The 61,095-nt window shown below is 55.6% G+C and overlaps 4 protein-coding genes across 6 annotated transcripts; 3 read left to right on the forward strand and 1 right to left on the reverse strand.

Annotated features, from left to right (window-relative positions):
• Positions 1 to 9,061: 9,061 nt before the first annotated feature.
• On the forward strand, positions 9,062 to 9,217 carry LOC309976952 (large ribosomal subunit protein eL39-like; the record flags this gene model as incomplete). The annotated part of the gene is made up of 1 exon (XM_082862817.1): positions 9,062 to 9,217. One exon carries the CDS (start codon positions 9,062 to 9,064, stop codon positions 9,215 to 9,217), a length of 156 nt encoding a protein of 51 aa, XP_082718943.1.
• A 21,892-nt stretch (positions 9,218 to 31,109) lies between these two features.
• Positions 31,110 to 33,900, forward strand: LOC309976409 (5-hydroxyisourate hydrolase-like). Of its 3 annotated transcripts, none has more exons than XM_082861973.1 (4): positions 31,110 to 31,269; positions 31,608 to 31,789; positions 33,056 to 33,191; positions 33,646 to 33,900. In XM_082861973.1, exons 1-4 carry the CDS (start codon positions 31,210 to 31,212, stop codon positions 33,733 to 33,735), a joined length of 468 nt encoding a protein of 155 aa, XP_082718099.1. In that variant the 5' UTR covers positions 31,110 to 31,209; the 3' UTR covers positions 33,736 to 33,900. The 3 variants fall into 3 exon arrangements, with proteins under 3 accessions (XP_082718099.1, XP_082718101.1, XP_082718100.1); XM_082861975.1 differs by having other exon boundaries at positions 33,056 to 33,181; XM_082861974.1 differs by having other exon boundaries at positions 31,650 to 31,789.
• A 229-nt stretch (positions 33,901 to 34,129) lies between these two features.
• DRC4 (dynein regulatory complex subunit 4) lies at positions 34,130 to 46,775 on the reverse strand. Its single transcript, XM_082862287.1, has 10 exons — positions 46,695 to 46,775; positions 44,552 to 44,749; positions 43,715 to 43,921; positions 42,122 to 42,176; positions 41,306 to 41,511; positions 40,677 to 40,844; positions 40,240 to 40,326; positions 38,255 to 38,464; positions 36,612 to 36,677; positions 34,130 to 34,329 (listed from the first exon to the last, which is right to left on the reverse strand). The coding sequence occupies exons 1-10, from the start codon at positions 46,707 to 46,709 to the stop codon at positions 34,180 to 34,182; spliced, it is 1,362 nt and encodes a 453-aa protein (XP_082718413.1). The 5' UTR covers positions 46,710 to 46,775; the 3' UTR covers positions 34,130 to 34,179.
• Positions 46,776 to 53,272: 6,497 nt separating this feature from the next.
• On the forward strand, positions 53,273 to 60,250 carry DBNDD1 (dysbindin domain containing 1; the record flags this gene model as incomplete). Its single annotated transcript, XM_082862539.1, has 4 exons — positions 53,273 to 53,303; positions 58,920 to 59,066; positions 59,230 to 59,370; positions 60,093 to 60,250. 4 exons carry the CDS (start codon positions 53,273 to 53,275, stop codon positions 60,248 to 60,250), a joined length of 477 nt encoding a protein of 158 aa, XP_082718665.1.
• Between the last annotated feature and the right edge of the window lie 845 nt (positions 60,251 to 61,095).

Genomic DNA, 61,095 nt, shown 5'->3' on the forward strand with positions numbered 1-61,095 from the left:
AAGGTGTAAAAGGAAAAAAAGAAAGAAAGAAAGAAAGCCCAGAGATAAACCTATACACCTATGGTAAACTAATCTATGACAAAGTAGGCAAGACTATACAATGGAGAAAAGACAGTGTCTTCAATCAGTGGTGCTGGGAAAAATGGACAGCTACATGTAAAAGAATGAAATTAGAACACCCCCTAACACCATACACAAAAATAAATTCAAAATGGATTGGAGACCTTAATGTAAGACCGGACAGTATAAAACTCTTAGAGGAAAACATAGGAAGAATACTCTAACATGAATCACAGCAAGATCTTTTTTGATCCACCTCCTAGAGTAATGCCATAAAAAAGAAAACTAAACAAATGGGACCTAATGAAACATAAAAGCTTTTGCAAAGCAATGGAAACTACAAACAAGACGAAAAGACAACCCTCAGAATGGGAGAATATATTTGCAAATGAATCAATGGACAAAGGATTAATCTCCAATGTATATAAGCAGCTCATGCAGCTCAATATTAAAAAAACAAACAACCCAATACAAAAATGGGCAGAAGATCTAAATAGACATTTCTTCCAAGAAGACGTAGAGATGGCCAAAAAGCACATGAAAAGCTGCTCTACATCACTAATTATTAGAGAAATGCAAATCAAAACTACAATGAGGTGTCACCTCACACCAGTTAGAATGGGCATCATCAGAAAATCTACAAACAACAAATGCTGGAGAGGGTGTGGAGAAAAGGGAGCCCTCTTGCACTGTTGGTGGGAATGTAAATTGATACAGCCACTATGGAGAACAGTATGGAGGTTCCTTAAAAAACTAAAAATAGAATCACCATATGATCCAGCAATCCCACTACTGGGCATATACCCAGAGAAAACCGTAATTCAAAAAGACACATGCACCCCAATGTTCATTGCAGCACTATTTACAATAGCCGGGTCATGGAAGCAACCTAAATGCCCATCGACAGACGAATGGATAAAGAAGTTGTGGTACATGTATACAATGGAATATTACTCAGCCATAAAAAGGAATGAAATTTAGTCACTTGCTGAGACGTGGATGGATCTAGAGACTGTCATACAGAGTGAAGTAAGTCAGAAAGAGAAAAACAAATATTGTATATTAACACATATATGTGGAACCTAGAAAAATGGTACAGATGAACCGGTTTGAAGGGCAGAAATAGAGACACAGATGTAGAGAACAAATGTATGGACACCAAGAGGGGAAAGCCGTGGGGGGGGTGGCAGTGGGAGGAGTTGGGAGATTGGGATTGACATGTATACATTTATATGTATAAAATAGATAACCAATAAGAACCTGCTGTATAAAAAATAAATAAAATAAAATGAAAAATAAAATTTTTTAAAAAACGGAAAAAAGTTATTCCCTTCACATACATGTATTTATATGAATGAATTATTTCCATGCTTATATCTATAAGTACAAAAAAGAGGAATAAAACCTACCTTGAACCAAAAAAGAAAAAAAAAAAACAGAACCCACCAGTTATACAGATGAAAACCCTATCAGGGCACTTGCTCCAGTGGTAGACAATTCTGAAGTTGGTCAGAGGTGGGGAATCGTCTCGCATGCAGCCAGCAGCACCCCCGCAAGGAATGTCCTCATTGCAAGCCTGGGGGACCGTGCCGAGGAGTCTGTGACTAAACGTGAGCTGAGCCCCAGGCCAGCTGCTGCTGAACTGTTCCCACCCTTCCCAGGTAAAACACCAGAATGTGTGCAAGGACTTTGAAAGCCTAGAGGAAAGGGATTGGAGTCACACCAGCCACAGCACGCCGGCTAACTTGGTGCCTGCAGGCCAGCCAGGATTGTCCTGGCCCCGGGCGCTCTTCTGGAAGCTTTCCATTTCCCTGCCTGAGATACCCCTCCTGTCCAGGCCCCCACTGCTTTTTTCCTTCCTCACCTCTGCCCGGGGAGAAATTCCAGCGGCAGTTACGGGTGACACATCCTCTTCTTTAGCAGGTGGCAGCCTGGCAACTCCTGCAGAAAGTCCAGCAGAGCCCCACTAACACCGGGCCACCCACAAAGCCGTGGCCCCTCACTCCCACCCACCAGCCCAGCCCTGACACTGCTGACGGGGCAGAGAATATGGCGTCAGGCACAGCTGCAGGGGCTCTTGCTGCCTGGAGCGCTGTTTATATTGACCTCAACCCAGGCACACCTGGGGAGGGCTGGCCCGCACGGTCAGGCCGCCCAGGTCAGCCAATCCTCACCCCTCAGGGGCTCACAGTTGCAGAAAATGGACCTTGCTGAACCGGCCAGGTCCAAGGAACAGGTGTGGGCTCCTGAGTCAGGATAGACAAGGGGCTGCAGCTCTGGCTTGTTTTCTAATCATTTTATCTGGCCCGTGAGTGGGAGACAACTTCAAGAAGACCCTCTCCTAATGAGAGGAACCCAGGAGTCAGGGAGAAGAGGGGTGGTGGGTGGAGACAGGGCCTGGTGCCCCAGCTGCAGTGGAAGTCTCTGGAAGACCAGGCAGAGGGAGCCCGCACAGAGTGATGCCCAGGGTCACAGACCTGTCGGAGCTGCTGTTTGTTAGTTCAAGTCCTGCTCTGAGGTGCTCTGTGTCAGCTCTGAGCGACAGGTGATCTGGGGGTGCTCTGCAATGAGGGCTATGTGCACGGTTCCTGTGAGCCCAGCCCTGGCGGGGTACCTGTCCAGGGGAGCTGTGTATCCTGGGAGGGGCCTGACCACGAGAGCCCCGTGGGCTGCTGGGGACCTGTTAAAGGATGTCAGGACAGTCAGTGAAGCCACCGAGGATATACATCCAGTAGTTCCTGATTCCTACACCCTGCTGGTCATTCTACCATCCACCAGGACATGGTATTCTGTATTAGACTTCAATGATGCCTTCTTCTGTATTCCATTAGTCCCAGAGTCACAAGAAATCTTGGCTTGTGAGTGGCAGGACTCAACATACGACAAAAACAATACTGCTGGGCCGTCCTGCCCCAAGGGTTCAAAAATTCCCACACCATCTTTGGGGAAACGTTAGCTAAACACCTAAAAGTTCTACCTCTGCAAAAGGGAACCCTCCTTCAATATGCAGACAACATTCTGATCGCCAGCCCTACTAAGGAGGCCTCTGAACTACCTAGCCAATAAAGGATAGAAGGTGTCGAAGAGAAAGGCTCAAATCTCACAGACTGCGGTGACCTGCCTGGGCTTCATTCTCACAGAAGGTCGGAGAAGCCCATCCCAGGAAAGGGAAGAAGCCATTTGCAGTCTGACCCCTTCTAAAACTTGAAGACAGCTTAGGGGTTCCTGGGGAGGCCGGGGATTGCTGCATCTGGATCCCTAACTACAGTCTAATAGCTGGGCCTCTATATGAAACACTGAAAGGAAAAGGTGACGATCCTTTCGAATAGAATCCAGAAGCGGCCTTTCAAGAATGCAAAGAGCAGTCAATTCAGACCCTTGCCCTGGAACTCCCTAATTTAGCTAAACCCTTTGAACTTTACATCCCCATAGAATGTGAATCGCCCTTGGAGTGTTAGTGCAAAAACTGGGACCACTTGAAATGGAACAACGCAAGAATGCCCTCCAGGTAGGATAAACTACGGTCACCAATGGCTTGGCCCGCCGCCCCATCCAGCCAGGATACTGGCAGTATCTAAAAACCTGGAAATCAGCAGCCCGCGAATCCAGCTCCCTCCTAAGGGAAAAGGACCCCACGTGGTCATCCTAACTACCCACCATGCCCTGAAGTTACAGGGGTCGCTCCGTGGGCACACCGACCTCGAGTGAGGAGGGCCTCCAACTCCAACATCCAGAGAGACAACCGGGGGCAACGGGCCCCCATGACGACTCGTGTGACCATCATTTGACCTGGAGCTTCTCTCAGAAAACAACAAGAGTGTGCCCCAAAAGAGCAGACTACTGCTTGCAGGACTTAGGGCACCCAGAGGGGAGCTAATAAGCTTGGCGGGGGAACCGTATATCACGCTGTCACCAGAGAAAAGCCTACAGACACCGCGGTGATGGCGGCCAATGAGACCAGCTGGACTCCTGGCTACTTCAAAAGGCCGTTGACTCAGTGGCCGTCATGGTCCTGGATCACCACCGGCCCTGGACTGTCTGGGAGTTGAGCGGGCAGGACTCTGACACCTGGTGCTGTTTGCACGTTAATTCAGGGGCCTAATTGAAGAAAGCGCAGACTACCGGTCAGAGCATCTAGGCTGGCAGAAACCGTCAGCCTAAGGCGGCCGAACAAATGTGGGGCGGGGTAAAACCGGCCCCCCCCCCCACCAGCGTCTCTGCGCATCTCTTTCCTGGACCCTTAAAGGTCATTAGAATCTATAACACTTCCAATGCCGGCGCTCAGGCGGACGAGCACTGAGGCAGGAGGCCTGGGGACAATCAACCTCACCTGGAGGCTGCTGGGGAGAAGTTCTGCCCCTTCCCCCGCGTATGAGGACTCCCAACTCAGCACAAAGTAGTTACAGAAGAGGGGTCTGCACCCACAGCGCCCCAAGAATGAGGAATGGGACAAAAGGCAGAGGAGGGGTTTGTCACCGGCAAAGCCCATGAAAAATTCCTGGGAGATAAAAATAGAATCTGGGCAATAAAATAAAGTCTAACATTTATTCCTCTGTGCTTTGTCTAATTTCACGTGCTCCTAGGGTTCCGCATGCAGAGGTCCCACACCCGGCACTTCAGACCCGGTGCAGAATGGCTGGGTCGACACCTCAGCTCACGGGGCCCCGTGCAGACTCCACGATATAGAGCCTGAGCTCCAGCCAACCCGGCCCTCGAGAGCTCCGCCCCCTCCCTCCCGCTGAGGCTGCCGGGATCCCTACACAGCAGCCCCACCCACAGCCCACGGGCGAACGCACGCTCTCACCTGTCCATTCTCTGATCAAAATATAAAGTTTTCCTTTGCTTCTGAACCAAACTCAGTCTCGTTCTGTTCGCCCCAATGACACTGGGCAGGGGGACCCTTATCGGGGCCCACTCTGGAGGATCAGTAACAGAATTTGAGAACATTGTAACTTCAGTGAACAGATGTGTGAGCCAAACTGTAATGAACGTAGAGCAGTGTATAAGGCTCGTGTAAAATAAGATGTTTCTAACACTTCCATTTGATATTTCCATCACTTGATTATAAGCAAGTTCAGTAGAGGGTTATTGTCTTATTTGTCAGCTCAACTTTACAGAAATTAAGTGATTTTTTTTCCAAGGCTGTACATCTAATAATCTTGGCTGAAGCTTCAATCTTCTTTTGAATGCTTTTCCATTGAAAATGATACCTCTCTTTCAGCTCCCCCATTTCTGAGGAATATAAAATCTTATAACTTATTGTTACCAAAGGGGAAAGGCAGGGGGAGGGATAAATTAAGAGTTTGGGATGAACACATACACACTGCTATTTATAAAATAGATAATCAACGAGGACCTACTGGATAGCACAGGGAACTACACTACAATATTTTGTAATAACCTATAAGGGGAAAGAATCTGAAAAAGAATAGATATCTGTATCTACATCATCTATCAACGCCAGATAAAATGTAACCAAAGGGTGGCCGATGGTGACCGCTTCTGACCCTCAAGACTTCAATCATCTAAAGCTTGGACTCTGCCTACTGCCCAAGGCCCTCCATGAACACGCATGTACCCATAGCTTAAAACTTCCCCAGTTTGGGGGTTTGGGGAGACACTGTTTTGACAAGATCCCTGGTGTTCTCCTTACTTGCTGCGAGTAATAAATCCCTCCTTCTCCCAATCTTTGGCTGGGTTGTGTCTTTTGGCTCGACACCCACCAAGAGGCAAACCCAGTTTTCTGGTGACATCTCTCCATCCAGACCCCCAACCAGCACTCGTGGTCCCACCTTGACAATAATTCTACAGTCAGTAGTCTTGCTTCCAACACATGGAAATCATGTTACGTTTCTGTGACCAAAGCTAGGTAAGGGGCAGAAACACTCTCCCCATTTTATCTTGTGAAGCCCCCTCTGCAGATCCATTGTCCTCGAATTTGATGCCTCACTTCAATGGAAAACACTTGCAGGGCTTTTTGGTTTTATCTATATCTCATTTCCGAAGGCTTTTTAGACCTACATTGCTTAAACATACAGATTACTCCTAAGTGCCACTTCTACTTTGAGATTTAACATTCTCCCAGTGTTTTTTCTAATATACTTATCATTCCATTTGTTGCGTTTAAATCTTTGAACGTATGTTGTTTATTTTGTGTCTCATCAGATTTTAGTTAATTACCTAGTTTTCCCCTGAATAAAGCAATACTCATCCCAAACAGTTCTTGCCAAAACTGGGTTTTACAAGGAAGGGAACAGGTGGGCCCAGGAGAAAGTTCGGGAGCACGACTACAGTCCGGTGGAGCAAAGACCCTTGTTCAGGGCACTGGACGGCCACGGCCACCCTAAAGACCCACCGCCCGCTTGAGGCTCCAGGATTAAGACGGGCTGCCTGAAGGCGGGCGGAAAAACCAGTCAGGGAAAACCGCGAAGCTGCTCCTGCGCGCTGGAGGCTTCCTTTCAAACACGCGCGGGACCCAGAGCAGCCAATCCCCGAGCGGTGGGGCGGGACCTTCTGCGCGCTCCGCACCCTCCCGGCCGCCTATTGGCGGGACCGCTTCTGTCGCAGCACCGATTGGTGGCTTGCACCTGACGGGGCTTTACAAGCCGGCTCCGCACCCTTCGCTTCGCCTCACCTCAGGAGTTCGCGAAGCTGCAGAAGCCGGAGCGCGCGCCGGGCCGGGGTGGGCCCTGCGAGGGGACAGCGGAGAGACTGACGGGAACTGCGAAACCCTTATAAACCCTCAGCCCGAGGCCTTCAAATTCCAGGCTGGGAGGCCCCAGATCCCCTCACCCTGAGGGGCTCCAAATCCCGTCAGCTTGGAGGGACCCCGGGTCCTAACCTGAGGGACCTCACATCTCCTCAGCTTCAGGGACCCAAAGTCCCTTCACCCACAGAAACACCAAATCCCCTGATGCTTAGACCCCCCAAATACCCGGAGTAACCCCTAGAGGTTAGGCGCCCTAAAAATAGCCCCTGCAGAGAGGCCAAATTTCCCTACCCTCAGAGGCACTGACTACCCTCAGCCCGGGAACTCTTAACCCCTTCATCCTCAAAGACCACAGCTACCCTCAATGTGGGAGAACCTAAAGCCCCTTAAGGAGAGAGCCCCGATTGCCTCAGGCTCAAAGGTCCCAAGTTCTCTCAACCTGCGCCTTCTACATCCCTTCAGCCAAAAGACGCCAGATACCATCAGCCTAAGGGACCCTGAATCCCCTCGGGTCTGAGGAACCCCAATTCCCTTAGCCGGAGCGACCCAAATCTCCTCAGGCTGAGCGATCTGTCCCTTAGACATAGAATGCACGTTTTGCCCAGATTTTTCCGGAGTCCCCAGGTGGAGATCCCCAAAGCCCTCCTTGGAGAAATAGTCCCTGTCCCTCGCTGGAAGAGAGCCCTGGTTGTCAACCTGACCCCAGCCCAGCAGTCCGGGGCTTCCAGGTCTCCTCAGGACTCCCTCAGGCACCCACAGACACAGCCCTCCCAGTGCCTTTCCTCAGAGGGCCCGAGTTGCAGGGGGCCAAAGAAAGCGAACCTAGTTCACCTTAGGCCGGACTGTCGTGGCTGGCGAGGATCCGTCCACCCCATCAGTACCCTCCACATCCTCTAATCCTTGCCGGGGTCCTCACACCTTCCTGCTCGGGACACCCCAGCCGAGGAACACAGACCTAGCTCTGGGCAGGGGCCTGGGCTACCTCAGCACCTTCTCCTTCCACAGGCACCTTGGCCTTGAGGCGGTCCCAGGCCCATGAGCACCGACGGGTGGCCGGAGGACAGCACTGAGGGAGATGCTGGGAGAACAGCGTGGAAGCCCACGGTGAGCGGTGGAGGAGGCAGAGCCTGGCTCGAAGCCGGCTCTACAGGAGGGACAAGGAGCTGGTCCCTGGAGGGCTCAGACTCCTGGCCTGCACTGCTGGGTGACCTTCTCTGTGAAGGTACACAGGATGGGGGTGCCCGGTCCTGTCTAAGATGGTGGGGCGGGGCGGGGTGGGGGGGACAGGACACTATAGCATCGTCAACTGCTGTGTGTCCAGGGAGAGTTAGGAAAATGCTCAGTGTTTGCTCAGTTAAGCAGGACACGGTCAGGAAGGAAAACCTTCATCCTTGTCTCACAGAGACCACCCAGCGGCCTCAGGCTACACCCTGCACAGGGTGGAGGAGAGGGCCCAGCTCTAAGTTCTGACTTAGATTAGTAAGTCACTGATGAAATCGGTTATTCTCTCTAGGCCAAAGATGCTTTCAAAGACATTTCCATATACTTCTCCAAGGAAGAATGGACAGAGATGGGAGAATGGGAAAAAATCCGATACAGGAATGTGAAAAAGAACTATGAAGCACTGGTTACTCTAGGTAACAGGAAATGCTGGGTGCCTGGGAGCCTGGGAAGCGTGAACCACGTCTTCGGTCTCAGTGTTAGCTTGGCTCTCTCTGAGGTGGCTTCATCTGCTCACAGTTGCCTTCCGTGTGGAGACCAACCTGCAGGAAATGTGTGTCCTTCTGTATTCAGTGTGGGCCTGGCCCTGGCAGCGCAGAGCTCACCCCTTCCAGACTCTCCCAGCCCATCCTACCAAGTCACACTGACTCTGTGGCACTTTCCATCGCCTCTGGGCTTTGTTCCTCCTTCCAGCTCTTCCCTTTGGAACCAAGATTTTGCTCCTTTCCAGGTCTCAGAGCCCCTCGGCCAGCTTTCATGTGTCACCGCAGGCAGGCCATCAAAGCCCAGGTGGGTGACCCTGAGGATTCTGATGAAGAATGGACTCCAAGGCAGCAAGGTGAGGGGCCAGGAAGATTTAGAGGTGTCTTCCTGAAAACAACCTGGGTTTGGGTCTCACCTGCATCTCAGGCATTAGCAAAAAAAAAAAAACCATAATTTTTCACCCAACAAGCAAGATGCAAAACAGAATATTATACAGTAAGAGACTATCCATATAAAGTTTTTAAATATGTAAAATAATTAGCCTCCCCTTCTCTGCCATCCGACGTGCGCTTGACTCTGCTCCTCACCATGTCTTCTCACGAGACTTTCACGATCAAGCGATTCCTGGGCCAGAAACGAAAGGAGAATCATCCCATTCCCCAGTGGACTCAAATGAAAACTGGTAATAAAACCAGGTACAGCTCCAAGAGAAGACACTGGAGAAGAACCAAGCTGGGTCTATAGGGAGCCACCCATGAGGTGGCACACGTATTTATGCTGTGGAAGGTCACTTGCATCTTACCGTATCACCCTGAAAGCATCACTACTATCTGGACAAATGCATCCATTTGTTTTATTGGGAAAAAATGATTTTTCTCCTTGTGTCAGTGTTTCTGCATTAGTGCTTTGGCTCAGTAATAAATATGAGAACTTTTGTTGGAAAATATATATATATATATTGTTTATAGGTACATTAAAAGGCCGTAAATGTATAAAAATTTGAATGTGAATAAGAAGTACCAAATTCATCACCAAAGGAGTAAGGGCTGGCAGGTGGCTTCATTGTGTCTTGGTTAGTTTTTTGTTTGTTTTTATTTTGTTTTTAAATTTTGAAATAGAAATTAAAAGACCCGCAGTGGTTGTGGCAGAATGGTGACATAAGACTGCATGGAGGTGGATGTATAGGTTTTCCAGTATAATTCTCAATAGTTTTCTCTCTTTTTTTTTTTTTTTGGCTGCGTTGGGTCTTCGTTGCTGCGTGCGGGGTTTCTCTAATTGCGGCGAGAGGGGGCTCTCTTCTTTGCAGTGCGTGGGCTCCTCGTTGCAGTGGCTTCTCTTGTTGTGGAACACGGGCTCTAGGCGCGTGGGCTTTGGTAGTTTCAGCATGCGGGCTCAGTAGTTGTGGCACACGAGCTTAGTTGCTCCGCGGCATGTGGGATCTTCCCGGACCAGGGCTCGAACCCGTGTCCCTTGCATTGGCAGGTGGATTCTTAACCACTGCGCCACCAGGGAAGTCCCGAGTACATAGGAAGATTTTTGAGTGTTGTTTTTGTATCCTGCAACTTTGCTAAGTTCTTTTTTTAGTTCTAACAGTGTTTTCTGTGGAATATTAGAGATTTTCTACACATAAAATCATGTCGTCTGTGAACAAACCTAATTTTACTTCTTTCTTTCCAAATTGCAAGCCTTTTGATTCCTTTTCTTATCTAATTCCCTGGCTAGGACTTCTAGTACTATGTTGAATAGAAGTGGTGAGAGTGGGCATCCTTTCCTTTTTTTCTTGATCTTAGAAGAGATCACTTTTTCCACCAATCAGTATGATGTTAGAGGTGGACTCTTCATATATGACCTTTATTATATTGAGGTAACTTCCTTCTATTCCTACTTTGTTGAGTATTTTTGTCATGAAGTAAATTTATTAGATACTTTATGAACATAGGATGAAGCACAGATGAGGTTTATGTCTATTTTTTTTTAATTTTAAGAAAATTGTGATGCTCCCAGTGGAAGCATAGGCATTGATGATACAGAAATCATTTTCCATTCCCCCTTTGGTAATCCTTGCACTTGTCACTCTCCGGTTCAGAATTCTGTGTCCTTAATTCAGATGCCCAGAGTTTGGAAACATTTACCAACCAAAACACTGATTTCTCATCATCTTTTAGTTAAACCTTCTTGGATGGCCTTCAGAGTGGAGCACAGTAAACACCAGAAGGTAAGTATTTCCCAAATCCTGTTGACAAGAAAACCTTCCTCATGGATCCAATCACAGGTAAGAATAGGAGAATACACAGAGTATCCTAGAAACTGCTGCTTCCTTTCATGATTCTTTAGCACAATGTCTGATATCATCATCATTTTTATAGTTAGTAAGAATAGCAACAGTAGTAGGTTGTTCTATTTTCACGTTATTTTCATAATATTTCAGACTCTATTTTAAGCATTTTACATGAATAAACTCACTTTAAACCTTAAAACAATCCTGTAGTACCTATAGGTAGTGTAACTATCCCCATTTATATTGAATAGATCAAGAAACTGAGGTAAAGAAATGTTTGAGTATATGCCTGAGACCACAGTATCACTGGTAGTGCAAGCTCATCCAAAGCTCCTTCTCTAAAACACTTACAAGCTGAGTAGAACTTCCATAGTTTTATAAAGTTTACACTGTCTTATTCATTCATACATCTTTATATCATTCATCTGACGGGTGATTTCAACCTCAGTTCTTTTCTGCTACGCCAAAGTGAGTGACATGCTAAGACCATCTGACTAAGGGAAGCTTACAGATCTGTAGGCAATTTGTAGAGTGGATTGTCCGAGACGAAGAAGGAGATGGACCCCCAACCTCAGAGCCTGCTACTCTAATAAGAGGAAGCATCTCCCAGCCCTGACTAGCTTCAAGTTTGATCATTGAAAACGAAAAGTAAGAAAATAACTTTAGGACTTCATATAGGTTACCCGCGTTTCAACAGAAACTCATCCCTCTGGAACTGATTTCAAATGCTCATTCTTGCAGGAGAAAGTAACAGCTCCTTCCTCCGGGCTCTAATTAGGCAACTGTCATGTTTGGAATCATTTGCTTAGCCTGCCCCTGCGTTGCAAGCTTTGAGAGCCTGCTCCATACCCGTTTCTTCTCAGAAGTCCCAGGCCCAGCTCAAGGCCCCTGAGGGCCCCCTGGAGGTTTTCTGAATGAGTGACTCCACACTTAAACATTCACCTAGACGTAAGAGGGTCAAGGAGTGCTGAAGATAGTATCTGTGAGCTAGATTTCAAATAGGGAGACAGTTGAGGGGGTGAATTGATAGCAGGGCTGGACTCTCACGTTCACACTGTACTACATATCAGTAGCTCACAAAACAATTTGGTGAACGTTATTAAATTTCATGTCCACTGTAACGTTAAGAATTAGTATGTATACCAATTTATGGTTCAGGAAACTGAGGAGAACTAGCTAGTCGTACAGCCTTATTCAAGCAGAATCGATGGGAACCAGCTACTCTGATTCCAAACATTCTCTCTAGGATATGGCAACCTGCAACGTTCAGCATCATTTTCTTTATTGTCTAGATAAGTTTCTGCCATACCATTTCTTTGTTCTCTTCCCAATCTCACTGCTCTGTCACCTCATTTTCCAGAAGTGTTTTGTCCCCTCTGTACTTTTCCACATTTCCTCGTCCATCAGAGGTCCACTAATTAATAGAAGACCCCCTCTTTTTTTCTATAAGCCCTTACCCCCCGCTTCTTTCCCAGACTTTGTTGATTCTTCCCAATTATTCTCCCTGACTCGCTCTCACGTTTACGGAGAAATTTGAGAGAAAGTTGAAGGGAAGGAACCTCAAGATATGGGTTCTAGTCTTGATTCACTACCCACTTAGGCCCTTTATTTACGCTCTAGTGTTCAGACTCCACCCGCCCCGGGTATTTCCAAGGGTTGTTGGAGTATTAACTAAAGTCATGCATGTGAAAACACTTCATAAGCCCTAAAGAACTAAAGAAATGCACGTTGTCTTTCACTATGTGACTCTCCCGTTGAAGGCAGTGCCCCCGGTGCCATTAAGTAATGAATCTAGTTTGAAGAAATTGCCAGGAGCAGCGCAACTGCAGAAGGCAAGTGGTCCTGCGCAGGCCCAGAGCCCAGCGCCCCCTCCCGGAGCAGCAAGCACCTCTGCATGGCGCACTAGACAAAAGCTGGGTGAGAGAAAATAACCTGGGGGCTTTAGTCCCTCTAATTCTTCTAGAAACGCTGATTAGTATGGCCTACGTGTGTGGGGTGGACTTGGGGTAGGCGTGGGTTTAGGCTGGACTGATCTGAGACCTGAAGTTAGCACTGGGGCCTTGGGAAAATCTTACATGTCTTCTGCGGTCCTGATTGCTAATCTCTAAAGTAAACGTAAGGATACATAACTCGTATAGTGTTTGAAAACATCAAATTAAATATAAAAGTACGGACACACACACGTTGTTCAAAAATCCATCTGTGATAATAGTGACCATGCTTTCTTAGTTAAGGCCTCTGCTCAATGCCTAACACGTAATGTGCCTTAACCAATATTTTCTGAATGAGTAAATGTGTCAATGAACCATTTTCTAAGTAGAAAGGTTGGGAAGTTAAACGTAATAATGGGAAGAACAGGAAGCTAACATTGAACTGGGCGTCTGTAGTCAGTGTGGAGCCTCGGTCTGTCTGAACCAGTAGCTAAACGGGGGAAAAACAAAGTATACAGAAGGACAGGCGATGATTTGATGGGAGGGGATTTTACATTTTCTGATAAAACAGGGACCAACACTCTAGACCCCACCAACCTTGCTTACCTACTCTTCTCCAACTTAGAACGCAGAGCAAAGCAGGTTGAAGTGAAGATGTATAGCCTACGAGAAAGAAAGGGCCACGTGTACCAAGAGGTCAGCGAGCCCCAGGATGACGACTACCTCTGTGAGTGACCCCACTGGCCCATTACAGAGAAGGCTGTTATGTCTAGCTACAATAATCTCACCTTAGCATTTGGTCCCCAAATCATCCCCTTTGTCTAGTGACTTGGGGTACAGGATTGAGGCCAAATGACATGAGCGCCCCGGTTCTTTCTGAAGGTCTTTACAACCAGGAACACGCACTGTATCTTCCCTAATCCCTGTCGCTCTCACCTCCAGATTGTGAGAAGTGTCAGAACTTCTTCATTGACAGCTGTGCTGCTCACGGGGCCCCTACATTTGTAAAGGACAGTGCAGTGGAGAAGGGGCATCCCAACCGCTCAGCCCTCACTCTGCCCCCTGGATTAAGTATCAGACCATCAGGCATCCCTGAGGCTGGGCTTGGAGTATGGAACGAGGCATCCGATCTGCCGTTGGGTCTGCACTTTGGCCCCTATGAGGGCCAGATCACAGAAGATGAAGAGGCCGCCAACAGTGGATACTCCTGGCTGGTGAGAAACACCCACCTCTTCCCCTGTCCTCTGGCCTCCACATCCCTTCTGTGGATGGGTGGGGGGGCCTCACCTTCAACACGCTAGTACGTGGATGGGGACAACACGGTTAGCTCTGTGTACTGAGTGCACTTTGCATGAACACGGAACTTCTACTTAAAGATCAGAGGCCAGGTGGGAGCACGGTGGTACAGGCACAAGGAAGCGGCTCCTCCCGTGCGGGGCCCTTGGCCTGAGCGGACAAATAGACTCAGACATGAGGATGGTGATTAAGGAGCTCATTGCGTGGTGACGATTGGCAGTTGCATCCATGCAGGCTGAAGAGCATTGATGACAGCAGAGTGAAATAATTCTTCTATCACCTCCCGCCAAAAAAAAAAATAAAAGCCTTTAACTTCCTTTTCTGACACTCAGATCACCAAAGGGAGAAACTGCTATGAGTATGTGGATGGAAAGGACACGTCCTGGGCCAACTGGATGAGGTAAGTCCAGTAGGTTTCCAGGTTCCAGAGAGGACACTCATCTCTCTCAAGCCCATGTCCCTTTCCTTCTCAGACTGCCCCCCTCAATGGTTTTTACATCTTCTGTCCCTCTTTTTTCTCCACACAATGCTCTTTCATTTCAAGAGACGTCAGAAAAAAGGAAATAAAAATATAGTATGTGTCCTCAAAATACGTCTCTGTGCTCAAGAAAACTGGGGTACCTGAAAACAACTTGAGGAGTCTAGATTCACCAGGGACACTTATTTACCTAATTAACACTTATCAAGCACTCACTATTATGCTCCAGTTTAGAAAACGGAGTCCATTACTTAAACAGATCACATCACCCATGTCCTTACGGAGGACACACTGCAGACAGACATTAAAAAATTGATTTTAGGAACATTTAATCATAATTTTCCTATTTTTCAAGAAGTGCACAGCACCACCATAACCTAACGGGAGGTACCTTTAGTCTGTGAGGGCAGCCACCTTCCCAGCCTTGCTTCCAGTGAGAACTGGGTTCTGAAGCCAGGAGACAAACGGACTGCAGGATGGTTGTGAGCAGCCCCTTTCTCTAAGGTCCCCTCCTTTCATCAGGGGAGGCAGAAAATGAATAAACTACTATTGTTCTGTGTTTCGAGCTAAGTCAGAGAGCTCTCCAAGTTTCTACAGGAACCTGGGGGAGGCAAGTGAATCGGGGGCCCTGGATGCACGTGGGGAGACTGGAGACAGACCTCTCGAGAGAACATAGGCTGGGGCTGAGTGCTGAGGGATGTGTGCTAAACTAGAAGCACCAAGTTCTGTGGAATAAAAAACAGAACTTCATTGAGAGTTTAGAGGTCACCAGTTTTACGGCCAATCCAGGTGGAGACAGGTCTGGAATTGGGCTTTGGAAAACAGATAAGTAGGTAAGGAGAGAAAAGCAGTCTGGCCTGGATGGGCAACAGCATCTGGAGATAGGGATTCACAGGAAAAGCTCGAAGGCGTGAGCAGCAGGTTCCCGCGCAGCAGCAGCGGCAGCTGGGGCAGCACCAGGCCGCGATGGCAAGGAGCTGGCTCGGGTCTGACGGGTGGAGGGAACCCATCGCCTGCGCTTTCTGTCCCTTTCTCTGCCCCAACCCCAGGTATGTGAACTGTGCCCGGGATGAGGAAGAGCAGAACCTGGTGGCCTTCCAGTATCACAGGCAGATCTTCTACCGAACCTGCCGGGTGGTCAGGCCGGGCTGTGAACTGCTGGTCTGGTACGGGGATGAGTACAGCCAGGAGCTCGGCATCCCGTGGGGCAGCGGGTGGAAGAGCCAGCTCGTGGCGGCGGGCAGAGGTGGGTGCCACCGCTCTTCCAACGCAAAGCAAGAAGCACTCCTGGGGAGCTTTCATGGTCCGGCTTTCCATCAGGGTAAACTCCAGTCTGGAGTCAGCAAAGTTTCAATTAAGATGCTTCAGAAATTGATCCATAAGCCTTTGACTCTTAGGGAAACTTTTTATATTAAAATTTTTTTCTTCTAGTTTTTTTAATCCCTCATGCAAAAAATATATAACATCATATAGGGCTGAAAGGCTTAGAGGAAAAAAACAAGTTTTCGAGCACCTACCAGCTCTCTCACCTTTAGCCATTTCTTCTTCATCTCCTCCATATTTCTAGATGATATGTGTACACGTTGATTTGCATTCAGTCACCATTTCGGTTCGTTGTCACATGAGTTCATACACTGTGCCAGACAGGGCTCCACGAACTGGAAATAGAGATTGAACAGGACGGTCAGAATCACTGCCCTAGAGCAGCACGTGCCTCATACCAGACAGCAATTAGTGCTTTGAGGAAAAGTAGCCCAGAAAAAGTGCCTTGGATCACTGTGAGCGGAGGGGTGGGGTGAGGCGCTCTCCAGAGACAGCATTTGTGGGCAAAGTGTTCCAGGCAGGGGAACGGCCAGTGCCGCAGCACCAGGGCAGGAAAGAGAGGCCATGCAGGTGGTCAAAGAAGGAAGCACAGAGGGAGAGGAAGCAGGCTGGACAGAACACGGAGGCCTCAGGGCCTGTGCTCCACGCACAGACATGGGGGTCCCGCTGGGTGACGTGAAACAACCATGCGGTTTTCAGCTGCAGGGGTCATGTTCTCTGCTCTAAGATGATGCTTTGGCTCATTTTTTGGAAAGAGATAGCAGTGGGGAATCCGCTCAGAGGTCAGTTCATCACCAGGTGAGAGGGGAGAGCGGACTGGCTGAAGAAGGGCAGCAGCTGGGGTGTATTTTTAAACAGGACTTCCTACTGCATTTTAAACGGACTAAGCCTGACTGAAATCAATGAGGTGTGAATACTCGTTGGCTTTCTGAGGAAGGACGTACTTTCATTTTCCACTTTATGGAAAACTGAGAGAGAAGCAATTCATGACCTAATTGGGGCATCAGGAGCCAGAGTCCGTTAGTCAGTGGGACCTGGACCACTCGGTCTTGTCCAATTTGAATCCCACTTCCTCACAGAGATTCAGACACAATGGCTGCTCAACTAATATGTCTCTGTGAATGAGGAGCCTCAAATCCAGCTTTCCTCACAGGTGCCCTAACCACTACCCTACCCTGCCTTCCACATCTGGAGATCTCCAGGATGAGTGCCCCTAACTTAATAAATTCCTTCCCCTCGTAGGAAGTCACTCGGGGCGATTCCACCTATCATCAAGAGTGTTCTCTCCCAACAGGATAGTATACCTGTGGCCCCTCTGTCACAAAGTGATAGGACTTTTCAGATACTCCTATGTGGGCAAAGGTCACTGCAGTGCCACCTCTTATAAGGAGTGACACTGCCTCTGATGCTACTTGAAGGTCCCTAGTCAGGGCCACAGGTAGAAGAGGCCCTTGATACGGGCTTTCTGGATTTCTGAAGAAGACAGAGTGAGTAAAAATGGAATGGAAAAGTAGACTGTAAAGGCACACTTGTTGGGAGACAGAGCTTGTGCTGTCAACACTGAGATGATTAGTGGTTCAGGCCTTACCGGAGATAAACCATCTACCTGACCAAAAGCTTCCTCTTTCAGCAGACCCAAAGCCCAAGATCCATCCATGTGGCTCCTGCTCTCTGGCCTTCTCCAGTCAGAAAATCCTCAGCCAACATGTGGAATGCATTCACCCATCTCAGGTCCTCCCGAGAACATCTGCAAGAGACCGCGTCCAACCAGAGGATCCCTGCCCAGGCTATCAAAATCGGCAGCAGCAATATTCTGATCCACACAGCTGGAGTAACAAACCTGAATGTCAAGAGGTCAAGGAAAGGTCCAAACCTTTGCTGAAAAGGATAAGGCTGGGGAGGATTTCAAAGGCCTTTTCCTCCTCTCCCAAAGGACAAATGGGGAGCTCTAGGGCACATGAGAGAATGATGGAGGCAGGGCCCAGCACAGGCCAGAAAGTGAACCCAGAGGCCACAGGCAAATTACTCATAGGGGCAGGAGTATCAAGAGTTGTAAAAGTCAAGTACAGAAGCTCTGGGCAAGGCTCCAAGGATAGGTCTAGTCTCACCAAGCACCAGAGGACACACACAGGGGAGAAGCCCTATGTTTGCGGGGAGTGTGGGCGAGACTTCAGTCAGAAGTCAGGTCTCATCAGACACCAGAGGACACACACAGGGGAGAAGCCCTATGTTTGCGGGGAGTGTGGGCGAGACTTCAGTCAGAAGTCAAATCTCATCAGCCACCAGAGGACACACACAGGGGAGAAGCCCTATGTTTGCGGGGAGTGTGGGCGAGACTTCAGTCGTAAGTCAAATCTCATCAGACACCAGAGGACACACACAGGGGAGAAGCCCTATGTTTGCAGGGAGGGTGAGGGAGTCATTACCAATAAACCACACCTTAGCCACGGGAGGATAAATGTAGCCACCACATACCTCGGCTCTGAGGGAGCTTCAGAGGAAGTCTATGACCCCTTACATTCCCTAAGAGTGTGATGAGCACAGAAATAACTGGTTACGTAGATCCTCTGCTTTCATGATAAGAGAGAAGGTAGATAAACAGCAGAGGGTGTCTTACTTGCCCTGGAGATGTTCATACCAATCCCCTTCATGGTTTTTGGACTCCTGCTTTAATAGATTTTGTCTCCACACAAATCTGAAGCCCAGACTGTGTACCTCATTCCCCCCTTATCACTGAAAGCAGTGGGGTCCAAGAGGGCCACAGAGAACGCATACTCGCAGCCCCGGTCTCCGTAGGAACTGAACCCCTGGAAGGGCATTCTCCCTTGGCCTCTCCTCATTCCTCTCTGGTTTCCTCTGACTTCTGTAGCCTCAAAGGTGAAGGCCTCATGCATGTGTGGGTGCATGCCTGTGTGCCTGGCTCAATCTGGGGTATCTGGTCTCCCTCGCTCTCTCTTTGCTGTCGCCTCAGGGTCAGCACAGCATGTGGACTCCAGATCCAACCATAGTGGGTCAATTCTCAGCTCTGCCCTCACCAGCTGTGTGACCTATGGCAAGGTGCTCAACCTCTCTGTGCCTCTTTTCTAATCTATAAAATGGGATGGGAGCGCCAGCCTTTTGGTTTGATCGATAAGCACAGGCAGAATCTGGCACAGAGGCTGGCTGAGAGGGCAAGCCCCGCCCTTTGTTATTCTCTCCCTGCCCACGTCTTCCAGGTCTTTAGAGCTGGACAAAGAAGGGGCCACTCAGGCACTGGTCAGACACAGCTGCTTCACCTGCAGACTTAGCTGCCCTGACGAGGAGGTGAGAGGTCAGGATGCTAAGTGCGGGCAACCTCCCTTCCCACCGCTGCCCTTCCCGCTGAGCCTGGGCAGCCCCAGAGCCCCTCTACACACAGTCACCTGGGAAAGGCGGCCCTCGCCCACACCTGCTGAGAACGGAGTCTGGAGCCGCGCCTGCAGGAACCGGACCACCCGTGAGTCTCGGAACCTCTCCTGCCCCCCTTCACACAGTGTCCTCGAAGCCCACACCGCAGCTTCTCTAACACACGTGCCGTGTACCTGGGCCTGTTTGCTTCAGTGCAACGGTGTCACCACCTTGAAATTCTTAACTGTTGAATATTTTATCCTTCAACTCACTTTTTCTAAGAGAAGTTGGTGGAGAATGGGGCACACTGTGGGCAGAGCAGGCCCGCACAGTGTGGGCTCACAGCTAACGGCCCCGAGGCCCCGGGAGCTCAGGGCTCCCGTGGAGCCAGCAGCGCAGGTGCACAGGCTGCACGTGAGGACGAGGTGGCACGAAGCCTCTCCCGCTGGGTAGGTGACGGTACTGACAGCTCCAGGAGGCCACGCTGTGCTTAGACCCAGAACTCAGTTCTGGTACAGAAAGGAGGCCCCATCCTCTCCTCTCTGAAAAACCTCCCTGCCCCTGAGGGAGCCCTAACTTGGCCCAGTCCTGTTCCCACCACAATGGGTTCAGGAAGGCCGAAGCGGGGAGCCCAGACCCCATGACTGCGAACAACGGCCCTTAGTCCCCCTCCCCGTGCAGGCTTGGGAAGCATCTCTACGTGAACCACGTGGATGTCAATAACAAACAGCCACTATTATTGGCTCCCTTCTTTCATGCTTTTTTAAGGGAATCTGTGTGTCTGTGGCTTTGTTCCCCTATGGGAAGAGAAGCACCATAAACTTTCCATCTTCTGCGGCTCTCAGCAGCGGCCACGGGAGGGACGGAGTTGGGGGTGATGCCGGCAGAGGGGCTTCGACTGAAATACTGTGGGGGAGGGGCCCCAGAAACTTCCAGGGGCTTCTCACCTGCACCTCCCACCAGAGGTGGCCCTAGAATCCCCTGCAAGGCTGAGCAGTTCAAGGCCTGCCCCCTCCCCTCCCCTCCCCTCTGGCAATAAACCCCATTCCTGGTGAGGCCGCCAGCCCCCAAGACGCCCCGAGTCCCTGGCCCCCATCATCCGCGGCCTGCACAGAAGATGGATGACCTGTGTGGTGGTGGCGATGGTGTGCGACCCCACAGTTCAGGCGCAAACAGGGACTCCGGCCTCTCACCCAGTCTCGGCTCACCTCTAGCAAGGGGGCTGGCGGCTTATACACCCTCCCGCCACGGGCAGCTGCGTGCTGAAGGGGGGCTCGGAGGAATGTGCGCCGCCTGACACGCGCTGGGCTCGGCTCGGGACGCCTGCAGGGCCTCCACCTGACACTGCGGGTGCCCTGGATGGCCACACAGGACGCCAGCAGCCTCCATCACATGTGCCGCTCTGACCGCAGTGGCCCCATGGCTGTGCCAGCCCCACCGGCCTGCTGCTCTACCGGGACCCTAGCTGAGCAGGTGAGCGCGGAGCACAAGAGGGTAAACTGGTCTTTGGCTGCCAGACTCCACCTGGTCGGCCACTAGCCCAGCCAGTACCTGAGGCAGAGCTGCGTGTGGGGAGGGTGTCACCCACAGACGCTGTCCTCAAAGCTCAGGCCCCTGAAAACTTACCAAAGAGGTTTCCTTAAGTTTCTTTTCAAAAGTAGGAGGCCGTTCATCTATCACCCAGAGAAAACTCCTGTAACATTCTGAAATATGTACTTTAAGATCTTATTTTGCAAGCTCTCGTGCTTGATGTCAACAGCTTTGCTGTTTTTTTCTTTTTCTCGTAATATGCAGGTGTTTAGAAAAAAAAAGAAATTTAGAAAATACAGAAAATAAAAGCCACTCATAATTGTATAGGCAACACCAATTAATACAGCATCTGGTCACCACACACAGACACATGTGCACACACACAGGAACACACGTGCACGTTTTTCTTCTACGAAATCTTTTGAGCCCCCATGTTACCTTGTCACCGGCCTCTGTTTTTGCTCACCAAGACGAGCCTGCTCTGGCCTCGTGACCGGTAGGTTTCCATGCAACTCAGAAGCAGGCGGGCAGCAGGGGCTGTGAGGGGTGGGCACCGCCTGGCCCAAAGTGAGGAGACAAGAGCGAGCGCTTCTCCTCCGGGTGCAGTACCTTCAGGGGCCACTGGGGGAGACACCGAGGAAGAAGCCTCTCAAACGCCTTCCCTTCAGTTTCCATGGTTACAACGTGCCCCGCGTCCCGGGGTCGGACGGGGGTTTAACAGACCTTCTCTTGTTGGACATGAAAAGTGTTTCCAGAGAGAATCTGTCGAGATCTTGGCCTGGCTTGCTGCAGGGTTACCCATGTGGTGCATTCGGGGCTCAAGGAAGTTCTGCAGCTTCCCGGGTTTAGGGCTAAAGCACACCCCGCCCTCACCCCTCCCGCGGTCACTGCATCTTCCCCTCCAGAGGAAGGTGTCTGGGACTATTAACTGCAAAGACACTGCCGAAGAGGACAAAGGCCATGGCTGGCCCGGGCTGGGGTGCTCCCTGGGGAGCAGAGGGGACATGGGACACTCACTGCTGGTCTCACCTGTCCTGCGTGCTTATCGTCCTTCTCCGTGATTGTGCGGCTTTCTGCCCCCGGGGGGGCTGCCAGCGAGGGGCTCCCGAGACGCTGCAGGCTGGGGTTGGCGGTGGGAATGCTGGAGGCCAGGAAACCCAAGACCCTCCAGCAGGTCAGTGCGGTGTGGACAAGACCTGGCCTCACTGGATGGCTAGGTCCTGTCCTTCGGGACACCCGCTCTGGACCCCCGTCGGAGGTGTGGATGTTTCCCCGATGCCCACCTTGGTCTCAGGAGGCAGAAGAGAGACTGGGTTATCCCTCCCACCTGCTGCCCGGAGAGTCACAAGGGCCCCTTCCCAACAGTCGGAGCAGGCTTAGCAGAGGGAGCGCTGGGGTCTCACAGGGTCACTATGGAGAGGGATTTACTCCTGACCAGGATCCTTCTTTGCTGGTTCTGTTTCTGTGTTGTCTTCACACCAAATCTCACAAGGACAAGGCCGGGTTTTTACAGCATCACTGGCCCAGGGGCCAGCGAGCCTCCTTATGGTGTGTTTGTTACAGGCAGGGAGACAGGGCGGCTGGTGTGACGCTCCCCCAGGCGAGAGAAGGGACCACACAAGGTTGTGTCTCCTGCGGGGTTTCAGGGGTGCTGGCAATAGGGGCGGCCACTCCTTTTCTAAATATGTCAGACAACCCCTGAGTTCTGAAGTTATTCATGAAACTTTTTTTTTTTTTTTTTTTTGCAGTACGCGGGCCTCTCACTGCTGTGGCCTCTCCCATTGCGGAGCACAGGCTCCGGACGCGCAGGCTCAGCGGCCATAGCTCACGGGCCCTGCCGCTCCGTGGCATGTGGGATCCTCCCAGACCGGGGCACAAACCCGTGTCCCCTGCATCGGCAGGCGGACTCTCAACCACTGCGCCACCCGGGAAGGCCATGAAACATTTTTTGAGCACCTGTTATATTGCAGGTACCACACATGAGAGTTGCAGAGGTGGAGGTGGGCAGAGCTGGGTATCAGGAACCAGCTCTACGGTCGTGGAAGAGGCTGGGGATTCCATGATATGCCGGCTTCTGATGGCACAGTAGACATCTTCTACCACAAATATTAGCTGCAAAGATACATAATAAAGAGAGAGGCATGACTCTTGCAGCAAAAATAAGGGTGTGGGGTGGAGGAGAAGGTGGCAAGAAGGGCTGAGCAGAGAGAACAAGCAGGTCCTGTCACTCCAGTGGTAAGCGTGCAGGACCCAAGCCACCAGGTCAGCTCGGTCAAGTCCCTGCTCTGCACTTAGTTACCATGAAGCCCTGGAGCCTCCACTTCCCCTGCTGTTGGGCTGGTACAGGAAGTTCTCAGCACAGTCACTGCTGCCATCCATATGAGGCTGAGGGCCCTCTACATGTGGTGTCCCGTCCAGCAGACCCTCGGCCATACCCTCCGAGCCCAACTAAGGCCCAGATGAAGCCTCACTTCGCTGGGTGGCCTCACTGGGGACCCAGGTCCCCCTCCCTGCTCTCACTCCAGGACGCCCTCACCCACAGTCAAAGCGAGTTCGTGGCCAGGCCCACACTCCACCCCCGAGTGGGGAGAAGGAAGGAGCTGGGGGGCAAAGTGCCTTCAGGCAAGTGGTGCAGGAGCTCATCCATCACCCCTCGTGGTCCGTCCCTGGGAGCGTGGTCACGGGTCACGTGCAGCTGCAGTGCTTCCTGTGAGGACGCGAGCTCTCTGCCATGAGCACTGAAGCAGGAAACCCTGAGTGATCCTTCCGAGGCTGGAAGACTCCCCGGTCGTTGGGACGAGAGATAAAGCCAGAAAGTGGGTTCTCGCTGGGACGGGCCTTCTCTAGACCCAGCTTGGGGACAGCAAGGGTGGGACAAGGGGCCCCGTGGAGACTGTGCAGCCGAGTGACAAGCCCACGTTCACCCGGCGGGAGGCCTTTGAGGGGTCTGTGACGGAGGAAGCCCACCCCATGAGACAACAGAGGGTTTCAGGGACACACGGCAGCAAAATCAGGGGAAATATGAAGACTCTGGGAAACTAAAGTACGAATATCAAAGAAACTCTTACTGCCCTGAAGGTTCCCCCTGACATGAGCGGGGGACAGCTCCAGGACTGCAAAGGTTTTTGTGGTTTCAAGCAGCAGAGACCCTGCTCCACAGCAATGGGGCTGGGGGGCTCGGGGGGCCACAGACAGAATCCCACAGAGATGGGTCGACAGGGGCCACAAAGCACGGGGGCCCTTCGGGGATCGTGGGGCTGCTGTTGTCCGGGGTCGCCCGCTGGCGGCCGCACCCCTGCCGTGTCCCTGCTGCTCACAGACCCTCCCCCGCGGCTGCTCTGGCCCCATTCCCTTCATGCTCCCAATTCGTGCCCCTGAAAGCAGCAACCTGACTGACTGCTCCTGATTCCGGGGCCAGCAGGACTCCCTCCGGCTCTCCCTCCCCAGGCGCCAGCCTACTCGCAGACTTGGCGGCGCCCCAGCAGCTGCTTGTCCAGAAGCTTCTGTTGGTCTCACAAGGCACCACAGGCAGCACTGCCGTGTCCATATACCCATCGTTTCCGACTGACACCTGGGGATGGACGCTGAGGTTCACGGGAGGTACCGGGCATTTCGTAGGGAAGGGAACTGTGAGAGGATGTGCTCTGTCCCCTCCTGGCCTGCGACCAGCAGCCACTAACGCTTCCTCCTGGGCCTCCACGCCACTCACCAGGCAGCACAGGCTGTGCTCGGATCGCCCTCCTGACGCGCGAAGCCATTTGGGGTCCTCTCCGTGGACCAGACACCAGAGGCTTGGTTCTAGCAACCAGGACACACTGCCCCGAACCCGTCGGCCCAGCCTCACCACTTCTCTCCCTCTGGTTTGTGTGTTCAGCCCCAGCTCCCGCAGCGTGGCCAGGGTCCAGACAGGACTCCCCTGACAACGGTAGGGGAAAAGGGAGGACAGAAGGGACCCGAGAGCAGTGCGACAGATGGAAAGATGGGATATAGAAGACAGCCCTCCCCTCAGCCACCTAACAGTTTCTCAGCCCCTGAAGTTAATGGTGCACAGGGTTCCTATAGTGACAGTCACATCAAAGGATGACATGAAGATTTCTGAGAGAGTAAACAAATCATTTGGGAATAATTATAAGACTTTGGTGAAGTATTTGAGCTGCCACTTACATCACCTGATGCAGTTTTGTTATCTTCATAGTGAGTAGGCTAAAAAGCGAAGATATTTAATTTTAGAGTCTTTTTAAACACATTTATTTACTATTTATTTATTTTTGGCTGCCTTGGGTCTTTGCTGCCGTGCGCAGCCTTTCTCTAGCTGCAGCGAGCGGGGGCCGCTCTTTGTTGCGGTGCACGGGCTCTAGGTGCACAAGCTTCAGTAGTTGTGGCCCGTGGGCTCAGTAGTTGTAGCTCACGGGCCGTAGAGCACAGGCTCAGTAGTTGTAGTGCATGGGCTTAGCTGCTCCACGGCGTGTGGGATCTTCCCGGACCAGGGCTCGAACCCGTGTCCCCTGCACTGGCAGGTGGATTCCTAAGTACTGCACCACCAGGGAAGTCCTTAGTTTTAGATTTTATATTAATTTGTTTGGTCGTGCTGGTTGTTAGCTGTTGACACCATCAACTCTTCTCCCCTTTGTCCCCACAGGAACCTCTGCAGATGGCGATAAGGATACGAACAACATGGCCACTGCCTACACCCTCAGGCAAGCCCCTCAGTGCCACATCACAACACGTTCACCATCAGCCAGCACAGGGGAACCATCGGTGTGCCCACTGCTGGGCTGGAGTGACAGGTCAGGGGTCAGGAGGGGACCACCCAGTGATGCAATCAAATCTACATTTGTCCCAGCTGGTGAGGCACAGACACAACCCAATCAGAACAGGCACCAGCGGTAAAGACGTAAACATAAGACATGACGCCATAAAACTCCTAGAAGAGAACGTAGGGAAAACATTCTCTGACATAAATCATACCAATGTTTTCTTAGGTCAGTCTCCCAGGGAAATAGAAACAAACATACAGACAAAAAACCCAAATAGGACCTAATCAAACTTACAAGCTTTTGCACAGCGAAGGAAACCATAAGCAAAACGAAAAGACAACCTACACAATGGGAGAAAATATTTGCAAACGATGAGACCTACAAGGGCTCAACTTCCAGAATATACAAACAGCTCATACAACTCAGCTACAAAAAAACAAAACAACCCAATCAAAAAATGGGCAGAAGACCTAAACAGACATTCCTCCAAAGAAGACATACAGGGGACTTCCCTGGTGGTCCACTGGTTAAGACGCTGAGCTCCCAATGCATGGGGTCCGGGTTTGATCCCTGGTCAGGGAACTAGATCTTGCATGCCACAGCGTAAGATCCTGCATGCTCTAACAAAGATCCCGCACGTGGCAACGAGGATCCCGCGTGCCGCCAAATAAATAAATAAATATTTTTTAGAAAGAAAAGGAAGAAGAAGAATACATGAAAAGATGCTCAACATCGCTAATTATTAGAGAAATGCATATCAAAATTGCAACGAGGTACCACCTCACACCGGTCAGAATGGCCGTCCTTAAAAACTCTACAAATAATAAATGCTGGAGAGGGTGTGGAGAGAAGGGAACCCTCCTACACTGTTGGTGGGAATGTAAATTGGTGCAGCCCCTACGGAGAACAGTATGGAGGTTCCTCAGAAAACTAAAATAGAACTACCACATGATCCAGCAATCCCACTCCTGGGCATATGTCCAGACAAAACTATAATTCAAAAAGATACATGCACCCCTATGTTCATAGCAGTACTATTCACAATAGCCAACACATGGAAGCAACCTAAATGTCCACCAACAGATGAAGGAATAAAGAAGATGTGGTACATATATACAATGGAGTACTGCTCAGCCATAAAAAAGAATTAAATAAGGCCATCTGCGGCAACATGGATGGACCTGGACACTATCATACTCAGTGAAGTAAGTCATACAGAGAAACACAAATACTGCATGGAATCATTTATATGTGGAATGTATACATGACATAAATGAACCTATCTATGAAACAGAAACAGACTCACGGACATAGAGAACAGACTGGTGTTTGCCAAGGGGGAAGGGCTGGGGGAGGGATGGAGTGGGAGGTTGGGGTGAGCAGATGTGAGCTTCTATATACAGAATGGATAAACAATAAGGTCCTACTGTACAGCACAGAGAACTACATTCAATACCCTACGGTAAAGCATAATGGAAAAGATTATTTTTAAAAAAGAATGTATACATGTGTATAACTGAATCACTTTGCTGTGCAGCAGAAATTAACACAACATTGTAAATCAACTGTATGTCAATAAAAAAATATATCAGTTAAATAAAGAAGAAGACACCAGCCACTCAGAACAGACACTCAACCCATGAGAACAGACCCCACACCAACTGGCACATGGACCAACCAGTCAGAAGAGGCGGCTGCTGCAGGCGGAGTCCTCCTGGCGCACACAGGCTGACGGTGAGCCCCGGGCGCAGTGAGCCCTGAGGGATCCCTGGAGGAAATCAGAACTGTACCCACAAGCCCCCTCCCCTAACTGGCAAAACGAAGTGGCTCTGCTTGCCACAAAATTAGACCACATCCCCTGATGAAACCGGAAAACATTCCTGGCATCCTGACCCCGGAAGTGGTGACCACATAACTGAAGGGGTCCCAGGACCCCCCAGTTTGGTGCTGGGACTAGGAATATGTTGATCAGATCTCAATCCAGGGGAAGTCTCCTCCTGGGTCAGTTTTGGAAGGGGGTGGTATGCATTTATCAAAGTCTGCTTCTCTGCTGAGTGGTGAGCCAAGATGAGCCCTGAGGTGTGCCTGACAAGACAGCACCCGGGAAGCCAGTCACTTAGTGGAGGGAAGGCCCCCCACATTTGGTGCATCTGCTCTCTGGCGGCACCTGTGGTCCCCGCGCTGACCACCACGTGCCTGTGTGCCGGCAACCCCCAAGCTGAAGGCTTGTGGTCGCAGCCGCAATCACAGGCACCAGCAGCACCAACCCTCCCATCCTCGGCCCGACCTCGAAGTCCAGCTGAGGCCAGCGGATGCCTCGTGAACTATGTTCTACGGTGGCCCATGTGTCGCTGCTGAGCAGCAGTGTCATGATGCAGGTCAGGGGTCCTCAGCCTGGCGGAACATTAGAACCCCCTGGGACTCACTGACCCACAAATGCTCCCTGTCCCAGGGCGAGGGCAGCCAATCCTGGACCAGGCAGTGACCCGAACGGGCACACGGGTGCAGAAAGCAGAGTCCACGACACAGACAAGGTGCGGTTGTCCCGGGGCAGGGAAGGGGCCTCATCTCTGGCCAGAGCTCTCTGATGCCCCGGCTTAAGACTAAGGAGGCTTCGGGCACAGGGGCTGTGGTGGGAACAGACTCGGAGCTGCTTCGGAGACGTGCAGCGCAGGACACATGGGTGAGTGAAGGACAGAGGCAGCTTCCCGTAAAGAAACAGAGTGCACAGGCTTGGGGTGGAGGAGAGCCCGACGAGGGCCGGGAAGCAGGGCCTGGAAACCGTGCCTCTCTCTCTCCCGCGCTCTCCTCTTTCATGTCTGCCCTCTTCATCTACTTAACTCCCGCTCTGCAGCCTGACGTCTCTGCCCTTGCGTATCTGCACACTCCTTCTGCCCATTCATTCAAGGGATACCGATGTAGCACCTACCTCTGGCCAGGTCCTATCCCAGGCACGGGAACAGCCTTGACGAAACAGACAATAACCCAGGTCCTTGGGGAGCTGAAATGCTACCGGGGGCCAAATGCGCCCCTCCTGTGACCCCCACCCCTGGCTTCGCCTTCCTCAGCCTGCCGGCAGGCCCCCTGACCTCCAGCGCCTGTCACCCTCTGGCACCGCCCATCGTGTGGCCTTCTCAGCTCACAGCACATGTGAAATGGCCTTCCCCTCGTCACCTGTGTCGCCTCAGTGTACCTGGCGATGCTCAATATTTCCTCAGTGGAGGAAGGTCCCAGCTGCCCTCATGGCCCTTCCGCTGAGTTCTGACCACAAATTCCCGCCACAGCGGCCTGGAAGGACTCCCGGGGCGGGGCGTGGAGTAGGGGCAGGGGCTCGGGCACCCTTGGTGTCATAGCGCAGCTGCAGTGCCTCAGCGGGGCCCCAGAGGCTGGTCCCACGTGGGCCTCTCCAGGGGCTCAGGGTAGGGCGGGGACCTCCCAGCGCCAGCACAGACCCAGACGGCGGCCCGACCGGCTGCCTTCTCCCTAGGACAGGAGGACGGGTGACCCTCGTTGCTGCTCAGCGTCTCGGCCACCCGGGAAGAACGGTCAGTTCCAAGGTACTGAGCACCCTGTGTGTAGTTATACGTTTTACCTGCATGATCTCAACTCCCTGAAGCAGAAACGCTTTGGGCTACCCACCTGGAAAAATCAACGCGAGTGCTTTAAAATCACTGCACTTAACACAATCCAGACGCGAAAGGCCCCACCCACCTGCCAGGCGGTCCAGCGGCAACTCCAGGGAGGCAGCTTCTTTCCTCCTCAGCGTGTGTCTTCCTTAGGGCCTCCGTCTGTCCGCCCGGGGCCGGGGAGGGGGCGGGGCAGCGGGGGTGGGGTGGTGGAATGCTCCAACTCCAGCATCACACTCACCTGGTCAGAAAGGAGTGGGGAGGAGGGAGGAGCTCAAGGCCTGTGTCTGGTCTCTTTTTACAAGAGGCCCAGCAGGTAGACGTGCACTTTGCTCCCCCTCCTGGCAGCAGGGTCACAGCTCGGGGTCACGCGGCGAGCACGGCATGGCTGGCACTGGGCCTATTAGGCTGGACCCCCATGCCTACTCTTAATCAACCCACTGCCCTCCCAGAGGCACAGGGAAGGTTCCAGGTGAAGCCTGCAGGCTGGGGAGCGGGCCCTAGCAAGGCCCCAGAAGGAGCTGTGGCGACGCCCTGCCCTGCCCCGCGCTCTCCCAGAACTAGGTTTTCTCTCGGGGCAGAGAAGGGCGGAGGGGTAAAAGGGCGCCCTCCGAAAAAGGTTTGACTGTTGTTTTTGTCAGCTTGACATTTGAGACTTCAAGCGCACAAAGAACGGTTACAGGATGAAAATAATTAACGCTTGTCGACACTGCTTGTCCCAGAGGTGGACCTGGTATCGCCAGTCTTTTGTGTACCACACTAGAAAATATTCCAGTACTTGGCCTCTCTGTGCCTCAGTTTCCTCCTCTGTAAAAAGGGGATCCTAATAGCTGCACCCTGAGCTTGTGATGGTGATAAGTGAGCTTGCCCTTGTAACGGGCTGAAAGCTACCGGGGATTTAAAACCACGAAGCTATACACGCCTCCCGCCCCGAGACCATCCACCTTACACACAAATGGGCCTCACTCTTTTCACTGGGCTGCACAGTTGCTGTGTGTGGCAGAGTTCATCTATTTAACTGTCCCCCGTGGGGACAGTCTGGTTGTTTCTGGTCCCGTCCCCATGGGCGTTTACCAAAACAGGTGTGTGTCTCTTTGGGGCCACCTCCTAAAAACGTGAGCCCTGCCAAACGTCACATGCATTTAAATCTCAGACAGACATTTCCTGATTGCCTGCAAAGCACTGTAACCAACACCCAAGTGTCGCTAGAAAGGTCCCCTTCCCCACCTCAGAGGGGTGTGATCCTTAACGTACAAATTGGCCCCACTCACTATCCAAATAATTAGAAAAGGCTCTTTAGCAACAAGAAAAATGACTCCACATCGAGAGCAATCCAACCCGCCAGGCAACGTCACCCAGATTTTAAACACAGAACGCCCTTATCTTTACTTATACATTATATACAGTCGGTTCCATGTGTACATCATGGACTATTGCGAAACAATGATGGACTCGTGCCCGTCGGCTCAGCCTTGTCTCTTGTTTCCTCACTTCTGCATAGCCCAGACCCTACCCTGTCAGTGTGCCGGGCCCCTGCTCCTTGGGGGTCGAGGGCCAGAGCGGGTAGGAGGAGGGGCGGGCAGTGCGACCACACGGGCCATCCGTCCCGCCTGAGGCACCACCACGTGGCCTGTCGGGGCTACCATCAAATTTCGACCTTCCCAGGGAAGAAAACAAGCTACACCGGTTCAGGGGCTCCCGGGGGTCGTCAGGCTCGCCCTGCGCCGCCCAGCGGCCGAAGTGGACCTTGGAGGGACCTACCCGCCCCGCCAGAGCCCCACCCCCTCCCCGCGCCCCTCCCCATCCGGTCCCGCCCAGCACTCAACCCCAACGTCCCCGAGCCCCGCCCCTCGCCCCCCCCGCCCCGCCCCCCAGGGCCGCTCCACTTCTGGGCCGGGAGGAGCCTCCACGGCCCCAAAGGTTGTGCACCCCGATCGCCTACCCCTCCGCTCCCCCCCCGTGAAGCCCCCTGGGCCCCTCCAGGTGGGCACCGAGGTGAAGCCGCTGCGAACCAGACCGGCCTCACCCCTCCCTGTGGTTCCGCCCCGAGTTTGGTCAGACACGTGGCCCCCGGGGCCAGGGAGGGGCCCGGGGAGGTTCTGGGGGTGGCAGCGTGGTGTCGCCACCTCGCCAACCCCAGTCCGGCCCGGCATGAGCTCCGGGGTCGCCCTGCGGCTGCGGACACTCCAGCGACACCTGGGCTCCCCGGAGGTAGGGGGACAGGCCCGAACTCGGAGCCCCTGAACTCTCCTCCACCTGGGGCTAAGGGGACAGAGCTGAGTTCCGGGAGAAGAACCCCTTGTGGCCACCCACAGCCGGCAATGACTGAGGGAGAGGCCCCTGGGTGTGGAGACCCCGTCAGTGCTGGGGGGAGGGGGCTGCTGGGGGAGGAGGGGGACAGGTCAGCGACCTGCACGGCAGTGTGTCACCGCAGCCTGCGCGGGCTGCTCGGCAATTCCACCCGCAGCTCCTCACCCAGGGCCCAGGGGCAGTTTGGGACTTTGTCCCCCGGGGCTGTTTACACCGACTCCGCTGCCTCATACCGGCAGGTGTGGACACAAGGCAGCTTCCCTGTCCCTCTCGTGGCCCAGGGCAGAGGTATGGAGCCGGGCAGCAGCCCGCTGACCACCCACGTACTGGACACTGCCTCAGGGCTTCCGGCTGAGGGCCTCTGCCTCCGTCTGTCCAGGCTCGAGGACCATGGCCAGCAGTGGACTGAGCTGAGGAAAAGGTAGGAGGGCGGTCTGGGGCAGGATTTGAGTCCAGATCACCTCCCCGCCCCACGCCAGGGCAAGGGGTGCGGGCCTGGAGGGCAGGGAGCAGGGCTCGCCACAGCCGGTCAGTCCCCCTGCAGACTCTCGGGGCCGCGCTTTCAACAGGCTGTGTAGTCCTGGTCAGGGCCACAGAACGTGCTGGGACAGCTCACAGCCCAAGTGCCCGCTGCAGGGGGAAGAGGGGTGTGTCTCTTCCTGCAGGCTGGGCCGGCCGAGGCCTGAGGTGGGACCTGAAAGGCCTGGTTGTCACTGACTGACGGGTGACCTGTGCGGGGCAGCAGGCGGGCACTGGACGTTCTCTATATTCTCACTGCACCCTGTGTGCAGACACCACAGGCACCCCTTTCCTAGACTGGGGGGGCGAGGGGGGACGGCTGGGGCAGCAGGAGGTGTCCACTGCCTGGCAGCGCTACCCCTGCCCCAGGCCCAGGCTCTGCTGGGGGACGCCCAGCCCAGACTGGCAGGTGTCATGGGTCAGCTGTGAGCAGTTTCCCCCAACCCTCCCGCTGGTGTGGGCTGGTTGGCTGGACCCCAAAGGTTCCAGGCCTGAGGGTATGGAGCCTTCAGAAAAGCCGGGGGTCCAGGCCCCGTCTGCGCTTGGAGGAACACACGGAGTCCAGGGCGGGGGGCGTACAGATCCACTCCCAACCACACCCCCTAAACTGCGCTGGTAAATGCCACCCTTTCTGATCACAGCGCAGGCGCTTGCGAGCACGGCTGCAGGTGCCGGGGGCTCCGAGGGAGCAGAGGCCCTCAGAGCCTCCACTGGTGCCGCTGGAAACAGGCCACCACGCGGATGGCGATTTGGGTACAGTCACTGAACCAGAAAGCCACACGCAGTATATTAAACAAAAAGTACACGTTATAAAACAGTGTGACTAGTACAACCCGTTCTTAAAGCTTGTAAATGAGCATATTTACACGGAGAGAAAATCTGAAAGGTATACATGCCAGATATAAAGCGATTATTGCTCACGGGGCAGATTGTGGGAACTTTCTCCCGTCTGCTTCTCTGTGATTTCTCAAACAGTGCGCAGTGTCCCTGGGCTGCTCCAGAGCCCCAGGTCCTGGAGGCTGTCCTGCTCCATAGCCGCCCAGGCCCGCTCACCCGAGTCCCAGTCAGGCTGCGGGGACATCGGAGGCCGGTGGGCACGCAGCCCCGGGGGACCCAGGCCGGGAGCTCCTCAGCCCCCTCTGCAGGGACCCCCCCTTTCTCTCCCCAGCTACACGGACCCTGACGGCCGCTGCCCTGGGCTCCTGCTGCCAGGCCAGATGAAGGCGGGCACCTACAAGCTGTCCTTCGACACTGAGGGCTACTGGCAGAAGAGGGGCCGGGAGAGCTTCTACCCGTACGTGGAGGTGAGGGCCAGACGGGTGGAGGCCCATGACTCACCGTGACCCGCAGGCCGGCCCTGCGCCTCCACCACCTTGCACCTGCTTTGGGCTCCCAGAAGAAAGGGGTGCCGGGCTTGACCACGTCACACCCGTCCCTGACCTGCTCCGGGGTCAGGCTGACTCAGCCCCTGCGGACAGAGGTTCACCCAAGCCCCGTCCAGCTCACTGTCCCCCTTCAGTTGACCTGTCCGGGCGGGACCCCTTGGGAACCTGCAGGCCCAGGGCCCCTCAGATCGAGTGCTTTCTCTGGGGAGGACCCAGCCACACCCACCACCCCCCAGCTGGCCCTGGGGCTCCTGCCCCCCAACTGCATCCCCAGGTCAGCCGTCTGGGCTGCTGAGTCCATGGCAGCACTGAGGCCAGGCTGAGTGCGCTCCATGCTGGCCCCTGGCTCCCCCGGTGTCCCCTCTGCCCGCAGGTCGTTTTCACCATCACAAATGAGACCCACAAGTTCCACGTGCCGCTGCTGCTGAGCCCGTGGTCTTACACCACGTACCGAGGGAGCTAGCGGCTGACCGGCTGCACGCCCGGACCCGTCACCACGGCAGGCTGAGCCGCCCCCGACCAGCAGGGCAGGCTTGTTGCTCACGGGCACCAGGGCCACGCTTCCCGGGGACGTTCTGGCCCCGATTCCCCAGTGGCAGCTGTCACTCGGGCTTCAATAAAGTTGCTGCTGGCATCTGCGAGGCGGCTGCGGTCACTAGGCACGCTCGGCTGGAGCTGCCCAGCCCCAGGTGGGATGGGGGCGGGTGTGCGCACAGAGCTGGTGGGCTCGGGGAAGGGGCCGGACGGCATCGTGGGCCCTGGGGGCGCCTCTCCACACAGCCACGCAACAGGACACGCAGCACTTGTGAAAACCTTCATTTGCTGACGACGCACGTCTACAAAACGAATACCTGCCGTCCTTGGTGCGTGAGGTGTGTGTCATCTGGGCAGTGGCCCCGGGCAGGGGCTACGTTGGGGTGCCCACGAGTCCTGCAGGGCCCTGGCCCAGCGTCTGCCCGATCACGGCCGTCTCCAGGGGCTTGAAGCCCACGTTGTCCAGGGGGACCCCAAAGGCCAGGAGCTTCGCCTCATAGGTACGCAGCAAGTCATTGTGGGCCTGTGGGGACACAGAGGCCTCAGGGGAGGGGTAGCCGGGGCTGACCCTCGCTTAGGCCCACCCAGCCCCTTGGAGAGCTAGCCTTTACCAGGTGCTCACTACACCAGACCCAGACCCTCACGCGCTTATTTAAATTTGAGAATCTAATTGGCTTTACTCATGGCAGCATCCAATCTAGTAAGCGGAAGGGTGCTCCAAGGAGCTATACAAAATGGAGGCTTTCATGGGCACAGGAGGGTGGGACAAGGAAGTTAAAAGGGTGGGCACCTTCCCTTAGGGGAGGCAGGGGGTCTTAGGCAGATCACCTCCCACTGCTGATGGGTTTAAATTTCCACTCTAGGGAGAGGCTAAAACTTCAATTAGGTATTAAGTCTTGGTAGGGTTCACATAAGTGACTCCGTTTAGGACCTGTTGTTTCTTTTTAACAGTTCCCCCTTTTGATCAAACTCTTAGCCTGAGAGATATCAAAATTTTAAGGCATTAGTGCCGCTCACAGCTTTTGCTGATTCTGTTTGGGTTTTTGTTTTTGTTTTCCCGAATCTCTGGGATTCACAGGTCAAGACTTCAGGTTCACATTTTTTAAGTCCGTCATTCCCCACGTCTTTTTCAATATTCCAGTCTTAAGGAGATCATTTGCTTGGTGGTTAGTGGCTGCAAACATGCATTTAAAGCTTTTGGGAAAACATAATGCACCAGGAGTATGATTATGATTATTATAAGGAGGACAAACCCCAGTGTTTGGAGTCCTCAAGGCCAAACCAATCAAAGGCCCCACGGAAGGGGCCATCCTTTTAAGCCAAGTGACTTGCCCAGGGGTCTTATGTAGCTGAGTTTCCACCTCCGCACAAGAGTGGGTCCAGATGAGCCGGTGGTGATGGCCATGCACAGACACCTCCTGGCTCAGCTGGAAGACAACCAGAGGCTTTCCTTCTGTCGGGAACAACTCTGGCCCGAGTCTGAGGACTTTTATCGGGCACTACCCAACCACTTCATGTGCGGGACCTCGGGTAACCCACAATGGAAGATGCCCCCACCATCCCTGTTTCACGGCTGGGGAGACTGAAGAGGGTGTGCACTCAGAGCAGGACTGTGGTTTCAGTTCCTGGTCCCTTGCAAGCATTTCTCACTCAGGCTCAGCATCCCTGCCTTCTCAGGGATGACCCCCCTGCCTTGTCTACTGGCATCTATTCCCTTCCCCCATCCCAGAAATGCCGAAATCTGGGCAACAGCGCTGGCAGGGCCAACACAGACAGGGTTTCTGTGCCCCCATCCTTTAAAAGCAGATGTTTTTAAAAGGGCACATTTCGCCAGACGGTTGCAAGCGTTTGAAGAGCTGATGCATGCTACGTGCTCAGAGCCTGGCCTGACGCAGAGCAAAAGCTCAAAGGGGCTCCTTGTCCCCGGCATCGGCAAGACAAGGTACTGGGAGCTGAGAGCAAAGGGTGAGCCAGGGCCGGGCTCCAGCACGACTCAGGGGCTGGGCCCTGGCCCTCACCCACCTCTGGGGTTCAGCCCTCCCCACAGTCAGATGTGGGTTACGGAAATTCCCCCAAGAATGCATATAAGTATCAGGGGTTCCCAGAGCACCTGGGGAGGGCCCTGTGGGCAGGGAAGGCCCAGGGGACTTGGTCACCATGGAGCCCAGTGCCCATGACGGGCACTGCCTTCACGCTGGGGCTCCACAGCCCAGGGCTCACATCTGAGTCACGCGCGCGGGGTGCTCGCCCTCGGGAAGCGCGTCTGCAGGCAGCACTGTGTCTGCGTCCCCACGGGCCAAGCACTGACAGAGCTGCGGGCTCAGCCACAGAGCTGGGGACGCTGGGTGCAGGCACAGACGGCACCAGGGTCAGGGCACTGCACTCCCCAGCTGCAGGAGGCCTCCGTGTGGCTTTCACCAGACTCAGAAAGGCCTTGGAAGACGTGGATGTGACTCTGAGGGAGCAGAGACCCCCCCGCCCCAAACCGCCCCAGAGGCCAGGCTAGCGCCGTGGCACCAGAGCAAGGGCCGGACAGGGACACAGGGACAGCCTGCTGGACAGGACGCCACGCATGCACTGGGCAGGCCCCATCAGGGACACCAGGACAGCGTCGGAGCCATGCGGATGTACTCCAGGCCACCTGCAGGCCAAGTGACCCTGAGCAGGCGCAGACGGCCTCAGACTGTGTCAGCACCCAAAGGTAAAGATCAGGTGGGGTCCTGGGTGAGGAAGGGGCCTGAGGGAGGGGTGTGGAGCCCCGGGCAGCTGGCAGAACATGGGGGAGGGGTGGGGGTCTCCTCGCACCTTGCAGACCCGGGCCAGCTCGTACTGCAAGTCCTTGATGGTGCTGTTCTTCGATTCCAGAACGTCCTGAGGAAAGGAAGGTGTCAGGACGTCCACACGGGGAGCGGCTGGTGTGGAAAGGTCTCCAATGGAGACAGATCTGCGTCCCCGTAAGGAAGCTGCCCAGAGGGTGAGAAGGGGCAGCCTGGCCTGCTTCTGGGGCCACCCCGGCTGCCAACGCCATCCCAGGGAAAACCCCCTCGACTCCCCACCTGCCCTGCCCTGGCCCCCAGGCACAGCCATGGTGACTGCCATGGACGGCCGAGTTTTTATCCCCTCACCCTGGTCGCTGGCAGCACTGGGTCGCTGGCCCAGCTGCAAGACCGGCTGTCCTTCCCAAGAGGAGAGCAGGAAAGCCCTCCTCCCCGTTGTGATCCACACACAAGAGGGACAAGAACAGAGACGAGCCCCCAAACTCAGGACATGGTGATGCCGGCCCAGACGAGGCCCCACCATGAGGCTGCACTACCCCAGCCCCGAGAGCCGAGCCTGGGTAACTTGGGTCCTCCAGGTACTGCCACCCACTGAGCCAGGGCCATCGCTCCCCTGTGAGCAAACACCTGGTCTCAGCCAGAACCTTGGGCACGACATCACCTCGGACCCCAGCCCCCTCCTCCACTGGTGACGAGTCATCCTGTCAGCCCTGCCCACCCTCTCCTGCCCTCCTGTTGCCATCTGAGGCCTGTAACCTCTGTGTGAATGAAGAGTAGGGGCAGACAGGGCCCTCCAGCATGGAAGGACCTTCCGTGGAGTCACGGAGGCCAGCTGGGGTCTGTGTCCGTCTCCTAGACCCCCAAGGAAACCGTACCTGGGGCCACCTCAGGCCTGGCGGCTACAGGTCACCCAACTGGCCAGGATCCCAGAGCCAGGCCACGCTTCCCTAGCAGCACCAAAGACCCCTTGTCCGTCATCACCCGTTTTCTTCTGTGGCACGTCCCACCCAGGTCAGGGAGCAGAGGGACAAGGCCAGTTCCAGGTAAGGTCACCGCCAGGGGCATCAGGGCTTCTGCCTGCTGAGCCAGCAGCAGTGGCAACTGCCGTCCTGAGTCCTCAGCTCACCCTGCTGGCTTGTGGGCACCAAGGCCTCGTCTGTCTTTTTACTGCTGTGCCCCATGCCCAGGACAGTCCCAGCCCAGAGGAAAGCCACACACGACTGCAGACTCTCGAGTGAACAGACGCTCCAGCCTCCGTTCAGATGTGACTCCCTCTGGGAAGCCTTCCCAGCAGCCATCACAAAGGCCACCCACGGCCCTGCATTCCCCCTGCCACGGCCTCAAGCAGCACATCTCAGTGTCCCAGGCGGACGGCGGCCCTGGCCTTGGCCGAGAGGCTAAGCTGGAGTGGGCAGTGGACTCGGGCTCGAAGGTGCCGGGAGGCGAAGGAGGGGCCGGGGAAGGCCTCAGAGACACCAGGGCAGAGCCCGGGAACCTGGGGAGCCCGATGGCTCACACAGGCCTGGGCGCTCGGGCCAGCAAACCACAACAGCCCCTCCCCGAGGTGAACTGAGACTCTCCACTGAGGGACGGAGGCTGGAGCACAAGACAGGAGCCCCGACCGGAGCCCAGGCCACCGGAAGCCCCTCCCCGGGGGCCCCTGGGACCGACCTCCAGCTTGCGGGACACGAGGGTCAGGGCCGCAGGGTCCAGGTTGGAGGCCGCCAGCACCTCGTTGAACTGCACCTCCTTCTTCTCCACCGCGGTGGCCAGGGCCTGTACCTTGCGCTCCAAGACGAGGTTCTTGAGGCCCACCTTCTGCTGCACCTCCAGGATGGCTGCGGTGAACTTCCGGTACAGCCCGTCCCGCTCCTGCTGCACCTGCGGGATGGGCCCGGGCTTCTCACTGGCAAGAAGGCCCTCCCGGCTCTGCCCCGAGGCCACGGCATAGCACCTTCACCAGCGCCCGGCCACGGGCAGGTGGGTCTGAATCTTCTACGCTGCCTGAACCCCACTCTGTGACCGAATTAGAGGTGTGCGGCTGTCCACATCATGGGCGGCAGGAGGAAACACCTCTGGGAAGGTGTCTCAGCAAGCCACAGGGACCCTAGTACGAGCTGCACAGACCCCCTGCCCTGGGTCTGGGCAGCAGGCTCGGGACCTGATCCTCCCCGTGAGGTCCAGGGCCTCAGACCCAGCAGTGTTGGGGTGGGGGCCCCTTGGAGGTCCACTCCCTCTGCCAGCCCCAGACCCTGGAACACAGGTCTAGAGCGAGCACTGGAGCCACCCACCTGTCCACCAAGGACAGTGTCCTTTTCATCTCCTTTAACTTTTAACTGTGCACCATTAAACAATCAAGACTGAGCAGGGGTGTAAAAAGGAAAAAGTAAACGCTCCTCAACCCCACTTCCCAGAGGCCACCATCTGAGCATTTGCTGGGACTCCTTCCAGAATGCTCTGCACTGCCGTAAGAACACACATCACTGCTAGGAAGAGGAGAGGGCTGTGCTGAAACCCCGTAGGACCGTGTCTTTCTAACTACAGGATCGTATTCTCAAGATGTGCTTCAATCCAGTCCCCGTCCTCTGCTCTTTAAAACGTGACGAGTCTGTGGTTTCTTAGGGGTGCTGCCTGCCTCCCCTGCCGCAGACGACATGCAGACGGAAGAGAAGGTGGTAGAGTCCCCTCCCCACTCACGGGGAGCCGCGTCTCCCTGGTTGCCTACGGACCCTCCCCTCAGCTGCCCTCAGCCTCCGGGACCCTCGGAGGCTCCTTGAGGATGACTCTTGCTCTGACCGCTTACGGGATGTCCTTTCCACTGTCAGTCTGCGGCGGTAGCTGTGCTAACGGCTCACACAGAGGGGGCGGCTCTGCCCTCGGCCAGGCCCGGGGCCAGACCCCGGGACCTGCAGGCAGGGAGGGCCATCTCTGCAGAAAAGCACGTGCAGTGAGACACCTGCCTGCCACCCAATCACATCAGCGAAGACCTGGTGCCGGCGGAAGTGGCCCCTTGGGCACTGTGGGTGGGGCCACAACTCTGAACATCCCTCCCGGCAGGCTATCTGCACCCTGAACGTGAACCTTCTCGCCCAGCAGTTCCCCTGCTAGGAATCGACTTCCCTGAAAGGGATACACAGTTGCACAAAGACTAACTTAAAAGGATGCTTGTAACAGCAAAGGACTGAAACAGAGATTTCAGATGTGACCCGATCGGAGAGATGGCACACAGGCTGAGACGAGAACATGGGCGCTCCAGACGCCCTCACTTCTGGGAAGCGGTGTCCCTACGCCGGGACACACAAGAGTGTGGGAGGAGAGTCAGGAAGCTCTGACCACTTGTGAGGACCAGCGCACGGCCCCAAGGCCCTCATGTTTGCACCCACAGGCTTGCTTACAACGCACACATAAAGATTTGGGACTTAGAAACACACACACAGATGAAGAAAGCCCTTCCTTCAAGGGGCCAGGCCACCTCCACGCTTCAAAGGAGAGCCCCAGGGGACAGCTGTGGGCACCACCCGCTCCCTACCACTGACCGCCCTCTGAGACCCGGGCTGGCCGCCCACCGAGAGCCGCGCAGAACGAGGAGGGCCACGGGACCTCCAGCTGCCAGAGCCGGGCGCCCAGCCCGGCACCCAGGCGTCCCGGGAGCTTGCCTGGATGAAGCGCTGCTCCAGAACCTCGTGCTCCCACTGCAGGCTCTTCAGCTCCTCCTCGGTGACTTTCAGACGGGCTTTCGTGCACTGGAGAGAAAATGGGGATGGAGGAGAGAGCACTCCCGACTCAGGCACCCACACAATGCAGCTCCCGAGCAACAGCCAGGCCAGGTGAGCGTCAGAGGGAACCAGCTCCCAGGCCTGAGGGGCTGAGCCACCGGGGCAGCCCGCCGGGGCCACCCATCTCCCAGAACAGGTGCCAGCCTCACGTGCCCCAGGGCCACCAGGCCCAGGAAGGAGGGGCTTAGCGCCCCTGCCCTTCCTGCCCCGAGGGCCAGGCTCCACTCTGGTCCTCAGGAGACGCCTCCCTGCCCTTCCTGCCCTTCCACACCCAGGAGGAGGTGCCAGGGAGGGCCAGGAATCAGGCAGAAACCCACCAGCAGGATCTGCTTGTCCCTCTTGTAGCCCCCGAGCTGCTTCTGCATCTCGCTCATCTCGTCCCGAGCCTTCTGCAGGGGGTCTGCCAGGAGCCTGTTCTGCGCGGACACCTCCATCATCTCCTTCTCCAGGTGCCTCTCTTTCTTCCGCATGGCCTCCATCTGCTCCTGTGGGCACGAGGGGTGGGGGGTCGGCAGGCAGGACCAGGGGCTCCCCTGCCCGCAGAGAACGGTCCTGCCAGCACCGTGAGGACCTACATCTGTTTTCTGTGTAAACACACAGTATTTTTTCACAGTTTTAACTTATTCTGAATTTTCTAGTACTTCAGCCTCCGTGCAAATTGAGAGATTACACTTTGCTCATGACCCCCAGAGGACATCCTCCACGGCTGCCAGCACTTGGGTGACGATGACGCCCCTGTGCTTCCACCTGACCTTTGACATATCCCAGTGCATACAGGTGTATCACTTCCCTGCCACATGAGGGTTAGGGCAACAGCCGGACCGCAGCCACGGCTGTAGCGGGCAACACAACTTGTGAGCTTCGATCAAGGGCAGCTGAAGGGCAGGGTCAAATGCTTCTACAAGCAGGAGTGTCGGCCCAAGGGGGCTGGGCACTCCAGCAGCACCTTGAGGGAGTTGATGAGAGCCAGGTTGTTGAGGGTGATTTCGCTGTAATAGTTCCTGATGTCCGTGAAGGCCTCCTCGTGGCGCTGCATAAGCATGCTGATCTGGCTGTTCTTCCTCTCCTCCACCTCGTGGATCTCTGTCTTCCTGCGCAGGTCAAGCTCATCCCTAAGCATCCTGACCTTCTTATCGTACTTGGCCTCGATTTCTGAAAGGCAGCAGCACACACAGCAGCTGAGCAGAATGCTGGCCCTGTGGCTACGAGAAGAGATGGCAGCTGTGCCCAGGGCTGAGAACACCCACCAGGACGAAGGCCTCACCAACAAGCGGACAGCAGGACGGGGCGGGGAGTTGCTCCTGCTCTGTGGCACCAGCGCACACACCAGCCTGCCCTCCTTGCCCGTCACAGGCATTGCTAATCAATCCCTGCCTCAGGGATCCCAACAGCCGAGTGTCACCCAGTCCCAATGGGCTCTAACCACGCCAGCCAGCCAGACCACGGGCTCTATCAGTAAACCAAACAGACTTCCGAGGCTGGAGCCTCCGCAGGCCGGGAGACCTGGACGCTGCCCACGAGGCTGGATAACTACCGCCTGCTTCGTGCCTGAGGGTGTGGGCGGGTACTGGGTGGTCCTCACAGCCTCCCACCTCTCATGGAATAGGGTGTTCTGGGATCCTGAAGAGTCCACCAGCCTCGCTTTGCACGTCTGAGCTGTCTTAACTGGTTTATGTGCCCGGTTAGCAAGCGCTGTTGGGCAGTCCCTTCCTGACGGGAGGGGCTCTGGGGCCGTCTTACACGGAGCGCGGGAGACGCTGACCTCGCACCTGCCGCTCAAAGTCCTTGCGTATCTTGGTGATCTCCTCAGTGTGTTTCTGCAGAGGTGGAAGTGGCCGGTCACTGGAGGTCAGACGGGACGGGACAGACGCCGGCCCCTCAGCCCGGCCCCTCGCCTCACTGGCAAGGAAAGCCCGGCTCAGTAAACCTGTGCTGCTTCTGCTGGGCCCCCCACCTCCGAGCTCATGGACCCAGCCCGGAATAACAAGGTTTGGTAAATTCCACATTTGATAATGGACTTCCCTCAGCACAGGTCACCTCGGAGCTGCAGAGAATGTTGACAGACATCCCGGCCGCTGGCCGTGCCCAGCCCTTCCCACCCTGCCCAGAGGCTGGACAGCAGGGGCCAGACCCACACAGAGCTGCCGGCTCCCCGCTGTCGGCTAACCTGCTTTGGCTTAGAACACCGTTACAAATTATTTTAATAGACAGTTATAAATTCTGAATAAAAAGTTTAAATTAGACTCTAGAGCAGTGTTTTCACTCAGAGCGGCACTCTGACCGTGTACCTACTCCACGCCCAAGGCCTCGCATAAGCAGAGAGCCCGCACCGCTGTACTTGTTGGAAGGCAGCCCACTCTGTGCTTCTGTCAGAAAGACCAGACCGCCCTCAAGCGTCCAAGACTTCAGCTCCCTCAAGCTTCACGGCAAAGTCTGCAGTGTTACTGATTTATTTCCAGATTCAGTTGAGGCTGGGCCGCCTCCAGACATACACAGAGGCAAGTGCACTGACAAAGTCTTTCAACCCACAGCCAGGAACAACCTTTGAAAACCAAAGTTGGACACATCCTCCCTTTGCCCACGCCCTCCAGAGGCCCCTGACTCAGTCCTGTCCCCCAGACCCCTCTTTCCTCACTCCTGGGGGCCGTGGCACTGGTCCATCCCCAGCCCTTCTCAGGGCCTGGTCTCCCCCAGCCCTGCCTTCCCCCCACCCTTGCCCGGGTATCACCTTCTCAATGAATTCCCAGAACGCATAGAAAAATGCAACCACCCTGGTTCCCAGCACCTTCCTGTAGCACTAATGCCCGCAGACCTGCGACACAGGTTTGACAGTTTATTTTGTCTTCTGTCTCAGGGGCAGCCTCTCCATTCTAGACCATCAGCCGTGCGTGGGCAGGCATTTTGTCAGCCCCATCCTCTGTGTCCCCAGAGATCAGAACCGCGCCCGGCGCTTAAGAAGGAGTTCCAACCTCCACCTGGAACCCCGCCGCCTCCCTCAGAAACGACCAAAGAGTCTCAAAGGTCAGCGAGGCACTTGAGAGCACAGCTCACAGGACAAGCTGCTGTGGCTGCCGAAGGGCTGGAGGGCTGCTCATTTCAGGGGCCGCGCGTGCGTCTCTGGGGTAAGAGGTCAGCAGTATGCGGAGAGGGACCCTGAGCTGGATTTCCCTCCTGGGAAGCCAACCTGTTGCTCAAGCCTGAGACAAAATTCTGTGTCTGGACCCCAAACAGGGCTTGTTTGGCTGCATGCTGCTGCTACTGTTGTTTAATTGCCAAAATGCAGGATTTAATATACAGAAATATGAATTCCCAGTTGGAGTGCATCCCGAGGTGCTCACGGCACGCCAGCACCTACCAGCCTCAGGTTCTTCACCACCAGCTCGCCAGCCAGCTCCTGTTCCTTCAGCTCCACCTGCAGCGCCCGCATGTCCCTGCACAGGGCACCCTCCTGCGCACGGCGCTCCTCCTGCGCCAGCTTCATGACCACGGTCCCCTCCGCCTTCATCTCCATCAAGCTGTTCTGATGCTCGTACAGCAAGTGCTTCACCTTCTGCTTATAGACCTGCAGGCGGGGGAAGTACCACCGCTCACCTACTCTGCCCGCTCACCTGCATGCACATGCCCACCTGCACACACCTCACCTGCACAGGCTCACCTGCACACACATGCCCACCTGCACAGGCTCACCCACACAGGCTCACCTGTACACACAAGCTCACCTGCACACACATGCCCACCTGCACACACATGCCCACCTGCACAGGCTCACCTGCACACACCTGCACACACATGCCCACCTGCACAGGCTCACCTGCACACACCTGCCCACCTGCATACACATGCCCACCTGCACACACCTGCCCACCTGCATACACATGCCCACCTGCACACAGAGGCTCACCTGTACACATGCCCACCTGCACACACCTGCCCACCTACACATACATGCCTACCTGCACACAGGTGCTCACCTGCACACACATGCCCACCTGCACACACCTGCTCACGTGCACACACATGCCCACTGGCACACACCTGCTCACCTGCACACACATAAAAAATACCCTCAGTTCCCCACGGCAAGGACACAAAGGGCTGTGACTCAAAGCAAGGCGAGACAACGCCCCTGGCCCCCGGTCCGGCTCCTCTGCCCATGTGGCAGCTCCTATGGGGACAGGCCAGCCCCACGCACCTTGATCTCCACCTGGTGCCTCTCCTCGGCCTCCTCCATCTCCCGGTCTTTGTTCCTCAGCTCAGCCTTCTTCTCCTCCAGCTGCCTCCGCGTGATCTCCCAGAAAGTGTAGATCCTGTCCCGCTCCAGCTGGAAGTAGTTGCGCTCGACCCGCTCACGGTCCAGCTCCTCCCGGATGCGGCCAATGTGTTCCACCACCTGGCAGGCAGAACAGGGCCAGTGAGGCGGCCGGGGCGGGCCACCTGCCGCCAGGGGAGGGTGCACGGAGAAAGGCCAGGAAGAAAGAGGGAGGGGCTGCTCTCACCTCAGAGTAAATCAGAGCTAAAAGTGAGAAGTTAAAGTAGGGGGCTGGGAAGGCTCGGGGACAGGGAACGTTCAGCAAACAGCAGAAATCTCTTGTATTTGGCCAAGAGTCATAAAATGATTATATGCTTTTATTCCTTCCTGGGGATTTACACTAAAGAAATTTCTCAAAAGAACACAGGAGCTTTCCGCTTAAAGATATTAGCTACACCATTATTACAACAGCAAAAGAATTAAAAAGGAAATGATCTAAGATGCTTTTAAGTAGGAGAATGGTTGGGAATTCCCTGGCGGTCCCGTGATAAGGACTTCGCGCTCTCACTGCCGGGGCCCGGGTTCAATCCCTGGTCGGGGAACTAAGATCCCACTAGCCACACAGCACGGCCAATAAATAAATAAATAAATAGGAGAATGGTTGAGAAATTAGAGTATATCAGCTAGAAGGTTACATGGCCCAACAACACAAAGATATGAGAATGATGTAAATATGTTCACAAAACAATGTAAAAAACCTTTCACCTTTAAAGATACACGTTAAGCAAAAAGTATACAAAACCAGTAAACCCGAAACAGTCAAGATGGTTTGGTCCGGAGCCAAATGCAAATCTGCAAATAGGTTAAAAGAAAAAAAAAAAAAAGGGCCACCAGGCCAGGACGGGGCTGGGCTCCCCAGGAGGGAGGTCTACAGTGGGGTCTACTGTGTCAATCAGACAAAGGATCTAAGCCAGGCTCCTCCCGTCTCTGACCGGCTCACGCTGGACGTTCCATCACTCGATATCTAGATTTCTTATAACTATCTAGATTTCAAGCTTCCCTTCAAAAATCAGCAAACAAACAGCTCTGGAGCCCAGGGCCCACAGGTTAACATGCAGCGAACTGGCCACAGCTGCCCTGAGTCTCTCACTCCTGCCTGGGCCCTGGAAGCTTCCCAGGTGTCCACGCCTGGAACACCGGACAGCAAGGCTCTGCTCTGCAGACTGGCCACTGCCATGTCACAGTTCGGTCCCCACCGGACAGGAGAAAACGGGGAGCCAAGAAACAGCCTGACGGCTGGGGCAGCGCAGTGGGTAAGCCGTTCACGCGGCAGCCTGGGGACTTTTCCAAAGCGCAACCTGACCCACCACCCTCTGCGGACACAGCCTGTGACACAAAGGCTCTCCACCGCTGTTCAAGGGCCTCGGCCCAGCTCTCCAGCTTCAGGTCTTATGCCTGTTTCAGTCACCTTTCATTTCCTCATCTTAAAACCATCAAAAGTAAGTAAGGGTCACTAACGCTCACAGGAGTGCATGTCAGACGCTCCCAGACCACACTTGCTCTCACAGTTTGCACACGTTACAGGTTTCAGGGGCCTCGTAATTGAAATTGTAATTATATAACCATGTTCTCTAGCCCTTAAGTTCAGCAAAATGAACAAGTGGCCAAAAATAATTCACAATGTTTAATGGTAAATAAAACAAATGAGAATGTTATAGGTGTATGTACTATGATAATAGCTCTGTAAGCATCAGGTGCCTACAAAAGATAAGAATGAAAGAAAACCCAGAAAACTTAAAACAGCTTTTATATCAGAAAGACATTTCCTTCCAAATTCCTACTACCCTATAAAAGAGTTCACCCATGTGCCTGTACCGCGTTGCTTTACAACACGTGCTGTGCTTGGGCGTGCAGGCGTGGGAGGGGCGTATCCACGTGTGGGCAGGGCAGCAGGAGCCAGGCAGAGGGGAGGTGCACGCGGAAGCGGGGGCAGCGGTCTGAAAGAGGCTCCTAGGAGAAGCGCGGAGTAGCAAACCCATCCCACCCCAACTCAGCGCTGGTCCGCGGCTCAGGCCAGCCCGCTCACCTGTTCCTTGCTCATGTCCTCTGGAGCGAGACCATCAACAATCGGGGTACCTTTGGCTTTCCCTTTCTTCCCTTTCTTTTTGGGCGCCTTTGGTTGAAGAATAGATGGTTGGGTTAGAGTTCACCTTCTGGCTGGCTGATTCCCTCCTGGGGCCGCTTGGGAGAGGAATTCCTGTTCTGGGGCATCCATCTGACTGCCCACTGTCTCCTGCTTCCACCCAGCCCACATCACTCTGCCCTAAGGTTCCCCACCGTTAACCACAGGCACATTCTGCTGATACCTTTGGAGCAGCAAGGAGAAATCTGCCTTCTCAGAAGAGAATATTGTTTTCCCTGACAAAGGGAGGGAGGGAAACTTGTTCCTTAGTATATAGCAGAGACCCCCTTGGTGTGGATGCAAAATCTACTCGGACTCAAAAAGGAAGATTCCCCAGTACCACACTGTCCAATGTTACCACACTGGCTATAATGCTTGGCAAGCACCATGAAGAAACCTGCAATAAGCTGTTCAGTGAGTGGAGGGAGAAGTGCCCACAGCAACAATCAAAGCTGGCAAGATGAGGGCTCCTCCCCTCAAAACACAAAACCTCAGAGAACCCTGGTGGAGGAGCCGGAGCAGACTGTGGCGCTCACTGTGGGCTCTGTCAATGGGGCGAGGCTGCTTTTAACAACTTCAGCAAGGTGCCAGACGAGACCTTCCACCCTCACTCCCTTCCGAGGGCCGCTCAGCAGATGGCCAATTTCCTTATCCTTCTGCCTTTACTTCTCCCAAGTTTCTGTGGCCCATGCTTGTGTGTACGCGCATCTACGTGACTCAGTAACATTTTTACTACAAAAAAAGTTTTTGTGTGGGGCTTCCCTGGTGGCGCAGTGGTTGAGAGTCCGCCTGCTGATGCAGGGGACACGGGTTCGTGCCCCGGTCCGGGAGGATCCCACATGCCGCAGAGCGGCTGGGCCCGTGAGCCATGGCCGCTGAACCTGCGCGTCCGGAGCCTGTGCTCTGCAACAGGAGGGGCCACAACAGTGAGAGGCCCGTGTACCGCAAAAAAAAAAAAAAAAAAAATTTTTGTGGAAATCTTACAAAACGTAAAGAAAAAAAGGAAAATCACCCTATAGTCTCACAAGCTAGTAAAAGTAGATGTATTCTGGTGGTCCTTTTCCAGTTGACTTTCAAAAGACCCATCCACAGAAATCTTCACTCCTAATAAAATGCCCTCTTTCCAATCCCTCTACTCCAATAAGTCCACCCCATCAGAAGAGCCTGAAGGTTTGTCACCACCCAGCATCAGGGACAGTCAGCCAGCGGCCGCCGCCTGGTAGAGCCCCTGGGGCTCCCGCACACACAGGCATCCTCCCTGCCTCCCACAGCTGATGGCCACATCTGCCTGGAAACTGAGTTACCGACAGCCCCTACATCATGGCGGAGGTGGGGTGGCGCAGCTGTGAGCCCTACCGCAGAGAGGGGCCGGGATGGAGAGCCCCAGAGGCAGCAAGCTGTCGCCGTGCTCTGCTCAGTACCGGCCTCACTCCTCGCGGGCTCTCCAAGGAAACAGCAGTTCCTCTACCCTGAAGCTCTGCCCCGAATGACTCCACGGGCACTGGACATGCTGTCAGGACCCTCCGGTGTACAGGGTCCTCTGACCACCCTGGTATGCCCCGGGCTCTCGACCCCAGAGAATGGAGGACCTGTGTCTCCCAGGCCCCTGCCAGGTGAGACCCTAGGTCCCAAGGATCTCATCAATGAGCCTTCCATTCCAGGTAGGAAAGCCCCTCGACCCAAGTTCTCTGCTCTGGACGCTGTGCACACCGGGCCCTGGGTCTCGGGGGCGGGGGAGGCGGGTGCTCTCTGACCACCCACCCCTGTGAGCACAGGATCCTGGAGAGCCCAGGTCTCTCAGCTCCAGGTGCGTGTGGGGTCCGGGATCCAGGGTCCGCAGCACCCTGGGCCCTCCCTGCGAGGACTCCATGAGAGCGCCAAGCCCTCAGTTCCGGGACCCCAGAGCTCCAGGCCTCCCGTCCCGGGGTCTTCCTGCACGCAGGGCTGGCCCCCGAGCCCCAGGTACCCGGCGCGGACCCTACCAGACCTCCACCCCTCCTCACCATGGCTCCGGAGTCCCGGCGGCCGCGACCCGCCGACCAACGCGCCAGCCCAGCCTGGGCTGCGCGGTCTCCAGGCAACCGCTGCTAGGTTCCGCGCGAAGTCTCGAGGACCCTCGCGAGAGTCCGCCCGAGGGGTCACGGCCTGGCAACGGCGGGAGCGCGTCCCTAGCAACGCGCTGGGCTGAGTCACTGGGTTTGGGCCGCAGCTGGGCGTCATGCACAAGCTAGATTTCCACGACGCCCGTGAACGCGTTCGTTGCGGGACGTGTCTTGTTTATTGCGGGTCTTCCCCACTAGAACTTAAGCTCCACGGAGGTGAGAGGAACTGTTTCCATCCACTTCTTACTTACTGTACGTGCGTACGGGTCCTACCGTGCATAATTTCAGTTAGTGAGTGACGGGAGGTGCCGGAAAGATATGCACCGCTACGTTTTCCAAATTAGATTCAAATTCAGGCTGAGGCTCTGCCCCTGGGCCCACCCCACCCCCACCCCCACCCCCGCCCATCTTTGAAGATTCCTCCCACCTGAGGCTGGAAGATAGCTGTGTTTCCACAAACCCTCAGAAGAAACAAAAGTAGGGAAGAGAACATGTTCCAGCTGGGTCCAAAGTTTTGAAATCAGCAAGTCTCCCCTTCGGAAAAACTAACTGGTCTGTCTGAAGAGGTCTTGTCCTTGTGATGAGGAAAAACTAGAAAACTTTGCCAGAGGTTTCCAGACACGCACTGCAGAAAAAAAAAAAAAAAAAAAGTCATCGGGTTCCTTTCCTAAGCTCTTGCTCTGAAAACTGCTAACCACTTTAAGATTTCCAAAGCGAATTTGCGATCCCTCCTACCACCCAATTACCTACATGCAAAGTGCTGTCCTTACACACCATTTGTTGTCTTTTTTCTACACTCTCAACTTTAGCATCTTCTTAAATAGTGGTTTTGCAAGAGGTCATGTTTTTCCATCAGGTTGGGGATGGAGAAGAATCTTCTCTCCCTGGAGAGCTTCCTTGGGAGCAGGGTGTGAATGATGAAACAAGGCTCAGGTGGGAGACAAAGGTGCCTCCGTAGCTGGGCTTGCTTAGGCTCAGGCACCCACACAGGGGCATGCATGTGAGAGCCACAGCGACGAGCCTGGGGGGCTTCCTGTTTGCCCACCCAAGCCCTGATCGGTCCTGGAAAGGAACAGCCCTTTTGAGGGACTGTATTGCACAGAGCCGTGATTTATTTATAGCAGCCCTGAGGCCTTTGTGAGGTCTGGTGGTGTCACTGTGCCTGGGCAGACAAGAGCCTGAGCCTCTGTGTCAGAAACCTCTGGCCTGATAAGGGTCTTCTCCCCTAAGGTGGGGTCCTCCCGGAGGGGTTTTGGCAGGTGAGACAGCGCAGCTGGGTAGCACAATGGAGTAATGATAATTATTTAACACTTACTTTGCAGACCCAATACGCTAGGTGCCTCACGCTGACTGGCTTTTTGCTTTAGAAGTCTGGCTGGGAGTCCCGAATTAAATAAATGCATTAACAATAATTCCTTTCAACAAAAAGGGCAAAAATAGGAGGGTTAGCTCAGGATAATGAGACAGGATATTCATCTGTCACAAGTCAACAGCACAGCATGGTTTATCAGTGTGCACTGCAGAGATGCATAGTTCAGGGAGGCCTTGCTGCCAGCTCTCTGGGCTCCCAATAAGACCCACAGCGACCTGTGCTTTTCATATTTGAGTTCAGATTTTTAGAAAAGAGCTTTTTCTTCACATGGATGGCTTGAGATACTTTTATTCAGCATCAAGCTGTGCATCTCGGAAATCCAGATAAATGGCATCTGAGTCTCCTGTAAAATCGAAGACCAAATGTTAATACATACAAACTCACTGACCTATGTCTAATACCTGGCTCTTCCTAACACCCACGTACCTGCTCATCCAGGTAAACTGCCTCAGACCACAGCAGCAACTCGATGGAGGCCTGGATGTTAGGATAACACAGTGCTTAAGAAGACTAGACTCTCTTTTAGAGATAAACAGTGAAGTATTTACAAATGAAATGACATAATATATATAGGATTTGCTTCAAAACAACCCAGCAAGGGAGGGAGGCATTGAAAGTACAGAAAAATCAGGATCAGCCACGAGTTGGTAATCGCTGAATCTGGATGACGGTTCATGTATGTTAACTGTGCTATTCTCTCTACTTCTGCTTGAAAATGGATTTTTTCCTTTTTTATTTAATTTTATTTTTTAATTGAAGTATAGTTGATTTACATGAAAATGTTTTTTTTGGGTTTTTTTTTTTTTGCTGTACGCGGACCTCTCACTGCTGTGGCCTCTCCCGTTGCGGAGCACAGGCTCTGGACGCGCAGGCTCGGCGGCCATGGCTCACGGGCCCAGTCGCTCTGCGGCATGTGGGATCCTCCCAGACCGGGGCACGAACCCGTGTCCCCTGCATCGGCAGGAGGACTCTCAACCACTGAGCCACCAGGGAAGCCCCCCATGAAAATGTTTTCAATGAAAAGTTAAAAATAAGCACTGGCCTCTGGAGTCAGATCACCTGCTGTTTACCAGCTAGGATGCCCTTGACAAGACTCCGTCTGTATCCATTTATTCATATGTCAAATGGGGATAATTAATAAACACCAATACTGTTACAGTTACTATGGCTGTGTGACAGCTTGCCCCCAAATGAAATACAGTGACATCTGTTTTGCCCATGAATCTGCAACTTGGCTGGCACTCGGTGGGCACAGCCCACCTTGGTTCCACGTATTACCCCCTGGGGGTGGCTCAAAGGCAGGCTCTGATGCCTGGCTACTGGCTGAGACCTTATCTCTCGTTCATTGGCTATTGTGGGCCAGAAAACACTCAAGTGGCCCCTCAAATGGCCTGGGCTTTCTCACACAGAGTGGCCAGGTTGCAGGGGAGCCTTCGGAAAGAGGTGAATCCTACTTAAGACCCAGCCTTGGAAGTCACATGGCAGCAACCTGCCACATCCATTGGCCAGAGCAGCCACAAGCTTGCCCAGGTTCAAGCAGAAGGGGCACAGACAGGGAATGTCTTGACGGGAGCAGAAGGTTCTGGAAGACAGGGAATCAGAAATACTGCTCTGACCATTTGGAGACAATACAAACTTCCACCTCAGCTGAGTCTGAGCAGGCAGTGCCCACCTACTGTCCTGACCTCCTTATGTCCCCACCACCCACCCTGCAGCTCAGCTTTGTCCCCAGGGGGCTGAGCTGCCTCTTGGAGTGGCACGGAGTGCAAACTGCAGCGGCTTGTCCTCGTGGATCATGAGATCATTTTAGCAGTTTTTGTTTTTGTTTGTTTTGTAAACTAAAGAAAAATGGGAACTATTAGCCTGCCTCACTGACTGACAGTTTCAAAGGCCATGGGCTCCGTATGACTGGAGCTGGACTAGGTGGTGAGGCCCTTTGTTGGCTGAAGCTGTATGGACAACCTGCCTTTAGGAGGGTGCTTTCCTGCAAACACCAAGTTCATACTCACCTCCCTCCTCTGCGGATTTTTCCACACCCAGCTGGGAACAAACTGTCTCCCTGACGGTTTTCTTTGGTTTGTTTAGCCTTTGTGCAGACCATGGGCTTGCATTTGGATCTTCTGGCTTCCAGCGCCCGGCTGTGGCACCCTGGTCGGCTGCCTACCCTGTGTTCAGCTTCACCTGGAAAATCAGGATCCCGTCTTCTAAGGATTCCCCGGGAGAATTAATGCACCAAGGGCCTGGCACAAAGCCGCATTCCAGGGCCTCGTGCAGGGTCCAGTGTCTGGAAGTGGGGCTCCATCGAACAGTTTGGTGCTCTCAGCACGCCCAGACCCTGCCTGCCTTCCTTCCGGGGGCCCCCTCTCTGCCCGCCTCCTTCTCCTGACCTCCCTTCCCCCCCCCACCCCCGCCCCTGCCCCCAGCCTAGCCCTTAGACGCTCTCGCCGCCCCCCACCCCGCCCCCTCGCCCTGTCTCTCCATAGCATTTATCACAATCTGCAATTCTTGGCTTAAGGGCCCTAGGGTGTTAGGCCCGCCCCTCCATACCCCGCAGAGCGCCGGCACGTAGTTGGCGCCCCACAAATTTGCGGGGGTGAACGGACGGAAGTAGGCGCGGCTGCTGAATGAGGGCGCGCGCAGGGGCCGCAGAGGCCGGGCCAGCGTTGGGGGACGCGGCCAGGTCGGGGTGGCTCTGCAGGAGGGGGTAGCCTCTGCGTGGGAGGGGTCCTCAGGGGCAGGGGCCGGCAGGGGGCGCGCGCGGGGCGGGGCGGGGCCGCACCTGTGCTGCGGGGCCAGGGAAGGAGAACGGGGTGGGGGGGTGAGGTAACAGGGCCCCGGAGCAGCTGCGCGCCCCGCCCCGCGGGCTCCTCCCCGCCGCCGCGGCCCCCCGGCTGCTGCCCCAATGCGCTGCGCCGGGAGCCGGGGCCGAGTCGCCGCCGCAGCTGCAGGGGCGCCCGGGCCGGGTGACGACGCCGCCGCGTGCGCCCCTCCCAGGCCCTGCCGGCCGCATGGAGCCCCCGGAGGGCGCCAGCCCGGGAGGTGAGTGCGGCCCCAGCCCCCGGGAGCCCACGAGCTGCGCCTTCCCCGCAGCGGCCCGCAGCCCCTTCCCCCTGGGCCCACACATCGGCCACGCCCCGGGGCCGTGAAGACCCACCGGCAGCTCCGAGTCCCCCTGCGCCGGGCCGAAGCGGGGGGAGCCTAGTGCGCCGCGCCCGGGAAGACGAGCGGGGGCACCGCCCGGAACGGCCCCAGCGCTGGGCGGGGGGCGCACGGACCGCGTCCCCGCCCCCTCGTCCTCCGCGCTCCCGACCCGGGCAGCGGTGTCTGGCGCGCTCCTGAGTGGTTGGCCCAGAGCTTGGTCCTGAGCCCCCTCCCAGCGGAGCCGGGGATCTGGAAGATGGGGCGTGCCAGGGCCAGAGTCGGGATCCAGGTCAGCGAGGCGTGGGGGGGATGCTGCCCTCCTAGCGGCGCGTCTGCTTTGTTCGGCCCAGCCGAGCCTCCCTGGGGGTTGGGCGGGGAGGCCGCGGCCGGGATCCTCGGGGCACCAGGCTGAGATAGGGGCTCAGAGCGGGGGGGGGGGGTGCACCTGGCTCCGCCTGCGGGGGCTCCCACGCCGGCAGGGGTTGCTGGCTGCCGGGGCGAGGCCCAGGAGCTTACACATCTGGGAGGGCTGGTGTGCACGGAGTGACCCCTCCTCACGGCCCCTGCCATTTGTCGGGACGGTAGAGATGTACCGGGGGCCTCTCCCCTAGGAGTCTGGCCCTACTCTGGCCCTGGCCTGGTGGGAGGGAAACCTTTCCTAGGACAAGTTCCTAGGAACCTCCCAGGAACCTTTCAGGAGGGGTTTCCTGTGCCATCGGCCTCGGAACTTGGATGCAAACTGCCGGTCTCCTCCACCCACCCGGCCAGGCCCCAGATGCACCCGGGGTTCCCTGGAGGTCCCATACCAGGGAGCCACTCTCTGGCCACATAGGGGTCCGCTGGGGGTCCCCTAGCCACACCAGTGGCCTGCTCCAGAGACCACATAGGGGTCCGCTGGGGGTCCCCTAGCCACACCAGTGGCCTGCTTCAGAGACCAAAATGGGTCCACCTACTGCTCTGTCTGCAGGCTGAGTTGGGTAGGTGCATTCCAGACGGCTGTCTAGGGGCCCATGTCACGCTCCCTCCGAGCACCACCAGAGACACTCAGGGGCTAGCGGGTGTGGGTTTTCTTTGTTTTGTTGTTTGTGGGAGGGATTCAGCTTTTTCTTCCCATTGGCAGTACGAGGACCCCGGGGCTTCCGGGTAGCGCCTTTGCGAGGATTTCATGGGGCAGGTTTGGAGAGCAAGGGCTGGGGATGCCGGCAAAGCAGCCAGGCCCCTCTGAGCTCCGTGTCCCCTTCTCTCAGTGGAGGCCCCGCCTTGCCTGCAGAGAGAGGGAGCAGAGGGCAGGCCTGAGGGAGGGGAGCTTAACGACCCTTCAGTTTCTGAACGTCACTTACTGGAGCCCCAGAGACCTAACTCATTCAGTGCTCCAGGAACCTCCTCTGCGCAGGCACCGTGGTGGGGCTGGGCCACAGCAGCGGGAGGTGGGCTTCACACGCTTCTTACCCCGTAGCCACGTCCTGCCCACATGGGGGCGTCACGCGTGGGTAGCTGTGACTGTCATTTTCTGAGTTCGCTGACTTTTTGGAACTTACTCTGGAGAGAGGGGCACACACACAAGTAGAGACAACAGTATGGTAAAGTCCCCCCCCCGCCCCTCACCGCCTGCACCCACCTTCCTTCAGTAGTAATTTGTAGCCAATCTAGACATATTGTTTCATCCTTAAGTATCTCTGAAATTACCTCTAAAAGATAAGGTTTTTATAATTAAAACAGCATTTTTGCACCTAAACGAATTAACAGTAATTTCTTAATATCAAAGTGCACAGACATGGAGGGGAGAGGACGGGGTGCACTTCTCGAAGGTGCCTTTGGGAGACCAAGTCTCTAGCCCACCTACCTCCAAGTCTGTCCGACTGGGAGAGAGAGGCCTGGGCCCTGCCCTGCGGGGGCTGAGCCTAGATGGGGCCCACCCGGCATCCTCAAAATGCTCCAAGGAGGAGCACGGACTCCAGGGACAGGGGCTGGGGAAACGGGGGACGATGCCCATCCCTCCCTCCCTGCAGCCATGCTGGTTTTTATGCTATTCATTCATTCACTTCATTATTTCACTCATTCGCGTTGGGTGTGTGCAGAGCACCTCCTCCATGCTTGGGGCAAAACCCTGGGCACACAGCAGGGAACTTGAGATTTGGGCCAAGTTCTTGGCACGAACGTGCTGGAAAATAGGTCAGCAGCGTAGCACAGGGTAACACTATCATATGCGTTCATACCAGGCCTCGGGCCCCCAGTTCCAGTCTCCCCACGCGGGTGCTGCTTCCGCAGGGCAGGGCAGCAGGCCCCCTGCAGGGGCCAGGGGCTTCACTCCCTCACTGGGGGCTCTGCCAGGCTGCTAGCCCACTGCTGACCCTGGGGCGTCAGAAACACCGCTCACCTTTGCCCTGGCCTGGGCAACCCTGGGGTCTGCTGAACCCACCCAGCCTACGGCTTGGCCCGGCTGCCAAGGACCCCTGCCCTTGTGCCTGCCTGTGTGATCGGTCACTCCTCTGCTTCACACCCCAGGAAGAGCAGGGGGTCTCACTCGTGAAGAACTTCTCCCTTCTTCCTACAAGGGCTTATCGAGAGGGTATCAGACAGACCCAGGTGATTCCTAGCACAGCCGCTTAGTGACTCTGGGGTGGGGTCTCGGGCTCGTTCATTCAACCAGCATTTATGGTGCACCTACTGTGCACAAGGACCAAGCAAAGGTCCTGCTCCCTTCACATCCTTCCAGCCAAAAGATCAGTGTCCTTGATGCCAAAAGTTGCATCTTCTGCTTTTTCTTCCTCTCCCACACAGCTTTGACACAGGCCAGGACACCAGGATTTACAAAATAAAGACCAGACCACTGCCAAAGGGAGACGAAAAGAATAAGAAAGTAGACATAAGGTGACTTTAAAAGTTCACCGTTACCATTTTCCATTGGCTCTGTGACACCATCGACTAGATGGTTTGCTGTTTCAGGGATGCTGAAATTTGATAAAATGTGCTTCTTACAATGAGTACAAAAGGCCACTGTGCCTGTAGGGGCTGGAGGTCTGTCCTGGGCTGTCTGGGACCCCTGGATCCTAGGATCTATAATGAGGCATATCTGCATACCCAGCCCCCTGACCCAAGGCCGGATGGGGAAGGAGGTCCTGCTTCCTTGCCCTGCCCCCATCTCAGCACCTGTGGACTGCCTCCTTCCCACCTGGACTGCATCCCATCCCACAAACATGCAGGTAGAGGCTGTCCCACTCAGCTCGGAACCCTCCCAGCTCAGAGAGCAGCCAGAGGTGTCTCCCCACCGGTGTCCCCCTGCCCTCACCCACCCCGGCCGTGCCTCAGAGGCAGCCACGCACCCCTCAGGGCCTTTGATGGTGCTGTCTCCCCAGCTATCACCCAGCTCCCACCCTCCTTCAGACCTGTCCCCAAAGCGGGACCACAGCCCCCAGGGCTCCCCAGCCCTGCCCCACCAGAAGAGGGCAGGAATCCCCTATTTTGTCCATCCGAGTCCGGCTCAGGAATCTGCCGGATGCACAGGTGAATAGCGCTTTCTTTTCTAGATAAGGTGAGAGAGGGCCATTATGAGCAGAGACTCCCGCCTCTGCCCCACCTTTTATGCTAAGTCCCCTTCCACCCGGTCAGGGCCTAGCTTCCCTGTGGGCGCAAGGTCAGGGTCTCCCCTCCCTCTGCTGGCCGGCAGGTGGTGGCCGAGAGCTCCCACTCAACAAGCTGAACCCCTCGGTGTTACTGGCCAAGACTCACTGTCCCTTCCTCGTGGCTGGTTGTGACACCAGCTGGAAAACATATTGCTGGCACTCTGCCTGGCACAGAAAACCATGAGCCACTGTCATTCTTGTTATTAACCCAGAGCCACCTGCCCCACTGGGAGGCTCCAGAGAAATGGCAGCACCTAGCTGCAGCCCCCAGCCAGCCAGGCACCCACCACGATGGGACACGTGTGGAAGCAGAGCAGGACACTCCAGGCACGCATGCGCCCTTGGGGAGGGGGACCCGGGCCGCTGTGCCGCCCCGCCTTGAGGAAGCAGAACACTCCTGCAGAGAGCAAAGGTCCCCAAGGGCTTCCTGGGCCTTCGACCCTCAGCAGGGGTTCTGATGTTCGGGAGAGGTTCCCCGCCCACCCCCAGCTCCGGTGCCCTCTGGTCGGGAAGGTGTCCTTGCTGGGCTGGGGGGGCCGGGACACCAGGGTGTGTAACCCTACCCTCCAAGGATGCTCAGACACCACGTTCCAAATGCGGCAGCAAGGTGGAAACCAGATCCCCAGCCCCAGTCCAGCGGGCCAGCCCTGGGCCCTGAGTGATGACACAGCACAGGGCAGAGCCAGGCTGGCCCCGCCAGTTGGCAGGCCCACCTCCCCTCAGCCACGCCTCCCAGGGAGCGGTTCCCTCCTAGAAGCCAGGGGCGACCCAGCCAGCTCTGCAGCTGCAAATCCCACCCAGCCAGGGACCCTCCAGACCCACGCGGCCCGCCAGGCTGCTGGCCACACAGGCCCAGCCCTCACTGGCAGCTGTCGGCACTGGGCCCCCCTGCTGGGCCCCCCGTTGGCAGCTGCTCCTGTGGCTTCGGCGCTGGACCCCTGGGATGGGCGGCCACACTGATGAGGGAGCCGGAGGGCATTCCTCACTCTTTACTGAGCACCGGTTCAGCTGGGGGTCAGCTGGGGGCAGGTGGGGTCTCTGTCGCCGGGGGGGGGGCTCAGGAGAGAGCAGCAGTGGGGACGCCAGGGAGCCAGGGGTCCCGTTGCCTCAGGGCATGTGCCGGCCAGATGACAGGGACCCCTGGCTGTGTGGGGCAGAGGGCCCTGGAACACTCGGGAGGAGCTGGTAGGAGGTGTGGATGGAGCAGTCTGCCCTGGTGACAGCAAGCACTCCGTGGGGTGGAGGGCCCGCCCCTGGGTGGCACTGTCTCCACCAAGCAGATCCCCAAGGGGCCTCGCCTCTCACCCGACAAAAAGTTACATGAAATGAGCCATTACATAAAAACAAGAATTGCATAGGAAACACCCTGGAGTAACATCCCCAGTCCGGAGGTGTGGTCGGTGGGGAGGGGTTGCTGTGGCCACTGTCCTCGTTTCATCTGAGAACGTGTTATGTGGATTCAAACACAACACGGGACAGACACGTGAGCCGGGGCCATTCTGGATTAAAGGGCACCAAAGGGCAAGCAAATGCAGAACGGCCACCCGCCCGTAGGTTGGACCAGAAAGTGGAGACAGGTGACAGTATTGGTGTCTTGGGGTCTCCGACAGGACCAGCAAGTGTCCCCGCGAGACCCGTGGTCATTCCTGCTCAAGTAATCAGGGCAAAGGGTCTGGAAATCAGGGTTACAGGGAAGGGCAGCATCCTCGGAGAAGCCCTCTGCCCCTTGTCTGGCTTCCTGACCCAAGGTCACCCCTGGCCACTGCGATCACTGCCCACAGCCTCAAGGGAGGGCTCGATGGGCCAGGTTCTCAAGTCCTCCCAGCCTGCGTCCTGGGGGTGGCGGTGGGAGACCGCAGTCCCCTCCCGGGTAACGCTCTCTCTGTTGCAGGGGTAGTTAAGGAGGTCGAGGTGCCAAGGGCTGCCCTGGGCACCCCCGTTCCTGGGACGGGGACCAGCAACCACTCACCTGTGGCCGAGGAGGAGGTGGGCGTCCCAGTGCCGGCACCCGGTCTCTTGCAGGTCACGGAGAGGCGGCGTAAGTACAGCCCACCTGTCCCAGCGTGCCCCCTGGGACCAGGGGCGGGTCCCTGGGCCTCGGGTGCGCCCCCGGGAGCAGGTGCCGGGGATGGGCCAGCCCCACCTCGTTCCCACCGCACTGGCCTTCACCTGGCCCCGCTGACACACCCCTCTGCCCCCAGAGCCCCTGAGCAGCGTCTCGTCCCTGGAGGTGCACTTCGACCTCCTGGACCTCACCGAGCTGACTGACATGTCCGACCAGGAGCTGGCCGAGGTCTTCGCCGACTCGGATGACGAGAACCTGGCCAGCGACTCGCCCGCAGGTGGGGCTGCTGCCGGGGTCTGGAGGGGGTTGCGGGAGGTCCTGGGGCCTCAGGCCACCCAGCACCGCTCCCTGGAGACCCATTTTGGAAAATGATTTCCTTTCTGACGCGTGTTTAAGTGTTTGTCGACACGGCACCATTTCACTCACCATTTCTGCACTTCACACACCTATCTGCCAGCTCTCAGGGATTTCTCTACCCCTCCTTAATTTCACTTTTCAAATGCCAACGTAAGGCCACAGCCACAGTCCCACTGAAAGCAGAATTCACTACTTGGGTTTAATCACAAGTAGGCAGAGCACGAAGGGGGTGGTGTTCACCAGTCCTAGCTCCTCCTCAGCTCAGTTCCCGGGAAGTGGCTGGAGCCCGCAGGCCGCAGAAACGGCACGGGAGCTGCCAGGGGTATGGGGGCCCAGGGACCTTCCCCCCTCCCGGCTCACTGCCCATGCAGGCGGGGTGGGGGGGGGGAGGGAGTGGCACCTGCTCCGGGCCAGGCTCACCCCCAAGGGCAGGCGCCTCAGCCGCACGGGGACCCGCCTGGGGACAACAGGAAAGCCCCTGGCCGGGCCGCACCCAGACCCACGTGTACACATTGCTGGTGCCCAGGGGACCCCAACGTGTGGTCCGACGCCGTGCTGGAGGCACACATGGGCCCAGCCCAGTAGCTGAAGGAGTGACCTGGGACCCCAAGCCACACTGACCCCAGCCTGTGTTCCCACCAGGCCTACACCCGCTGCCCAGGGCCGGCTGTCTGCGCTCCCCCTCCTGGACACGCACCAGGGCCGAGCAGAACCGTGAGAAGCAGCCCTTTGGTGACCCCGAGCGGCAGCCTGCCGTTGTGGACACGTTTCTCACCGTGGAGAGGCCCAAGGAGGACTAGGCCGGCTGGCCCGGGGCCGAGGCGGGGCAGGTCCGGGCGGCCGTGGCCCCGTGGACGCTGCCCGCCCCACGTGGCGCCTCTGCATAAGCACAGCCCAGTGGCCTTACGTCCAGCTCTTCCTGGTCGCTGGATCAGGGACCAGGCCCAGGGATGAGACGAGACTTCTGTCTGTAGGAATGGTATTCTTGTCTGTCACCAGACTCCCGGCTAGGGGTGCGGTGAGCAGGGATCTGCCCGTGAGAGGCGCTCTGCAACCCCCCGGGGGTCTCGGGGCTCCAGTCATGAACGGCAGTGCCAAGCTCCAGCCCGCGGGACACCCTGCTGCCCTAACCGCCTTGATTCCAACCCTGCGCCCCTCCTGCCGCCCAGGAAGTGTCAGCACCAGAGCCCCCAGACCCTAACACCCTGCTTGTCGTGAGCCCTGCCTGAGAGCCAGACCCACCTCCTGAGCTCGGAACACCAAATATGTCACGACTGCCTCAGACCGCCGGGCAGGGCAGGGGCAGGCGAGGTTCGCCCTCCCCCGGTCCTTGCAATGACAGTCCCCGCGGCCCACCAGACGCACGCACACGCGTGCAGCAGCCCGAGGGGCGTGGGGACGTGAAGGGACCTGGGCACAGCGCCTGGCCCCCAATTCCGGGGTGCCAGACTCGGCTGCTCCGGACGCTGCTTACATACTAAGGGACGGAACCGGCTTCCAGTCAGACAGCGAGTCCAAGAACAGTTTTAAAATAAACGTGTAAGCTTGCTTTTAGTCCCCAAGGCCACCTGCCCTGACCCCTTCTCCACTGAAACATTTCTGGGGAAGGAAAACAGGCCTGGGCACATGCTGGGCCCACGGGGCG

This window comes from Leucopleurus acutus (genome assembly GCF_964270905.1).
Source record: "Leucopleurus acutus genome assembly, chromosome: 20".
NCBI classification, from domain to species: Eukaryota; Metazoa; Chordata; class Mammalia; order Artiodactyla; family Delphinidae; genus Leucopleurus; species Leucopleurus acutus.

Coding starts and splice junctions, on each gene's coding strand:
- DRC4 (XM_082862287.1), bottom strand. Junction 42,177..43,714: donor TGGTGAAGAACCTGAGGCTG/GTAGGTGCTGGC, acceptor CCACCTCTGCAG/AAACACACTGAGGAGATCAC. Junction 40,327..40,676: donor GGGACAAGCAGATCCTGCTG/GTGGGTTTCTGC, acceptor TTTTCTCTCCAG/TGCACGAAAGCCCGTCTGAA.
- LOC309976409 (XM_082861973.1), top strand. CDS start 31,210: ATGAGCTCCGGGGTCGCCCTGCGGCTGCGGACACTCCAGCGACACCTG. Junction 31,790..33,055: donor TGGACTGAGCTGAGGAAAAG/GTAGGAGGGCGG, acceptor TTCTCTCCCCAG/CTACACGGACCCTGACGGCC. Junction 33,192..33,645: donor GCTTCTACCCGTACGTGGAG/GTGAGGGCCAGA, acceptor CTCTGCCCGCAG/GTCGTTTTCACCATCACAAA.